The 71,481-nt window shown below is 46.3% G+C and overlaps 1 protein-coding gene across 1 annotated transcript; it reads left to right on the plus strand.

The window, feature by feature from the left end:
- The first annotated feature begins 16,791 nt into the window (after window positions 1-16,791).
- Window positions 16,792-55,147, plus strand: Tgm3 (transglutaminase 3). The gene is made up of 13 exons (XM_028878550.2): window positions 16,792-16,893; window positions 28,964-29,137; window positions 29,624-29,863; window positions 30,482-30,600; window positions 32,228-32,356; window positions 35,506-35,683; window positions 35,791-35,926; window positions 41,916-42,019; window positions 43,782-44,027; window positions 47,582-47,890; window positions 50,408-50,565; window positions 53,902-54,035; window positions 54,466-55,147. Exons 1-13 carry the CDS (start codon window positions 16,887-16,889, stop codon window positions 54,551-54,553), a joined length of 2,022 nt encoding a protein of 673 aa, XP_028734383.2. The 5' UTR covers window positions 16,792-16,886; the 3' UTR covers window positions 54,554-55,147.
- Window positions 55,148-71,481: the final 16,334 nt, after the last annotated feature.

The following is a 71,481-nucleotide window of genomic DNA, read 5'->3' on the forward strand; positions in this document are numbered from 1 at the left end:
AATCCATCTCCATTTTACAGATAATAAAACTGAGGCCCAAAGTGGATCCATGGTTTGTCTTGGTGAGGGAACCGTGGCCGAGATCTGTATTTTCTGAATTCAAGTCTTGTCAGGATCGTATTTAATCTCTCCCTTGAGAAATCTGCTCTATGGAATATATCAAGGGGAAATAGTCACACTAGTCCTGTATGGTTTTTCATGAAATGGGGACTCGGGAGTACCTAAGGTCTCTGTAGTCATTCCTAATCACTGGCATGGCTACAAGTTAAATCATTATTCACTCCCCCTGGAAAAGCCATAAAAATATCAAATTAGCATTGGCTTCCAAAGTAGCCCAAGGCAGAGTGGAAAATGGTAGGGAACAGTAGCCAACTTTCCAATTATCTCATCAAGAAATCAAAGCAGAAGAGCTAATCCGTGAGCCACCAATCACAAATGTAAAATAATAACTGCTTGCTGAAGAAACAGAAAATAAACATGTGGGAAATCCCCCAAGCAGCACCTGGTATTAATGTCTCTCCCAGATGGGCGAGCCAGATGGCCCCACAGAGAGCATTCACTTATTCTCCAGGAGTTTCAGTATTGAAGACAGAAATAAGAAATAGCTTCATTTTGTATGAATATGAAGTTTTTGAGATTATAATAAACTTACATCATTTCCCCTTTCCCTTTCCACCCTCCAAACCCTCCCAGATACACCCCCCTGCTCTCTTTCAAATTCATGGCTGCAAAGATGTTTGTAACCAAACCTCCCAGGAGGAATGGATGATGGAGTCAGGGGTGAGAGGAGGTTGTGGCTACCATAAATGCGTCTGTATTGGAGAGGTGTTCACATTGTTTTTTCTCCCCGGGAAGGATTTGGATACCAATGAGTGGTCTCTACCAGAGGCCAAGGGAAATCTTGTTAGACATTTCCCAGGACTCAGTTCTCCAGACTGAAGGAGAACGTAAATTGACAGTATAGCAGGACATCTCTAAAATATTGCTGCTGCTGCTGCTCTGCTATTGCTGCTGCTGCTGCTGCTGCTCTGCTGCTGCTGCTGCTGCTGCTGCTGCTGCTGCTGCAACTGAACCTGCATCTGTCTTCGGTGCTAGCAAATCCGTCCTGTGAAATGCCATTTCCTTTTTCTGAGCTCTACAAAGTGCTGCTTTATGCTAAGCCCAGACCTTAGAGATCATTCCAACCGAGACTAAGCCCTCTTCAGTACACCAGTTCATCAATGACTAATCATGATGCTTCTGTCCAGGGAAAAAATAGTTGCAACTTGTGAAAACCAATGGGTTTCCAGATCTGCCAACACCAGGACCACCTTCCTGGCCACATATGAGGCTTGAAGGCTGGACCCCAGGGATGTTTCAGTCTGAAGAGGTACTTCCTCTGGAACCATTCCTTTAAAATTTATTGTCCACAGATCAGAGGAGCATGAAAAGACCGCAGAGGCTATGCTAGGTTGTCAAACCAAGTGGTAGCATGATTTCAACACCTTAATGTTGTCACTGTTCCAGGTCTTGGTCTACCCAGCAACTTTAGGACCAGCAGAGAAAGGGTTTCCCCCACCCCTGAGAAACCTTGGGGGGGGGGCGCTGACTCTCCCTTCCTCCTCACGAGGCTACATAGCAACCCTACCAAACCACTCCTCTTTTGATTTTTTAAGTGTGGCAAACCCAAAGTTAATTCAAAACAAACTGTCTTATCAGAGTTTAAAAGAAAACTCCCAGGGCAGGCAGCCTGCAAATCTCAACACTGCCTGGAGGAGGAGGACGGAGAAAAGAAGGGGGAGGGGGAACGAAAAAGAGTATGCTTGTTTGAGTTAGGTGGATGTGGAGATCAGCTACATGGTGATCACCCAGTCTTACAGTAGGAAGGCGAGCTCTAGAGAAAAACTGTAGAAGCCCAAAGTACCAGAAAAAGCATATTTAGGCTCTGTCCAGCATCTGAAAGAGCCAAAAAAGAAGAAAAAGAAATAGCTAACGCCTTCTGAGTCAAGACTCAGAAACGCAAACAGACACTGCAGAACCTTGTGGCAGCTAATGCAACTATCCCATCTCTCGACTCTTGTCCCAGCATGTTAGCTTTCATCTGCGCCTTCCCAGCAGCAAGTCCCACCCATCTGAGACCTCGGAGTATGGAACGTAATTTCAGAGAGCATATGGCCAGTGAGTGGACAAGATGGGGGCGCCGCACAGCATCTGCAGATTGACAATTTCTGACTAGCTGGTCTCTCCAGTGGAACACATGTAGAAACTCTGGAGTTGGAGAAAAGCTCAAATCCAATTTCCTCCTTCTTAGAGGAAGGAAACAGACCCAAAGATGGAGAGTGACCTACCCAAGACCACACAGTTACATACATGTAGAAGGATTCTGACTTTTCACTTCAAATGGTTTAGGTGTCACACTGAACATCAGATGGCAGACTAGTGAGTACAGCAGGTACATCAACCAGGCTTGGTCTCCAAGCAGGAAACCACAGCAAGCCCTGTTCCTCCAGCGTTCCTGGTTCATTTACAGCCTGGGTCTGGATTAGTGAGTCACCAGGATCTCTTTCTGCCCCTACATTCTGTGATGGTTCTGGGGTTAGACACTCCAGGAATTGTGCTGTCCCCTCCTGCCTCCCTCCCCCCCATTGCAGGGGGGTTTCATCCAATGTCAACAGAAGTCAGAGGAATATACACATATGCCAGTTGCTTCTTGTACTATCGTAAGAGAAAGAACTTTGAAGATAGGATTGGAACCAGACCATGGTTTGCTATTTGTGATGGATGCATTAGTAACACAGAAGGTATCTCAGATTACCAAAAGGCATGCTGGCACATTACAGGGGCCAGAAAACATCTACCCACTCATCCCCCACAGAGGGCTTCCCTAACCCTAGGCTATGGCCTTGTCAATGCCAACTACACACTGCTGTGAGGTTGCTATCATGTCTTGTTTACCCCGGTGCCTGGCAGGTGTACCTTCTTCTTAACAACCAACAAACTGAGCATCATCTATGGAAACAGACAGAAAAGCAGGACAGAAATGAAGCTGTCATGTGTGTGAAATACCTCACTTTGGATTATCTTGTTACTTGGGCACACCTCCTCCTCCTCCTTCCTTTTTATACCTAAAGAGATGTGAAGGATGAGCATTTTCCAAACTATTCTGTAAAACACTGTGTGTGTGTGTGTGTGTGTGTGTGTGTGTGTGTGTGTGTGTGTGGTTTCGCATATAAACAATCTCCTTGGGTGATGTGGACCATGAGACATACTACACCTTTGGAGACTCAAATGGACTTCATAAAAACTCAGAAATCCTACAGTGGAGACATCTGATTGCATTTAACCTATTTCCTCCAACGATTTTTGACCTCTTCCTCTTCAAATCTAAGAAACTGGTATTCTAGAGCATACATCTTTGGAAACACTGGATTAGATAACTCTGAAATGCTTTTGTAAATTATTCTTTCTCATCTAGAGGTAATGGATGGAGACTGTGGACTTTAGAGTTAGGTAGACCCATGTTCAGATCTTTACTCTGTTCTTTAATAGCTGTGTGGCCTTGGGCATGGCCCTTCAATTTCCTCCCTGGGATTTTTTCTGTGAGGTGGGCTTGGTGATACCAACCTGCTGGGATGGCAAGCTATTGATGGTGCTAAATAAGGTAACAGACTCAAGCATCCATAACAACAGCATCCATGACAATGGTTGATGCGCTCTAGGCCCTACCATAGTAAACATCTGCTTCTCTGCTGTTACTCATGCTCTTCTCCACCTCCCTACCTCTGCTGCTTCAGACCCAGCTCATGTTAAGGGAGACAGAGCAGAGAGGTAAGCCAAGGCCAGGTCCTCACATGACCCTTTGATGTTCTCTTGGTTTCATGGACCAGGTGAAGAGGCCAAAGGGCAGGTGGCAGAGAATCCTGCTTGTGTTTATCAACCAAGTGAGTCATCTGTGCTAGGCAACCAGGTACTGTTGGGGATTAGGAGAAGTTGCAAGAATGCTTTCCATTTGTTCCAGAATGAATGCCCATGACCTACTACATATGGTCAAGGCCCCATGTAAGGCCAAGTCTTGTGTTTGCCCAGGCAAAAAGCAAACATTCAGGAGGAGCTGGGTTAGGACTCTGAAAGGATGGGATTAAGAAGGCTACTAGCAACTCTGAACAGACCACATCCATAGTGGGAGATGGCTGGGAAACAAAGCCACCGCTTGACAAGCCCATCAAAGCCTTGGCTTGGTGGCAGGCATGACTATTGAGGGGACAGACACATGGAGTCTACAAGGGAGGGAAGACAGATGTTGGAGCTTGGGTCTTTGTGAGTGCTGAACAAGGCCCTGCAGACTGATCTTGCTTTTGTATTCCTTTTCTTCCACTCCCTCTCCATTACAGGGCCAACAAAATAGCACAGGTCTGGAGGACAATAGTGGTTCTGAGTCTTCCTCTGTCCTCCATGCCTTTGTATTCCTGGGAAAGTTACTTCATCTCTCAAAGAAACTTAGTTTCTTCCTGTGTGAGATGATAATAATGATCCCCACCTTGGAGAATTGTTTGCAAGGATTGGAGCAATCCTTGCTGACAGGTCCCAGACTGTGAGACATTGAGGTTTCAGATGGGAATACTTTTGCATTGCAAACACGTTTATTTTCATATACCTTAGCAACTAACTAACAAAACAAATTCTCTTACACCAATAATTGTTATAGGTTTAAAGTGGATATGCAAGTTGATAAAAGAAATAATATTTGAAGGAATATTTAACAAATAAGGGCACAGCAGATGTGCCATAAGGGGACACTCAGGCAAATGGCTTAAGTCTGGGAAGCTCAGGATTCCCAGGAAGGCAAGTGGGGGCTGGCACATGGCAGGAGGTCATAACTCCTCCTGTGCTTCCATACCGGGAAAGGGAGAGAAGCCGGGGAGAAAACCCAAGTGCTTACGTTTTCGGTGTGTGCGAGTCCTTGCTCTTCTGGCTGAAGCCCTCGTGAGTGTATAAATTACCCCTATTGCTTCCATTTCCTCCCAGCTATAGGTCTTTGGTCCCCATCGGGACGTTCTTGCCCCAAGTTCTCTTGTTTTAATGGGGGCATTGTAAACTCTAACAGCTTGTACCAAATGACACCCTCCATCTCCAGCATGTCTTCTGGAGAGTTTCAGGTGGCAAATACTCTTCACAGGAAAAGGGAAGGAGAGAGTTAGAAAGAACAAGAGCGAGGGGGAGAAAAGAAGTAAGAGAAGAAGAGACAGGAGGGGTCTAGGGACAGCAGGTCAGATCACGGCTCTCAGCACAGTGTGGGATGTCTTTATTTGCTAAGATCCTGTCTCTTTCTCCTGTGGAGGAATGGATATCCAGAGAGGGGCAGCGACTTCCCCCAGAAAACAGAGCAGCTAATCTTGGATGTCTCAGTTATTCGTCCCATTCTGTTTTCTGTCGTAGCAGGGATTCCCAGTCCTAGAAGAACCAAGTAGGTCTCCTTTAAAACGGGTTCATCAGTGAGAACGAAACTAAAGCAAAAGCCACAGGCTAAAGAGCTCTAAAACCCCAGACCCTGTTAGCTGAAGACATGCTGGAGATGGAGTGTCATTTAGACCTCGCATGACACAGAGCAATGAACAGTGGAGGAGAGCCTGCTGCCTGGAGCAGAGCTTTGTCAGCTGAGCAGAGGGAGAACAGGACAGGACAGGACTAAAAGGTACAGCGCTTGCTGTTCCTCCGAGGCTTAGCAGATCTCCTTAGATCCTTAGATATACGCGTTTGTTCTCATCCGCTTGCTGTATGACCTTAGAAGGCATTTCAGGTTACTTCATGGTGGTTGTTCTGGGAACCTGGTGAGTTTTCCATTTCGTCGTTCCCATAGTCACCTCTCTTGCTGTGAGTTTTGTTCTCAAGGCTTTCTTCTATCTGCATCATTGTTTGAAATGACAATGTATATATGATAGACACTGTGGACCACCAGGTCTATGTCCTGTCTCTCCATTAGTACAAATAAGACCCTAATTTTGCACTGGACATGCATGGCATGCATGGCAGCAAAATAACTCTGTTTTCCAGCCCCTCACATCTGAGGGGGAACAGCAGCATTCAGCCACAGCAGAGCTGTGAACTTCACCAAAGGAGGCCAAGGCATCCTTCCAGGATAGCTCGTTACATAACCAGATGGCAATGCTCTTTGCCTTTCTTCCTTCCTGCCAGGAACACAGGGTGTCACCCAGAGGTGCACTAACCATGAGCTTGAGGCCAGGTAAAGCCAGCTAGAACTGGAAGCAATTCCTATAACCACATACCAGCCATGGGTAGCCTGTCTAAATGTTTCATTTAGAAGAAAGATAAAAATGCTTGCATGATTAAGATCCATTCTTTGTGACTCTGAAATGCAGTCATATGAAATTCCCCAAGCACTCTGGGCATGGTGGCACATACCTATACTCTCAGTTCTTGAGACACTGAGGCAGGCAGATCAAAAGTCTCACTCCAGCTTGGGCCACATAGTGAAACTCTGCCTCAAATAGCAAAGAATTAGCAACATATGTCAGTGTTAGAGTACTTGGCTCACCTGTATGGAGCTCTGGGTTCAATCCCCAGTACCACAAACACAAACAACAAAACCAGTGGCTATAGTTTTCTTCATCATCAGGTTCCTGGATCCTCTCTCCGGAGAAAACTAAGCATCTTCTTTTACGTCTTTCCAGGTATTATCAAACCGTATACAAGGATAACAACATCTATGTCTATTTTTCAAGGCTCTTATTTAAATGTAGAATCCTAAAACTTAGAAGTAGGGTGGGGTGGGGATACAAAATACATTATGATAATCTTATTCAGAGATTCTCACTAAGAACTGGGAATGGATGGAGGTGGCCATGTTTACTGATGATCACTGGCTGATGAGAGATGCTGCTGTGGTTTTGTAGATGAGGTAATGGCTGAGGAGAAGGTTGACACCTTCTGAATTAAACCGAACCCTGCATCTCCCAAGGCCTCCGGTGTGTTAAAGACAAGCCTTGACTAGACCCCAAACCCCCAGGTAACTAATGCAAGGCTTCTGTGTTCCCCAAATGTTGAAGAAACAGAATCTGAGCCAGAGAGTGTACTGGGAAAATAAATAATAAAAATAATAATAATAAAAAGCTGGGTGCTGGGGGCTTGCTGGGGGAAGACAGGAGTTTATTTATCCTGAGTTGTAATTGACTTAAATTAATAATTCTGTGTCCTCTCTTGTTCCTTCAGCAAAGGCCCTGTAAATATTGCCATATTGTGAGGAGCAAGCCTTGTTTGGATTTTCTAGAACTTTTTTATGTCAGAGAAGGGAACAAAGCTATCTCTCCAAACATCTCCTTACTTCCTGCAATCTAGTCCAGTAGACAAGGTTGTAGCCTCACTCACACATTACTTCTCTGGTTTGAAGTTATTGGCATCCTGCCATGAAGATCCATGTTGTGCCAGAACAAGCTTCAGCCCTTTAAATTTTATGACTCCATTATTTTATGGTTCTCTTTACCAATGAAAGAAACTAAGACCTAAACCAGTCTGTGAATCCCTGCTTTGAACCTTTAGTATTGGGTTAATCTGATGAAGACGAAGACTCCCAGTGAAATGCATCCAGCGGACAACAGATTTCCCAACCGTAAACTAAGGTACTGCCTGCAAATCAGCTCAGTGGTAGAGAGCTTGTCTAGTGAGGCAAGTACAGTTCCCAGCACCAAGTTCACTGCCAAAACTTCTTTAGTGCTAAACTCGTTAAAGAAATTAATAGCAAATATGGTAGAAAATAACGGGTCCTGCGACGACATTTTGTATATGTACACAATGTTCTTTGATCATATTCCTTTTTGTCCTCTGTCTCACTCCCACTTCTCTGTCCTTCCTCCCAAAGAGGCCCCCTTCTGCTTTTACGTATGTCTTTTTCAAATAATCTAAATTCTGCATATGAGAAAAATATGCTGTGTTTGTCTTTTGGACTCTGGTTTATTGTACATAACATGTTTTCCCATCCATTCTCTTGCAAATAACATAATCTCGTTCTTACTCATGGCTAACTAAAATTCACGTATATGATATGTGTTACCTTTGCTTTACCTATACCTAGAAATGGTCACCGAGGCTGCTTGTGTGATGTGGCTTCTGTGAGTAGTACTGAGCGAACGTGAGCAGGAAGGGTGTCTCTACTGTGTGCCAACTTGGATTTCTTCATGTGTACCCAAGAGTGGTGTGGCAGAGGAACTGACTTTTATTTAACCCATCTCGTGTGTGATGAGATCGAATACAGACATTGTGCCTTATGCACTTGGTCATGGTGCCTTATTTCAAAAACTACTGAAAAGTAAGTATTATGGCACGCTAGGTCATATGCTGTAGGGCCCCTTCCATATGTCATTCCATGGATGCACTCAAATTTTTCTTCCTACCTTTATGCTAACAAGACTGCTCTTTCTTCCAATTCCTGTTAGCATACATCTTTTATGTCCTGGTGAAATGTTCTCTTTCTTGTGAGTCTTTACTATAATCAGTAGGCAAACCTCACCAGGCCCTGCTGCATATTTGTGTTCTGTGCATTCCACTCGCCTCTCCTCTTGTAGGTCATCATTTCAGTAAAGGTGGGATCCTATTTCATTCATCATTCCTCAGAAAAAGAGGACTGAAACTTTACTTCTCTCCACGTATACATAATTTATGCATATTTCTTGTAGGCACCAGAAATGTTGTAGACACAGCAAAACAAGAGGAAATATAAAATATTTGTACTTTGTTACATGAATTCTAGACTCTAAAATTTTCTCTATTTGTTAAAGATACATCAAAATTGGAATGTCTCCAAATCCATGGCCACACAGACTGTCTTAGTTAAACTCAGTGGCTAACAGAACAAGACCAGAAGACACAAATGTGGGGAGCTGAGTTGGAAAGAGGAGGGAGGAGGTAGAGGGAAGAGGTGGAGGGTAGGAGGAGGTGGAGGGAGGAGGTAGAAGGTGGAGGAGGACGGAGGAGGGAGGGGGTGGAAGGAGGAGATGGAAGGGTGGGGATGGGCTAAGAGAAGGTGGAGTGAGCATCATCAGATTGCTTTATCTATATGCACAAAACTGTCAAAGAATAAATGTAATAAAAACATGTCTCATTTCATACTACATATGTGAAGGTGCCTGGGAGTTTCAGGCCGGAAGCAGGAAGTAACTGAAGGGGCATAGCAGACACAGTTCTCACAGTTGGTTCCGGGTGCACTGGTCTTAGTGTCGGTGCTGAAGTGAAGAGACCAGCAAAGGAAACAGCCCTGTGCAGATTCGCTTTGGCTCTGCCAGCGGGTCACCGTTCTGGGGTCTTAGGTGAATCACTTATCTGCAGGCTTTGGTCCTTTATCAGAAAAGTGAAAGGCTGAGCTTGATGGCCTCTGGTCTGTTTTCTTCCTGACAATCAGCATAATCCAGTGAGCTGTCCCTTGTCATCATCATTTTATGGTGTACACTTTTTCTTTTCCTTTCTTTTCTCTTTTTGGTGGGGGGTTGAAGGGTTGGTTTTGTTTGGGTTTGGTTTTTTGAGACAGGGTTTCACTGTGTAGTCCTGGCTGCCCTGGAACTCACTCTGTAGACCAGGCTGGCCTGGAACTCAGAGACCTACCTGCCCCTGCCTCCCAAGTGCTGGGATTAAAGGTGTGCATCGCCATTGCCTGGCTTTTCTCATGTGCTCTTAAGATACACTTGGCCCCCCGTTGTGGGTTGCAGTTCCTTTTCTGTTTGGTTTCCCTGCCCATGCTCACAAATGGCCAGCCCACAAGAAGCCAGTCTTTCCGACAGAGACTTGCAGTGAGCTGAGCTCCACACACTGTTTTACTCTCTAGGTCTAAGAACTTAGGGGGGCCGTTGGGACAGAAAGTGAAGCCAAGCCTCTCCAGCCTTCCCCACTGACCCCAAGCACCGTGTGCTCCACACAAAGCCCTGTGCGGCCAGTGGAATTCAGATGCTCCCTCACTGACCTGGCATGGATGCCTCCATGATCCTCTCCTTCGTGGTTTGTCTCAAATGCATCCCCGTTAATAACTGGACCTCCCTTATCTCCATAACCGTTTTCTATCGCTCTTTCTGGAAATTCCTTACAAGTGGTACACACCTCCTTTTGATTATTAGTTTATCATCTTCAAAATTTCTGTTGCTTCTTGCCTGACTTTTCGAGTAAGGACATTGTTTAAAATTCATGGCAGCAGGCAAAGAAATATACATAGACATGATTATTTTAGAAGGGATTATCAGAGACCTACTCTTCCTACAAGACTGTGTTTAGTTGTGTTTGTTTGAGCAGAAGTGGAAAACTGGGATGCAAACATTAAAGTTGGGAATTTGATTTTGGGAATCAAATCCCAAGGACCTCTACCTTCCTGTTTATCCCTGGATTGTTAACGTTGTCACCAAGATCAGTAGCATCAGTCTGTGGGATGGAGGACCAGGTGGGAGCCTTCCTAAGGTTCAGGGTTCACTGAACGGGAGCACCCAGCATAGGCAGATTCTGGTGGGCCCACCTTACCAAAGCAGTTAGCTTCTGTAAACCTTTTCTTTCTTTCTTTCTTTCTTTCTTTTTCTTTCTTTCTTTCTTTCTTTCTTTCTTTCTTTCTTTCTTTTCTTTCTTTCTTTCTTCTCTTTCTTCTCTTTCTTTCTTTCTTTCTTTCTTTTTTTTTTTTTTTTTGAGACAGGGTTTCTCTGTGTAGCTTTGCGCCTTTCCTGGATCTCACTCTGTAGACCAGGCTGGCCTCGAACTCACAAAGATCCACCTGGCTCTGCCTCCCAAGTGCTGGGATTAAAGGCGTGCAACACCACCGCCCAGCCTAAGCCTTTGCTTTCTTATCTGTGAAGTGGATCAGTGCTTCCGGGGAGCATTGGAAGCTAACAGATATGGAACTCTGAGCACAGAACTAGACATCAGGAATAGCAGTGTGTGTGTGTGTGTGTGTGTGTGTGTGTGTGTGTGTGTGTGTGTGTGTTTATGTATATTGTCCCTCTCTTGAAGAAGTAACTTGTGTACCAATCATTCTCCCAGAAATGGCACTAACAGATTTAAAGTATATGTTCTTGGGTACCTGACATGACACAGGGCAACTTCTAATGGACGAGAACAAAGTAATGATCCTTGACATTTACAAGGACTATGGTATAAGTCATCTGATTCCACAGCAAACTTTGAAAGTGAGAATAGCAGAAAGTGAAGGAATATATATGAACATATTCTAGAAGGCCTGGCTTCCAAACTGTGGAACTCGGACATTAGACATTAGGAGAGACACGAAGGCTCAGAAGGCATGTATCGTGATCCGCAGGGGTTACACCACTCATCTTCAGGACTGAGTGAGGAAACATAGAAAAGAGTCTGGGATGGGAGAAGAATGTGTTCCAGACACGTGGAGAAATGTGGTTACTATTAGACAAAGGGAAAAGCATCCTCATTTCACTGATGTCTTCATGAGCAACAGAGGAGCAGTCGAGGAGTGGTAGGCACCTCTGAGACCTGAAGCAAAAGCTCTGAGGCAGTGGTTCTCAACCTGTGGGTCATGACCCCTCTTGGGGGGGGTCAAACGACCCTTTCACAGGGTCACCTAAGACCATCAGAAAATACAGATATTTACATTTTACAATTCATAACAGTAGCAAAATTACAGTTAGGAATTAGCAACAAAATAATTGTGTGGCTTGGGGGTCACCACAACATGAGGAACTGTATTAAAGGGTGGCAGCATCAGGAAGGTTGAGAAGCACTGCCCTAAGGAGACAAGTCTCAGTAATACTGAGGATGAGCGTTCTGTTCCTTTCAATGCACTTTAGCTCCAGTTCGCAGCAGCAGCAGCAGCAGCAGCAGCAGCAGCAGCAGCTGCATCGCTTCCACACTGGAAGGATCCGTGCTGGTGTAGGCACCAGCCCTCGAGGAGCTAGCTAAGGGGTGTTGGGTCAGCCCTGGAGCCGCTCCAGAGACTCCCCACGTAGACTGCTTTCAAAGGTGTGAGGACCAGGACTAGAGCTGTCGTGAGGTGTGTGGCGGGGCAGGGCAGTGTGCTGGGGGACCATCGGGGCTGGACCGCATCTTTTTGTCGTTTGTCAATGCTCAGTCAAAGGAAACATTAAGAGTCCATAAGCTTTATATTCTTAAGAAAGAAGAAGGGTTTAGGCTGTGTGTGATGACCTGAACTCTGCAGCCCTTATATAAATCTCAGTTGAGTTAGGTAACTAAAATAAAGGTTAAATCGCTGGCTTTGTGTGATGTCCATTACCATAGTTCAAATAGGCACTTCGTGCCAACATAACTTTGACCATGAAGTATCGCCAGGACAACTTTAATCTGTGTCTGTTTCGGCTTCCGATGTAGGATTCTGATCAATGAGTGGGGACCCCAGAGCTTCTTCAGGGAAACAGCTTTTAATCGTGCTAGCAGATCCAGCCAAACTTCTGTTTCAAAGAACCAGGCCCCAAATACAGTGAGAAGAAGCCTTTTAGATTTTTTTTTGCTTCTTTGTCTCCCATACATGGTGATGTATGATTTCACTGGCTATTTTAAACCGCAGGGTGGGATTCTAATTCAAGGGGAGAAGGAAGGAAGAGACTGAGAGAGAGAGATGTAGTGGAGTGTCACATTCCCTAGAGAGCACAGACCCGTTTGTGTGCCCGCTTGCTGGTCTGATTTCCCTTGATTTTCAGGACCCCCACTTTAGTGACATGGGGACAGAACAGGTGTAGATCGTGGTGGTGGCCACAGCAGCCACAGGGGAATTCATTCATCTAGTCATCCTCACTCTGTTCTTCCTCATCACGGGGAGGGAAACCAGTCATCCCATACTATTCCCAAGACTTGTGGATGACGACTCTTTATGCACTATGTATTCATGTGAGTATGTCTGTGGCCAGCATCCCGGATGTGGAAACAGACCCACAGGGAACTCACAGGGCTACAGGCGATAGAGGCACCGGGACTATGAGTCCCAGCACCAAGTCCCAGCAGAGAAGCAGCCAAGCTCCGTGTGAAAGGGGTTTGAAAGCATGGGTAGTAACTAATAATAATGTACTCCAATTTTTTTCTTTTAAGAATATTATTTTTCATCTTCTTAATTTCTTTTAATTTTTTATAAATGTATATTGTATTTATATCATTCTTCCCCTTCTTCTCCTCCCATGTCCCCACCTTATGCTCCCTCTCAAATTCTTATATTTACACACAGACAGACAGACAGACAAACAGAGCTGAATAAACTCAGCAAGTTGAATTTATATACTTATTCAGTGTGTGTGTGTGTGTGTGTGTGTGTGTGTGTGTGTGTGTTTAGGTTTGACCTCCTCTACTGGATAATCAATTAGGAGGCACATCTCTGGAGAACACGACTTCTCCCTCTCATCAGTCAAATTGCCTATAGCTCTTCTTCTAGGGGTAAGGCCCGTGAAAGCTCCTCCATCCCGTCAGCATGCCGACCGGTGTTGTCGTGGTTCAGGTCTTGTTGGTGCAGCCATATTAATGAGATTTCAGGGTGCAGCTCCCCTCTCTTATAGAGAAGATACACAGCACATGTCCAGGTCTCCTGGCTGTTCAAGTCTTTCTGTCCACCGTGATATCCCCTGAGCCTTAGGTGTGGAGTTTGTGGTAAAGATGTATCTGGGCTGGACAACTTCTCAGAGCCTGTGCTTTGTGTGTTGTGAAATCTTCAGCACCCCAAATCCCTTAATTAGAGGGAGAAAAAAGGCAAGTGATCAATGAGCTCCTCTTTTTAAAAGCCTCCATTTGCGTGCCCCGTCTCCCCTGGCTGGTGTCTGAGCTGCCGAGTGTGGTCAAGCAGGAATTTCATCCTGCGCAGAGCTGGCTGACTCAACTCGGAATTGAAAATCATTTAGCTGAAATTGTGACACAGCTACTAATTACAGTTTGCCTGCAGGTTGGGGCTGTGGCGGTGGCCATGATGCAATCCTCCAACAGCCAGCCGTAGGTTCGGGCAGGCTCCCTGCTGCAGCCGGCTGCTGGTGAGTTACCCGGCTGCGGGCTGGCTGGCCCGCAGCAGAGCGGACAGGGGAAACTGGCCCGAACAATGTCTCAGGGAAGATTCACAGCAGTGACTACCCGGTGGTTCTGGGTGTCGCTGCAGCTCAGCAGGATGTGTGGTGGGGCTGCTGCGGAGGTTAGCTTGAAAGTGTTCCAAGGCCACACAGCAGGAACGCTCGAGAGCCCGGATTTGCAGCTGGGTCTCTGAGTCCAGTGTCTGTTCACATCTGCCGCACTGGGGTAAAGGCTGGTCCAAGGGAAGACCTCATGACCAGACGTCAGAATAGACACTTGCGGGTCCCCTTGCAAAACTTGTGACACTCGGAACCGTGCAATTCTTTAAGGATAATAATAATTCTAATAATCTCAGCGCTGACTTCTTGTACTGGGCTGTGCCAGAGGACATGCTAATTAAGCTCTTTATGACTCCTTTAATTTTCCCCACAATTCTGCCTCAGTTTTACAGACGAGGAAACGGAAGCTCTGAATGGTGAGGTGACTTGACAGAACCAGACCATGGACCCGGGTCTGTATGACCTCAGGCTCTTCCCCAAGGGCAGTGCCGCCTGCTTATCATCTCTGCAGGTTATTTTGTCATGTTATTCAAAGGAATACCTGGGGTCCAATTCCTCCTGGTTCTCAGGACCAACAAAAATTTTAGTACTAGTAAGTAAACACTTCCTTCTCCTTGTACCACACTCAAGAATACATGGAGTGCTTCCACATCTGTTCACTACAGTGGGTCACACAGCAACTTTCAGGGCTCCTGGTAGGATGGATCCTGAATAAGTAAGGCCTCCCGGAGAGTCACAGCTGACGCCACAGCTGGAGACTACCTCAATCCTCTACACAGGATTCAAGGCTCTTTGCCAGATGCCTCTGAAACCTCTGCTCTTCTTGGCCGTCCACCAGGAATAAGTGCCAAGCTACCTCTCCAAAAACCATCAGGACCCCCAAAAGGCCAAGATTTCTCATCATCTAGGCAGTGACTTCAAAGACTGAGCAAACCAGATCTGGAGTCACTTGAATGTGGGTCGCAAGTCCTACAGTTGCATAGTCTTGAGTTCATCATCTGCTTGCCCCCTCTCTTCTATAGCAACAATAATAGAAAACACGTCGGGTACTTATGTGAAGACGGAAAAAGGTAATACATATGAAGGCACCGGCCAGTGCTTGGCCACAGGAACCACTACAAGGATGGTACTTGCTGTCATCCTTTTAGTGATTGACTGACAGGTGTTTTCAAACAGGGGCCAGTGAGATAGCCTAGTAGATAAGAGTGCTTGACACATCCCTGGAACTGACATAAAAGGCTGGACATGGAGGCACATATCAGCAATCCCAGGAAGATGGAGGCAGAGGCCAGAGAATTGTCCAGAACCTGGAGGACCAGCTAGCCTAGAGCAGCAGCATGGTAGAAACAAGAGAGACCCTGCTTCAGCAAGGCAGAAGGAGAGAACAGACTCCCCAAAGTTGTTTGCTGATCTCCACATATGCATGCACATACATGTATGCACACATGTGCATGGTACACACACACACACACATTAATAAAAACAATCTATTGTATTTTTATTGAAACAGGTATGTGCTGTCACCATGTGTGAAGTACTCCTCTAGGTTTTGAGGAGAAGATTAATAACATATAGCCTGTACCTCCAGTCTAGGGATGGAGACATATTTAGTAGATAGTTAAAGGACAGGATAGTGTGTAAATGCCATGTCTTAAAACCCTCAATACTTTTTCCTTTCTATCTTTCTTTCTTTTTTTTTTTTTTTTTTTGGCATTGCTAAGAATTGAACCCAGACCCTTTGTGCTGATACCCAATCAATGAGCTTTACTTTCCACACACACCTTTTCCCAAGCTAGCCTGTTACTTGTGATCTGCCTGCCTCAACCTCTCAAGAACTGTGATTACAGCTGTGCCCCAACACAGCCAGCCACATCTGGAGGTGGTTGTGAGCCACTTGATGTGAGTGATGGGAACAAAACTCTGCTCTTCTGGAAGAGCAGCAAAAAGCTCTTAACCATCGAACCGTCTCTCCAGCAATTAATCTCCATTTGAAAACTGATGTACGAGCTGGAGCCAAAAAACAGGCCAATGACTCCTCCTACAGTCCTAGAGAGAGCGTGTGGCAGAACTGGAAAGTCAGTGGCTATTTCTGGTGCTTCATGAAAAAAGACTGTGGTCCCCTTGACCTGGATTCTAACTGCTTTCTGATTCCAAACGCCTTTGGTTTAGTTCATGGTGAGACACATACATTCACTTTCCACTTGAATAATCATGTTGAATTAATCCTTCATCCTTGAGAGGTGAGAGTGTGGGTATGATTATCCCCAAACCTAAACAAAGCTTCCAAGCTTCAAATGTGAAGGACGACCTATGGCCCAGACAGCAGTGGAACTGAGGGCTTTCAGCCTCAAAATGTCCTTTCTATTACGCACAGCCCTGAGCACATGACCTGTGGCGTGTGGAGGCAGACAGCCTTGATAATATATGTGTACAGCGAGAAAGGATGTCGCTAAGTTCTAGACATGTCCTTAATACACAAGACTTCCCGGCATCGGCTCCAGACAGGTTTCCTAAACGCTGTGGTCCAGGAAGTCACTCACCTTTGTGAATGAACTGAAGAATCATGAGAGCAAACCATCCGACTTTCTTTCATCTCCTTTCTTCTTCCCAAGCCTGTCTTGCATAAGCGTGATGACCTTCCATTGGGTGACGGGTGTGTTGTAAGTGAAACGTTTACAGGCACCACAGGAATGACCTGGTGCCTCGCCCACCTCATTAGAATTCTAATTGGGGTGTGTAGGAGAGGCTCCTATAAATGGTAAGGCAATCCTTGGCGCCTGTCTCCCCACACCATCTCTGTCCTTCCCAGAGGAGCCCCAGGAAAGGCAGCAGAAGCCGAACATGAGTGGTGAGTGTGGTGTCTCTCCAGCAGGTCCTTGTGGGAAACCCATACTGCCCTCTGGGTCTGGCAGAGTAGCCAGTTGGGACAGCTGTCTGTCGTGGGGAATCTGAAAGCCGGGCTTCAGTGTTTTAGGGTCATGTTCAGAGGTGACTTTATTCTAGAGTACCTGCTGGGTTCCTCGGGAATATTCCAGTGATGGAACATGACCAGGATGTTTGGAGTGATGGGCAGGATGTGCAACATGACTGGGGGTCACAGTCCCTTTGAGGGCAAGCTTTGTCTTATTAGTACTGCTTTCACACATCGGTTGCTACAGATGAAATCAAGCCAGATAGCATTCTGCATTTCTCAGTACACTTTTTACCAGTTGTCAGCAGCAGGGACGAAGAAAAGCAAATTTCACAGCGTATGAGAGACGCACGTGGAAGCTGAGCATTGAGAGCCAATGGCTGGAATGCTCCTAAGTAAACTACAGGTCCTGCAGGTCTGGCATACTCCCTGGTTTGACTTGCTGTGCGGAAGTCCGGTAGCCGGCACAGCGAGCATGTTGCGAGATCCTGGCTGTCCCTACCAACAGCACCAGGGAAGGCACCCCAAAAGGAACAAGACGTGCAGGTTTTCTGACTCCGTGGTTACTGTCGAGGATTTGGGCCCTGTTAATTACTGCCTGTCATGGTGAGCGGCCTTGGACCTTGACGGCCAGCAATGCCAAACCCAAACAAGGGATGAGTCAGACCTGTAAAGTATGGTGAATGGTGGTTAGGAGCCCAGGAGAGTACCAATCCAGATGTGGAAGGTGGACATGGCCACTTGAGAAATGATGAGGCCAGGTTTTGAGAAAAATCTCCAGATGAGAATGTTCACGTCTCGCCACCCATTCCCTCTCATGAATGCAGGCATGGTTGGAATGCTAGTAAAAGGAGCTCTAGGGACTGAAAACTAAAAGGGAATGGTAGTTGTCATCTAGTGCACGGATCTTCTGCCAGGAAGAGACTGACACCCGGGAATGGGTAGAGCCTTACTAAGGTCAAACAGCAAGTTGGTAGCAAAAATGAACCAAATCCCCAGCACCAAGGTGCCTTTCTTCTATGTCTGTATCCAGATCTGAGCTCATACACGATTCTCTGAAGGTGAGCCCCCAGACCTTTCCCTTGAACCAGGACTTTGGTCACTTTTTTCCAAGGAAGAGTCAGGGATTCCTCCTTGGCTCCTGACTTCTTTGGATACATCTACAAACTCCCAAGACTCTTTTTACATCCTTCTTCCAGTTACTTGGACCAGAGAAATAAATGTGCCCCCTGAAAAGCAGACCATCCCTCTGGGCTCCCTCTCTGGAGACTCCAGGGCACCCAGTGTTGGTGCTGAAGACCAGCTCCCATCCCCCTCCTCCCCCACCCCACCTCTGAGCCCTGGCTCAATGGCCTCTCTCACCTCTCTTAGCATCTGCTCCCTCCTCATCAGAGGCAGAGCTCACTTGGCCTCCAGGCCGCTCAAACTGTAGCTGCCACTTAGGATCATATTCAGGAGTAAGGCTGCTGAAGGGATTGGCTTTCCGCTCTGTCCCTTCTAGTGATCTTGGACAGATTCCTTACCCCGTCAGTCTCTTTCCTCACCTCTAAAACGGATTATCCTCGCCTAGGCAGTGCTCATTAGCACAGCTTCTTAGCACTTGGAGTTTCTGTAGTGAGCCTCTTTTCCCTTTGCCTTGGAATCTTCAGAAAACCTTGTTGGAGATGCCAAGGGAGAGGGAGAGAGACACTGGGTGTGCGTATGATCAAGACACATTGTTTCCATGTATGGAGTCATCGATGAATAAATAAAGGATATTCTATGTTTTAAAAAGACGAAACCCCTATGAGACGCAATCCGTTTTCTACTCCCAGGTGATTTCCAGAGGACCCGTTCTGTTAGGTGCCTCCCTAGCACGTGTCCCGCCAGCCTCCTCCTCAGCTCTGACCCGTGTTCCCAGGTATCCTTGGGTCCATGCACTCTTCTTGTTCACCTACAGTGGTTTCTCTACATTGCCTCTACCCTGCAGGCTGTGATGTGCACATGGGGCGGTCATTCCCCTCCCCGGGGCCCACATGCCAGGCTGGGGTGTGTGCGGGAGTTCAGAAAGTCTTTCTCCGTCACTTGGGAGGAAAGGAAATGAGCTGGGTCTCTTGGGCTGAGAGATAGGATCCAAAAGAGACTGTGTTCCCCTTCCTGAGCCTCCCTCCATTGGGAGAAGGGAGGAGCTTCTCCCCTGCCTCCCCCGTGGAGCAGCTGTACCACTCATTAGTGAAGGAGCTTTGACAAGTAGGAAAGGTAACTATTCTCAGCCCCGGCTGCACATTTAGAATCAGCAAGAAAGCTGCTTTTAAATACCAGGGATGCTTCTCATCCGGAGATCCTGGCTTGATTGGTTTTGGGAAACTCTTGGATCAAGACATCACTCTCCTGGTGACTCCCCTGTGTGTGGAGGCTTGAAGTCCCTGTCAGGAGAGATTACAAGCTCGCTCTTTGGAAAGGAAAAGTGGGGAGTCCTTCACCACTTCCCGTCAGCATGATGTCTGGGCACGGAGTGGGCTGCGGTTAATGATTGGTGCTTTTCCTCCGGCAGCCTCCACAGCACCACGGTGGTTGGCTGCAGCTAGCAGCTTGGAGTCAGATTTTTGTCAAGGAAAATTGGATTCCAGCTTGGACTTGGGTCTAGGTTCTGTCTGAGCTTGTGATGTGGGAGAAATGAGTTCACCCAGCTGAATTTACAAATCCCCTCATCTGTAAATTGGTACAAGGCCGCAGGCTTTTGTGAGTGTTAGAAGATGCAAGCCCGGTGCTCGGTGCTTGGCCCAGAGAAAGCAAAGCTGTCCCTGCCTTGCGCTGGTGGGCTGTTACATGTGAAGTCCTAAGGCGCCTGTGTTCTCCAGCCTGTAGAGGTCCCCTTAGAAGAGGGGGTGATGGGGCCTCACAGCTCCTTTTTCGCTGTTGAGGCGCAATTCAGAGACATTGAGGTCCTTACCCAAGGCCTCTCAGCCTGTCCAGGGTTGATTGCTTTTCACCCCAGGGAACTTTGCCAGCCCCTTCCTCTGTCTGCTAACAGACCCTGGCCTTGAATGCCGGGAAATGTTGCCGTGTTGCTGCACCGAACTTGAGGATATCTGAACGTCGGGAGCAGCTAAAAGTAATTGACACAGACTGGGAAGAAAGGAGGGGAATGTGGCTGGGCAGAGAGTCCTGGGAGCCAGAGGTGTGGCTGCCAGGCCCTGGAGCCTGGGGGCGTGGCAGCAGGAGTGACTCAGTGCTTCGGTGACTTGTATCCAGGGCTAGCCCGGCTTCTAAACTGCTCTGTGATTTCAGTAGGTCACTTCTGCTATTTGGGGGTGGGGGTGAGGGACTCAGTTTTCCGAAATGTAATATGGGAATTGTATTGAATTTTATCACTATTTTCCAAGATGTCCATTGCAATCCATTGTGACATATAATGGATTGTGATCAGCACATTTTTGTAAGGTGAAGTAATCGAGAAAATATTAGAGTGAGTAATGGTATTCAGTTACAGATCAATGTAAGAGAACACTAAAATGTATTTCCTAGTGCAGTCTCTATACTGAAATCTACTCAGCTAAATAACTTTTAGAATTCCCATTACTTGGGGCTGCAGAGCTGGCTCAGTAGTCTAGTGCGCTTGTTCCTGCAGAGGACCCAGGCTCAGTTCCTAGCACTCATATGGTGTCCCAGCCATTCACAACTCCAGTTCCAGGGGACTCGATGACTTCCTCTGGCCTCTGAGGGCACCAGGCACCCAAATGGTACACAGACGTACATACATACAGGCAAATCACTCATACACATAAAAAATAAGAAAACTAGAATTCCCACTAACTCTAGAAATCTATAATATAAAAATACATCTTTGTCTAGAGAAGACATAATAGGAGTAGAATCCAGGCAGGTGGGGGTGGGGGGAGCCCGGCCCCATAACTGTCAGTCCTGCCGTGTTGGCATCCTGCCAGCTCCCTTTCTCAGCCCAACACTTAGCAACCAAGACATTCTCACCTGTCTGCTGCCAGCAATTCCTTTAGAGCTAGGCTGATAAGGGTCGGTTCAGCTGATAGTCATCTCTCTCCACAGTCTGGCCTCTTCCCATGCTGCCCTGCCAAGTGTGAGCCACGGAATAGATGGGCAAAGGATCTAATCACAGGGTCTCAGGGTTAGACTTACTCGTAAATGATAGTAAGCCCCCCCTCCCCAAAAGCAACAACTTAGAAAAATAAACAATGCAGAAGTTCATTTCCTCTTTCCAGGAGATCTGAGTGTAGGTAGACCCGGAAGGGATGGGAACTTCACAGTTCTCAGAGCTCAGGCTCTGCCCAGCCCTCACATCCTACCATCTGTCCCTCACGTATGACCTGTGTAATCTGAGGTGGCTATTGCAAGCCCTATCACATCACTCTACACCCCAGACAGCAGGGTGGAAGAAGGGGGAAGAAAATAGGCCAAGCACATTTGCCAACTGCTGTTCAAGAGGTTTTGTGGCCGGGTGTGATGGGCAGGGTGAGGTGACATCATCTCAGTGCTGGGAGGCTGAGGCAGGGGGATCAAAAGTTCAGGCGAGATGAGGCATGTTCAAAGGGCTGTGGACGTAGACTAGGGTCGTACCTTCAAGGCCCTCCTGGACTATGTAGTGAGACTATCTCAGAACCAGAATCTTCTTCAAAAGAGTTGAGGATGGAACTTCAAAGAAATACTTGCTTCATAATAGCACTTTTCACAACAGCCAAAATGTAGAAACAACCCGTGTCCATCAGCTGAGCAAAAGGTAAAGAACATGTGGTGTATTCCTGTAATGGAATTTGGTTCAGCCATAAGAGAATAAGCTGTCCATACACCCTACAGCATGAAGGAGCCTTGGAAGCCTTGTAACAAGTGAGAGAAGGCAGGACCTAAAGTCTGCCACGTGCTGTGTGATTCCATTTATATCGGATGTCCAGAACAGACAGAACCCCAGAGGAGGAAACAGCCTAGCCGTCAGGAGACAGCGGGGAGTGAGGTGTGACTATAACGGGCCACGCCTCCTGTGGCCTCTTTTGGAAGCTGGATAGGGTTCACACAACATACGAATATACTAAAACCCACGGAAATGTATCTTAAAATGCTTACGATGTTAGTTTTTATGTTATATGCATAGTACTGCAATTAAATTTTTTAAAGACTCATTGGAACTTCTGACCTACAAGTCACTGGTCAGACATGATTCATGAGCATCCCGCTGACGTGACCTATGAAATGCACGGCCTATTAAAGTGGGGGTTTCATTATAGAAGAGGAGGAAGAAGTGACCACTGGGTAGAAGTGTTTAGCAGTCTCCCCATTAGGAACGCTGGTGACATACTTGGGGGGCGGGGAGAGCTGAGACATGTCTGCAGCCTGACACTGGAGCCAAGCAGTAACCCAGCCTAGTGCGGACTGTGAAGTGGCCCAGAGTGGGACACCAGGGGCACTTGCTTGGAGGCAGCTGCCTCCTCCAGCCCTCCCCATCTTCATGCAGCTTAGAAGCTTGTAAGTTGTTTCTCGGGTTCTTTTCCCCGTTTTCCAGTGCCGGGACCAAGCTATACCCCCAGCCTTCCTCTCTTCCCCCAGTGATGTTTACATGTGTGACTTGATGTGTAGGCCAATGAGACTCACCCTTCATCTCTTCTTCCCTTCACCCAAACTGGTGTAGAGCACAGCCCTGAGACTAAACCGTATTCACGAGCTTCCAGCTTGAGGGGACCCTGAGATGGCCGACATCTTCTCCTTACCCTTCCTACTCTTCTGTCGAGAGCAATGAGATGGGCACAGCCAAGGGCCCTTGGCACCCATGATTCAGAGGCTCATGGGTGGGACAAGGTCTGAGGGAGGCCGCCGGGGGGAGGCGGCTTTGTGAACACATAGCCTCCCTGAGCAGCTCCCTCGGGGACAACAAGGCGGACCGCTCCTGTTCATTCACTTCCCCCTGAAGATTGCCGCCCTTGAAGAGCCCATTTCTTCCCCTGCAGATACTCACTGTCCCCTATGTGTTAGGATTCAATGTCGGGGTGGGGGTAGACAGTGCATCCTGAGGACCTCTTACCCCCACTTGCTTCTGGATTCTGAGCCTTACATGGGACCTATTCCCAACAGAAAAACTGGGCACACAGTGACAGAGTAGAGTCAGTAAGATCTGGTGGAAAGGAAATACTGCTTCCTTCTAGACTGCTTTCGAGGCTTCTAGTGACCAAAAGAAGTTTCCACACCAGCCGGTTCTCTCCCAGCACCACCTCGGTGCCCTGTGGCTGGACTCAATCCTGACACTGTTTGGAGTTAGCACAGACTCTGTGGGTGAAGGGCCCAGTTTCACAGGGCTGTGTTAATCCCACAGACTCAAGAAGAAAGACACTGACCCAGATTATCGCCAAATTAAAGGAAGCTTTATTCCTGTACACATCAGAGCTGAATCGGCGGCTGTCTCCCCATAAGGTGGGGTTCATGAGACCAGCCCTGAGCCTGTTTCCTAAGCCCCTGCCCCTCATAGGGCAAACCTAAAAGGTGGGAGATTTTGCACATAAGCATGGTTACAGAAGGGATGCCAGGCAGTTAAGATTTTATGAAGCAGGTGGGGAAATCTTTCTGGAGCGTTTGTTACAGAACACTTCGTGGTTACGGGGTAGGACGCTGCCCAGTTCTGAGGGACAGAAACTTAACCTGACTACAGACTCAAAACGGCTCCTAGGAACAAAACGGAGACTGGCTGGTTTCTCGGCTGCCTCTAGGACCTTGCTTTTGACCAACCAGCTACAAAATTGGGAGGGGGATCGTTCACTCATGATCAAAGGTATGCTAGAATATCTCATAGAACTCAGGAAAATGGTGTATTTACTAGATTGCCACTTTATCAAAGGACACAACTCAGGACCAGGCAGATGGAGAGATGAGAAGGGCAGGGTATGTCTTCACACACACACCCCAGCAGCTCTGATATTCTCCAGCGCAGAAGCTCTCCAAGCTCTCTTTTCTGGTTTTATGAAGGCCTCGTTACATAAACATTGATTGATCACAGAGTTGATTAATGATTAATGATGACCATGGTCACTGATGATTCCATCAGATCAGGTCATGGCACTGAGAGCTCCAGCCTTCTGACCACGTGGTTGGTTTCCTAGGCAACCAGCCACTATCCTGAGGCTGTCGGAAGCTCCCAGTCGTCTTATTAGTTTAAAAAGACACCCACCCTTTCCAAGATTCCGAAATGTTTTGGAAGATTTATGCCAGGAAAAGGCAGAGACCAGATCTGCCTTTCTGATGGTGACAGCCTAGGCTGGGTTCTGCTGACTTCTAGGTGCCTGAGATGCTCTGCTCTTGAGCTTGTTTTCAGTTGTCAGATGGTAGACATCCTGGGTGCTGTCAACAGTTGACACACTGCCTGCTCGTGACAAATACGAGTCCACCTTTCCTTCTTCCTTGAGCTGAGGGAAGCTTCGCGTGTCTCGCCACACCCCCATGTCCCCATGCAGCTACTCGGTGTCAAGAGAGGCAGAGAGGATGACTCTCAGGACTGTGTACCCACAGTACCCACTCAGGAATGGAGAAACTATGACCAAGGCTTCCCCACATCTTGGCTCTTTCATCTGTAAAACAGGTGACTCTGAGTGCAACTCACAGCATTAATGGGCTAAGGCATGTAAAGACTTGGGATGACGGCAAGCACATCAAAGTCCAGTAAGCTTCAGCTAATGCTCTGAGCATCGTCACCACCGTCACCCTGGATCTGACCCGTCTGCTGCATCCCTGGTGGGAAGGATGGGGTCCTTACAGCCCAGGAGCCCTGAAGTTCAGTCTCGTCTTGATCTTACCTTCCAAACACAAGGCACCGGACTCTAGCAAATGAACGAGGAAGGTACAGCCACAGCAGAGCACGTAACCATTAGTAGAACTAAGAAGCGGGTAGACCTGTTGGAGGGAAGCAGACGCTCCATAAATGTGGAGCTCCACACCTTTTCTTACCCCTGTCCCCAGCAGAGGGCCATCTGGAACACACTAGACAGCTCATGGTCTAGCAGAGTGAGCCTTACCTTCTGGTCATGCGTCGTTTGGGGAATGAAGAAACCCAGGGGGGCTCAAGAGGTCTGATTACCTATCCCACAAAACCGTTCTTTCCTTCTCTTTTTCTTTCTTTCTTTGTTTGCTTTTTGTTTTTTGAGGCAGGATTTCTTTGTGTGTGTAGCCTTGGCTGTCCTAGAACTTGCTTTGTAGACCAGGCTGGCCTCAAACTTGGGAGATCCACCTGCCTCTGCCTCCTGGGTGCTGGGATTAAAGGTGTGTGATACCACTGCCTGGCAAAAGCCCTTCTTTTCTTGGAAACAAGAGAAAAAGCAAAGCTCTACCACTTCTCAGAATCTGGGATGCTCAAGAGGTAGTGAGCAAAATTGTAGGAGGCAGGGTTTTTAGAAATCGGAGACCCTTGCCCTAAACAGACTAGTCCCTAGTCCCTGGCTGTGTAAAACTCTGTACATCTCAACATCTGCCAGACAATGTCCTGGATCTGAACTGTCTCCATATGACACTACACTGCAGGAATGTCCCTTTGTGCAAAACGCTTTAACGTATTCTTTCAATAAATATTTATTGAATGAATCAACGAATGAGTGAGAGAATATATGAATGAAAGAGTATGTAGCACCCTGATCCACTGGCAAGAACACACTGTAAAACTCTTTTCTCCGAAAGCAGTGTTTGGCTCACCATAGCAGAGAAAGGGAGCATCTGCCTGAGCTGCTTCAACAGAAGCCCCTATGCCAGGCCCCCCATTCTCTCCAGCTCTCCTTCTCCCTTCAGGGCAGGACCTCTGCTCTGAACAGACAATGTGCCTCACTTTCCCGAGCCTCTGGAGCCTTTTTGTCTGGAATGCAGCATGGCCTTTGGCATCCAACAAAACCCTCTCCTTTCAAGGTCTATATAAATCGCACATATTTGTGGGGCACGGTGTGATGATTTGCCGCATGTGTACATTGGGTGACGTTTAGGTCAGGCTAAACATCTCCTCAAATACTTTTCGTTTCTCTTTACTCATCTTTACTCCTCTCTAACTGTGACTTAGTACCTGTAGGTCAGCATTTCCCCAGCTATCCGTCCTTTCGTAGTTTCCAGACTCTGGAAAGCACCATTCTACACTCAACTTCTATGAGACCAACCTTTTCATGTTCCACAAGTGAATGAGACCACATTGTACTCTGTGCCTTGCTTATGACACTTAACATAATGTCCTCTAGTCCTACCCCATGCTTGTCCTAGAGAATGAGATTTCATTTTTTTTTTTTTTTTTGTATCTGAGTAGCATTCCATTTCATATAGAAATACCACATTTTCTTTATCCATTCATGAACTGTTTTGTGTTTAGGTTGTTTTTATTTCTTGGCTATTGTAAATAATGCTGAAATAAACTGGGTATGGTGGAGAAGGCCAATAACCTCAGCCCCCAGAAAGCTGAGATAGGAACATCATGAGTTTGAGGTTAGCTGGGATATATAACAAGCCCCAAGCCATCCTTGACTACAGAGCAAGATCTTGCCCTCTCCATCCCCTAAAACTAAAATAAACAAGGAAGTAGAGTTTTTGTTTGTTTGTTTTTTTTGTTTGTTTTTTTTGTTGTTGTTGTTGTTTGGTTTTTCAAGACAGAGTTTCTTTGTGTAGCTCTGACTGTCCTGGAACTCACTCTGTAAACCAGGCTGGCCTTGAACTCACAGAGATCCACCTGCTTCTGCCTCCCGAGTGCTGGGATTAAAGGCATTCGACACCAGCAGTGCACAAGGCTCCTCCTCTGTTGTCTCATATCGCTTCCTCTGTCTTTTTGATAGAAGTGATTCCTACCAGGGTAAGAGCATCTCGCTGTGGTTTTGATTCACATTTCCCTGGTGATTGGATATGTTGAGTACCGGTATACCTTTGTGCATTTTTATGTTTTCTTTTAAGGTCAATCATTTTCAGGAAAGCTTTTCCTAATCTCTACAGACCAAAAAAGAACAAAAACAAAAACAAAATATCTCCTCTCCTGACTGCATTTCCCATGCCCCTTTAGTTGAAAGAGAATGGATTCTTCTCATGCCATCATTCACTACAGCTTTTTCTTGCCTCACTTCTTCACTAGTGAAGACCTCTGAAAAGTCAAACTACATTTCACATGTTTCTACTCCAATGTGTCTAACAGTATCTTACAAATAATAGGTCTCACACACACACACACACACACACACATACACACACACACACACTTTGAATACCCCAAATTTACCTTGTTGTATGGATTCCATTTTGAGCTATATTCAAAACAGGATTGTTGGGTTTGTCTGGGGTTTTTTGTGTTTATTTCTTTTTATTTTATGTGTGTAAATGCTTTGTCTGTGTGCATGTCTGTGTATTACCTGTGTGTTCAGTGCCTGCAGAAGCCAGAAAAGGGTGTAGGATCCCCTGGAACTAGAGTTACAGAGAGTTCTTAGCATCCATGTGGGTTCTGGGACTCAAACCTGGGTCCTCTGAAAAAACAGCCAATGCTCTTAACCACTGAGCCGTCTCTCTAGGCCCCAAGACAGTTATTTTTTGATGTTAGTTTTTCTTTGTTGTTTACATATTACTTCTTTCACTTGTGTGCCTAATCATTCAAGTGATGTGCTAGACATCAGAATATAAAGATCAAGAAGATGTATCCTGATGGACAGTCTGTCAACACATATAAATTGGAATGATTTCTGACATTGGGATATTCCATCATATGCTCATCAAAATTGTATTTCATCATGAAAACAGAAACCAGTTTGGTTTGCAGAGGAAGGAGTGATATAGCATCCCAGTCATAACTCAAAAGAATAAGATTTCAGGGGTGGGGATTTAACTCAGTGGTAGAGTGCTTGCCTAGCAAGCGCAAGGCCCTGGGTTCAGTCCTCAGCTCTGAATTAAAAAAAAAAAAAAAAAAAAAAAAGAGAGAATAAGATTTCTCACAGGTTTGTTTGAGCTAAATGCCTCCTTTATCAGGCTGTCTCTCTTAAGCCTTATGTAGTTTCATTCCATTGCTTCCACAATCATCTGAGAAGAAGTGGAGGAGGGTAGCCTTTGAGATATTTGTCCTAAGGAGCACTTTTTCCAGGAGCACTTACAAGTCACTCCTGCTAGTACTCCCCAGTCCCCAGGCCTCTCAATGCTGCCTAAAGTCCTGATTGGTCTTTCTAGCATCCAAAGCCAACACCAAGGATTTAGCAAATCCTTACCTAGGGGTAAAGCATATAGAAGCCAATGCTGACTAGATACGAGAGTGGCAAAATGCATTCGGGTATTGGAGAAATCGCCTCTATTTTCTATCTTTCCTGTACATGCCAGGAAGTGCACTGTGTTTGGGATTGTGCTCAGGAATGTGCTGTCTGTGAACATCAAATGCTGATGTTGGGATGCCTTCCTCAAGGCTCCCTACCGTATTTCCCAAGGAAGGTCTTTCCCTGCACCTGGAGCTGCTGTTTTGTCTAGATTGCCTGGTCAGCAAGCCCTGGAGATCTGCCTGACTCCATCCCTAGCTGGGCTTAGAGCTGCACACCAACATTCCCAACTGTTTCTGCGGGTGCTGAGGGTCTGGACCCAGGTCCTCATGCTTTCACACCAAGGACCTCCCCCACCATGCTGTCTTCTCAGTCTCTCCTGACACAGTTCTAGCTGGTTGAGTGACAGTTCCCTGAGCGTTCGGCCTACTCCTCAAGGCCCGATGACAAGTCACCATGTGGATGGAGAGATTCCGAGCAGAGGGAATAGTTTGGGGAGCAGCCTGGCCATCTGAAAGGCAGAGCATTTATGCAACCTTGGGTCACGTGCATTGCCGGAGTATTTGGATACAGAAAGTTTGGGTGGAAACAAGTGGTGATCATCCTGCTATGCAGAACCGAAGCTTTTGTGTTTTAATGTGACTCCTTCTAGAAGTTCAGCCTCCTGAACTTCTCCTGAACTACCCTGCCTCCTCCACCCATGGATGCCCTTTTAGTATGCTGCACACTTCTCCCCAACCCCCTCAAGACTTCAGCTTCTGATTTCTGTCTCACAGCTTTAGCGGTCCAAAATGTCAACTGGCAGATGCCCGTGAATCGGAGGGCACATCACACAGACAAGTTCTCCAGCCAGGATTTCATTGTTCGGAGAGGACAACCTTGGGAGATGGTGATATTCTGCAACAGAAGTCTTCAGTCTGGAGATGATCTGAACTTCATCGTTTCCACAGGTGCCTGCTCTGCCCCCTCCACACATGCGTACAGCTGAGTTGTCCTTGAGAAGTCATTCGGATTTGGGTTATGTCATTGATTGGTTGACTTTGGTGGCTATGTAGCTCTAAGCATGAGACTTAATCATTTTCAAATCAAGAAGGATGTGGCCTATATGCTCCCTCAAGCCTTGTGATGGGATGCTTTACTGGATGAAGTCCTAGATCCGTGGTTCTCAACCTTCCTAATGCTGTGAAACTTTAATACAGTTCCTCATGTTGTGGTGACCCCTAACCATAAAATTATTTTCATTGCTTCATAACTGTAATTTTTCACTGTTATGAATCATGATGTAAATATCTGTGTTTTCTGACGGTCTTAGAGGTGACTCACAACCCATAGGTTGAGAACCACTGACCTAAAGGAATTCACAGTGTCATCAGAGCCTGATTTCTCCCCAGGACCTACCCAGCACCCTTTTGTCTCCTTCATTTTCTATTTGACAGGTCCCCAGCCCTCAGAGTCGGCCAGGACAAAGGCTGTTTTTTCCATCTCTGGGGGAAGTAGAAGTGGCTGGAATGCAACGCTCAAGGCCAACGAAGGCAATAATCTGGTCATTGCGATCGCCAGCCCCGCCAATGCACCCATCGGATGGTACACAATGAATGTTGAGATCTCCTCCAACGGCAGGGCCTCCTCTCAGAAACTCGGAACATTCATACTGCTCTTCAACCCATGGCTGCAAGGTGGGTCTCTAAACGCCACACTCCCCACAGCCCTGGCGGAAGCAGTGGGTGTGGAAAAGAGGGATGGATGAGATGTGCTCCTTACAGGCTTAGATCTGACTGGAGAAAGGTCGTGGGCTGTGGGCGGAGCAGAAAAGCTGCTGGTCAGAAGGTCTGCACTCACCCAGCTGCGGAACTCTAAGCAGCTACACTCAGCCTCAAATTTGTCCCCATTAAGTGTACATCATGCTGTTATTTTTCTGGGGCTGGCTCCCGTGGGGATTTGTGTGAGCTTTTATATACTGTACAGTATGATAAATTATAATAGACAATGGCTACAGTAAAATTCTGTAATGAGGCAGTACCCTTCTATCTCATCCTTGAGTCCAAATTTTAGACTTTAGGTCAGCTTAGCTTCCCTTTCCGGCCTGAGTCCCCACATGAGAGCTACAAGCATCATAACTCAAGACTGCGTTCTCCAGTACAGATTGCAGGATGGGCCCAAAGCGACCCTTGCTCTAACCCCAGTGCCAGTCTTCAGGAGTGGGAGGAAAACTTACCTCACTGGTTCATTACAGTATCTACTTTTTGTTTCTGTTTTCTTCCTCGTGTGTGTGTATGTATGTGTGTATCAAACAGCGGATGATGTTTTTATGAGTAACAATGCTGAAAGACAAGAGTACGTTGAGGAGGACTCTGGCATCATCTACGTGGGCAGCACAAATCGGATTGGCATGGTTGGCTGGAACTTTGGACAGGTAAAAGGACCATAAAAAGGCTAGGGTTGCATCCATAATACACAACATGCTCAGGGCTTCTAGCAGGCTTGCTAATTTTCCTGCCCTTCATTTCCTGTTCATTCATTTGAAACACATTTGTTGACCATCGGCTCTGCGCTAGACCCTAAGCCAAACACTAAGGATACAGATGAATACATTTTCAGCTTCAAAGGAGTCACAGTCTAGTAGGGAAGGTGGACTCATTACTAAATTGATGAAGTGAAATATTCCTGATGCCACGACACACAAATGAGCAAAAGGCCCAGAGAAGGATCTCGAGACATGATAGAGCTTCTGTTTTGCACATCACAGGAAAATGTGGTGAAGCTCCATCACTGTGTGCACTTGGCCCTTCAGAGTTATGGCCTTGGTTTTGCATTACCACCTGAGTTCAGTGAGTTCCTGGGTTTTCTCAACTTAGAAAATGTTTAGAAGTGTCTTTTCACTTTAAAGGAATTAGACTTGGGCAGCCAGGATACCTAGAAGCCAGGAGTTGGTGGGGAGGTGCACTCTTGCCCGGTCCAGGTTCCATTATGTAGCTAACTTCAGCAGGTGTCAAAGTTGACGCTATGTGTTGACTTCATTAAGGGAGAAAATAATGAGGATAAGAACATATAATACACCCAAGGGTGAGAGCGGGGCTCTCTTTGGTGGGATGGTTTGTGAAAGCCTTTCTTAGGAAGGAGCTTTCGAGCCTGACGAGGTAAGGAAGGCTGCTAGCTGTCTTCAAGAAGGACATTCCAGGAAGAAGGAGAAACAAATGTGAAGACTTAAGGCAACAAGCGCTAGCATGTAAAACAATTTGTGTGTCTTATTTTATAAAAATAGCTTTAGAATGTCTTCAGCCACACATTTTATCTTTATACCTAGTTTGCCAGGAGTCTAAATGATCTCAAGATCACAGTCAGAGACACAAAGGCAACTAGAGATGAGTTTGACTTGATCCATTATTGAACAGATGGAGAAACCAAGGCTAGAAGGATGACTTGTTCCTGAGTCCATGACAAGCTGGGAGTGGACTGTGCCATGTTATCCCTTTATCATGCTGGGTGATTGTCTGTTTGTTCCTATTCACTTAGTGCATGCTGGAGTGGACTGTGCCATGTTATCCCCCTTTAGTGGGGCATGCTGGGAGTGGATTGTGCTGTGTTGTCTCCTATTCACCTTAGTGGGGCATGCTGGGAGTGGACTGTGCCATGTTATCCCCCATTAGTGGGGCATGCTGGGAGTGGATTGTGCTGTGTTGTCTCCTATTCACCTTAGTGGGGCATGCTGGGAGTGGACTGTGCATGTTATCTCCCCATTAGTGGGGCATGCTGGGAGTGGACTGTGCTGTGTTGTCTCCCATTCACCTTAGTGGGGCATGCTGGGAGTGAATGTGCTGTGTTGTCTCCCATCCCACTAGTGGAGTGGGTTCAGGCTCATGTAGAGTGAGAGATCTGGTGAGGTTGCTGGTAAACACTGTCCCTCAATAGCTGTTAGCCCTGAAGGCCACAGAGCCAAAGGACTGAGTTGATCCTGTAGTCTTCACCATTGTGCTTCTTGTTCCCATAATTGACAACAACAATGAAATGGGTCACTTCTTTCATCTTCCCATTATAAACAGTTTGAAGAAGACATTCTGAACATCAGCCTCTCCATTTTGGATAGGAGTCTGAATTTCCGCCGTGACCCTGTCACTGATGTGGCCCGCAGAAATGACCCCAAATATGTTTGCCGGGTGCTGAGTGCCATGGTAAGTAATAGGAATTGATGGTAAGTACTGCTTACCATGTTGCCGTGTGACTGCATATCAGACCCATACACTCCTTGTCTCGCGTGAGCGTTGCCAAGCGCGTTTGGTACCTATGACCTTGCCCATTTTGCCAATAGAGAACATGGAACTCCTGTACATTAAGGAGCTTGCCTGACATTACATGGTGACCGAGAAGCAGACAGAATAGTCCCAAGCCTGGCTAGTTTCCAAGCTCTTTCTGCCATATGGCAAGGCCGGTAGTAGATGGAGTGGGGAACACCTAAAAGGATGTGATGAAAAGCTAGGCCTCTGCACCATCATGAGGCCTCCTAGGAAGGGATGTATGTGCCCAGTGAGACTGGAATGTGCACCTCCTTGGAAGTATGGAACCCCCAAGTGTCTCAACAGGAGGACAGCAAATAACCCTACTCATTATCTAGACAGAGAGAGGGCACAAGGGGCTAATGGGACCTGTTCATGGCGTGCCCCTGTTAGTCCAACAAGGTTTTGAACCTCTTTCCTTTCTCATGGAACTATCTATGAGAAACCTATCCCACCATAGCGCGCCGCGCGCACACACACACACACACACACACACATCCTGGAGGCATCCATGGCTCTATACTCAGTGTACACAGAATGTCTCCATCAAAAAGTGACCAGACAGAGGATCTACCTGCTTAAAAATGTAAAGCTCACTGGATGTGGTGGAGCCTGAGGAGGCCAGAGGATCATGAGTTCCCAGTCAGCCTGAGATTCACAGTGGGGCCCTGTCTCCACAGAAGGCTGCCAATCAAAGTGAGTTCTTTCATTCTAACTTTCCTGAACTAAACGATCACCCAGAAATATCTTTAGTGTCTTTTTGCTGGCCTATGGTTTAGGCACATCTTGGACTATTCCCCAAGCTGCCCAGTTACTCTGCTAGAAACCCGAACAGGCTTTGGATGGCATGCTGAAGCCTTAGCTTAATTAGGGAGGACTTCTCTAGAACAAAGGCTTGCAGGAAAGAAGTGAGGTGGACCCAGAGACACTTAGAACCAGACCCACAAGGCCTAGAATAGCCAGGACAGTGAATGGAGTGGAGGGGGACTGGGCTGGACCTTGCAAAAGCAGGGTGCTTGGATAAAGGGGTAGTCAGTGGAGGCAAGTAAAACTGGAGTTCAGGGCCACTTAAGAAGCCAAGTTTCCTGCCAGCAAATAAGAGTACGTGAGTCCGGCCTTGAAGCCAGCTGGCTCGGCAGCTGCTGACTCACTCTTAGCCTAGGGCCAACCCACTCTATCTCAGGGCCCATTTCCTCAGACGTGCCCTGATGCTCTCTCCAGACCCTCCTCTTGGGCTGGGTCAGCCCAGGAGCTAATTATGGCTTATGCAGAGCTTTGAAGTCCTTGGCTTTGAGCCAGCAGTGACCTTACCCCGAAGCACCTGTGACCCAGGAGCTGGTGAGCTGCTTGCTGGTCTTCCACGTTCAAGGACACACTAGCTTCATGGTACCACTAGAAGTGAGACAGAGCTCACCTCTGGGCTGGGGGCTAGGGAAGGCTGGTGGCTTGTCCTGGGTCTTCTGTGTCTGCTGTCCACTTTCCTGAGCCTTGGTACACTCATATGCTCTGAAGAGAAGGGGCAGATCTGATGGGTCGAGAAATCTATGAGGTCTCAGTTTAACCTCTCACTGTTTAGTTGAGATAAATGGCCAAGTTGAATGGAGTCTGAAAACTAGACAGCTGGAGAGGTACCTCTGGGGCATCTCCTTTTCCCTTTCTCTGTACTGGAATGTGAAGGCCTAATGGTCAGGGAGACAAACTGATTCCCAAGATCACCAAGGAGACAGGCAACAGGTAGTGCTTATGAACTGTTTGTCTCTCACCTGGCGGTGTGTAAATGTGCATGTGAGTCTGTGCAGTGCTGAGGACTGAACCCAGGGCTGCACACATGCTGGCAGTAGTAGTACCCTATACTGACTACCACAGCTAGCAAGTACCTACTAGAGCTACACAGCTAGGCAAGTACCTACTACTGAGCTACCACAGGCTAGGCAAGTACCTACTACTGAGCTACCACAGGCTAGGCAAGTACCTACTACTGAGCTACCACAGGCTAGGCAAGTACCTACTACTGAGCTACCACAGGCTAGGCAAGTACCTACTACTGAGCTACCACAGGCTAGGCAAGTACCTACTACTGAGCTACCACAGGCTAGGCAAGTACCTACTACTGAGCTAACACTGAGCTACCACAGGCTAGGCAAGTACCTACTACTGAGCTACCACAGGCTAGGCAAGTACCCTGCTACTGAGCTACCACAGGCTAGGCAAGTACCTACTACTGAGCTACATCCCCAACCCTCTTTTATAACTTTTATTTTCAAGAAATCCAGGACTATACAAAAGTAGAGAGGAATATACAAGTTCCTACATACCTGTCATCAGTTTCAACAATTGTCCACTGAAGGCTGGTCTCACTTCATCTCTGACCGTTCTCCACAGACGACTTGATGAACCCCAGAATTGCCTCCTTTGCTATCATTTCATCTCTAAGTACTTCATGCATGTCTCTAAAAGAAAGGGGAAAAGAGAGCACAGGTCTCCTGAGTCCTCATCCAGTGTTCTGTCAATGCTGCATTCCTTAGACTAGAACCATGCTTAAGTTGGATGGATAAATGAACAAATTAATCAATGAATGAAGGAGAAAGAATGACAATATTTCATCTTTGTTTTTTCTAAGAATTTATATGTTAAATGTCAAGAGTAATTTTTAGAAGATGGGTACATGTGCGCGCGCGCGCACACACACACACACACAATAGACACCACCCACACCCCCAAGCAGACAGCCATTGTCTTCTGCCAACAGGACTTCTGGGCCCAGTCTTGCTGCCGACAAACTGTGGAGTCTCCTCCTTCTGTGTCATCCTGCAGCACAGAGCTGATGTCATTCAAGTGCAATCAGACATGATCCATTAAACAAAGTACTTCTAAACTCATAAACCCCACTCCCCTTAAGAGATTTGCTACAGTTTTCATGACAGAAAAGTGTACTCAAGGCTTCATGGCTTCCCCACCTCCCACCCCGTGTTCTGAATCCTGTAAGTCACTCTGGTAGGAAAGACATGGTATTGATTCACTTGGATGTGGGGGGTGTTTCTGCACAGATCAATAGCAATGATGACAGCGGTGTTCTTTCTGGGAATTGGAGTGGCAATTATGCTGGTGGCCTGGACCCAAGGACCTGGAATGGCAGTGTAGAAATCCTCAAGAACTGGAAAAAATCTGGCTTCAAGCCAGTCCAATATGGCCAGTGCTGGGTCTTTGCTGGGACCCTCAACACAGGTAATACGGGTGTGGTGTGCCTTTTGTGGGTCAGTGGGTAGTAACAGGGTGTGTTAACATGCCATCTTCACCACAACCAGCATCCTCACACTGACCTTGTTTTGTAGTGCTTCGTTGCTTGGGGGTTCCCTCTCGGGTGATCACCAACTTCAACTCAGCTCACGACACAGATCGCAACCTCAGTGTGGATGTGTACTATGACGCCATGGGAAATCCCCTGGAGAAAGGCAGTGACAGCGTATGGTAAGTAATCAACCATTTCAGTGGGCATAGAGCACCAAGTCTGAGCACCTCGCCCACCTTCCCCTGGAGCTCAGCTCCGCACTGGAACTGGAAGGAAAGTGACATGTGAGCCAGAGCATCGTTGAGGTAGAAATGCTGCCCATGCTGATCATGTACCTTGAAGGACCTGCAATGCAGCCCTAGGAAGGGTCTGATGCCAGTGGAGAACAGAGCCAGGAATTCCAGGAGTTCATCTTGGGTTTATAGCATCCATTAGGCCTGGTTTCACTTGAGAAGTTAAAACTTGAAGCTACTGATTTTCAAAAAAATACCAATTTATCTCAATCTGAGCAACCCATATGACTTAAGAATTTTTTTTCCTTCTCCAGGGGTTGCTGTTAGTGCTATTTGTTTGTTGTATTTCCTTTTTTAAATTTGAGACAGAGAACCACTCTGTAACCAAGGATAACCTCAACTCAAGATCTTCCTACTTCAGCTCTTGAGTATTAAGTTTATAGGTGTATGCCACCATGCCTAGCTTATTTTCTTAAAAGATGGCAAAAAAGCAATACATTTTCTCATATCTTATATACATTTATTATGCATCTTAGTTGACAGAATGAAAACATATTCTGGGTTGCAGGTGAAAATAAGAAAACATATATGTTTAGGCATCATATATTTCTAATCATAAATATGCCATTGTCACATGTAGCCATATGTACACAGATATATGTAATTTATAATAGATGCTGGCTAGAGTAGGTTATGTAAAACTTAAAAATGTATAACTACTTATAGCAGTGTGTGTACAATACATGCATATTATTACAACCATTTAAGGTTATACCATATGATAGCTTATTACCAGTTGTTATCAATTGAAAATGGTATATATATGCATGGATATCTGTGAGTCTCTCTATATAAGGTACCACACACAGTCAAGAATCCATTGCTTAAATCAATTTCAAAGGACAAATATGCATAATTGTTCACAAGTATCCACGTGACTAGATAAACTTTATAGCAGATAGCATTTTTGTTCAACTTTGAGATTGTTTACATAACGTATTATTTATTATTTCCAAAACAAGAAGGTCCAACTTTTCTGAGCTGTCTTTAGTCTGATAGAATAAAATGAAACCAAAAATAGAAAAAACTGGGGAAAGTTGTTAATACAAATAAAGAACCCTGTGTCGTCAGCCGAACTAATCAAATTACCCCCTCCCCTCTGCAGGAGAGTGAGTGCATATAATTTACCTATAGTCACATGACTTGAGGATGTTTCCCGGGGGCTTATATTAGGATTTTGTTCCTTGCTTTGCAGATATACAGCATTCTCTCAAGAGACATCAATACTTATGACAAGAGTTTTGCTTTCCAGTTTCCCACAAATGAATATTTTTTTTTCTTCTTCCCTAATTTTGCTTTGCTGTTGTGTCTGGAATCTTCTCATGGTCATTTTGATACTGGGGGTCACTCTGCTACAGGAGGGGGACAGCTGGCCAAAGGAGGGCAGTCTGACTCATCTTTGGGGAAGGTCTCTTGTCTTAGGCCATCCATGATGGCCCTGCACACACACCAGGAACTGCAGAGAGACCAGAAAGCCTGAGACTTGGTTCTCCTATTGGAAGCATTGGCTGCAGTGTTGGGGACAAGGGACTACTGGGTGGGGCATGAGGTGTGGCTGCTTAGCAATTCAGCATGGTGTGTGATGGCCAGGCCAGTGATTCAGATTAAGCCATGTGAGAAGCCAGGGAAGGAATCCTCCAGAGAGCCTTCAATAAAACAAAAAGGTGGGGCTTTTAAATTGCATTTATTTCCTTGCCAACTTAGTAATTTATTCCCAATATAATCACCTTTAAGACAAGTAGGGCCTGATGGAGACAGAGCTGGGTAGCTCCACCGTCATTCCGTTGGCTGCAAGGGAAAATTCCAGATCTAGAATCAGACTGTTCCTGTGGGTCCCGACACCCGCGCTCTCCTAACTACTTTTATGGATTCCTTCCCAGAAGGCCATGGGAATGACATCTGCTCCCCACCCCACTCCCTGACAGCTGTGTGTGGAGAACCAGGCCTGGATGGTATTGGAACAGGGAGTCCCCAGCTTTGTTTCCAGCTCTGCTACCCCCTTGCTGTGGATTTGTGCAAGTCCTCTTGTCCTTCTGTTCCCAAGTTTCTCCACCAGTGAAGCCTAAGAGTTGGTCTAGGGCTCGATCATCATTCAAACCTCTTGCCAGCTCTTCTAAGTCTCAACCATATTCTTATTCTCAGGCCATGAGTTTGGTATGAGATCCAGTTGTGCCCTCCACAGACCTGCACATCAAGGTCACCCAGGGAGAGCAGAATTACTTCCCTGTTATAATAAGCTCTGCTTAAGTTTAGGCAGAAAGTCTTGGGTCCAAATCTTTGCGTCATGAATGTTGGAAGATTTAGATTTAAACTTCTGTCCATACGAGCCTAGAGTTACAGAAGGTGAGGATCAGTTCGAGTTGCTTAGCAACAGTAACAGCAGCTGATGCATGGCTGCATGCCGAGAGTGTTCTGACATTGACACTTCACAAATCATGAGGTAGCTAGAGTGGCCTTGTTCCCAAAGCAGTTCAAATCGGCAAGCTTGACTCAGCACTTGCCCTGGGACACTGGGTGCCAAGAGGTCAAAAGCAGGGACTGGGCTGGGTGGTGGTGGCACATGCCGTTAATCCCAGCACTTGGGAGGCAGAGGCAGGCGGATCTTTGTGAGTTCGAGGCCAGCCTGGCCTATAGAGCAAGATCCAGGACAGGCACCAAAACTACACGGAGAAACCCTGTCTCGGAAAAAAAAAAAAAAAAAAAAAAAAAGTGGGGACTGCACTAGAGTCGTTATAACCTCACGCAAAGAGCAGTGATTAGGGAGTAAAAATGGAGTCACTGGGTGATGTGCAAGACTCAGAGGTAGCACTGGGCTCTGAGCAACACACTCTCCAAATCTAGAAAGATGTCTTGGTGAGAGCATGTGTCTGTGTATGTATGTTTACATGTTGGGGCATATGTGTGCCACAGTGAGCATGTGAAAGTCAAGGGACAACCTGTGGGCATCAGATCTTTCCTCATGTGGCTTCCAGGGATGGCACTCAGGTCATCAGGCGTGGCGGGCAATCGCCTTCACCCACGGAGCCGTCTCTCGGGCCCTGAGCAGCTCAGGATCATGCCCATGCTAGGCAAGCAGTCTGCCATGAGCTGCATCCCCAGTTAATCATGGAGTTTTGAGCAAATAGTATCGTATAAACATACTCTCCTTGCCATTGAATATCCTTCAAAAGCGAAATTATTTTAAATGTAATATAATCCACCATGTGTTTAAACTATTATCCCTTTTCTTACTAATACTATGGTATTTATTTCCTGTTTTCTCTCCCTTATACTTGAATTCACATTTACTCCGTGTAAGATGTTGGATCACTTTTCTTGGTGCCACAGTTTATGAATTGTCAAAAAGGAATGGTAATTATTTCCAGTTTTTAAGAGACATGGATTAAAGGAGTTAATACAGGGTGGTGCTGTAAATCACTGGTAGAGTGCTTGCCTAACATACACAAGGTCCTGGGTTCGATCCCTACCACCACACACAAAAAAGAGAGTAAATATACTGAAGGCAGTTAGAATACTTAACGTTCTATGTTCACCCTCTCTTGGCTATTGCCATTTTTATAGTATACATAATCTTTTAAAGTTCATTTCTTTTCTAATCATGCAAGTAATAAGCAATTTTCATGGTTAAAAAAAATGAAACACTACACAAATAGTGTAAAATTTGTTTTCTATGTATTGTATATACCATAAACTGTTAATTTGGCTAACACAATTGAAATATTAGAGGCTAACTAGGTCCAATATTTTCCAATGTAGGGGACCAAACCGAGACTTCAGGCTTGTTAAGCAAGTGCTCTACCTCTGAGTTAAGTCCTTAACTCCTCTACATTTTTTTTTTTTTTTTAGTAATTTCATTACTACTCTGTGTATGTTCATGACACTGAGCACATGTGTAGGTCAATGAATTACTGTCTCCTTCCGCCTTTACACTCTCCCAAAGAGCCAGCTCGGGTCTACAGGGCTGCCTGGCAAACACCTTTACCCACTGAGACATGTCGCCAGCCCCAGGTAGTTGTCACTGAAAAAGATCCGTGCATACATCACGCACATGTGTAGATGTGTACACCGTTGTCTAACAAGATTTTGTAACTAATTTTCTGCTTTGGTTTTATTTTAGAACATCTAGTTGCCAGTTGATTTGTTTGTTTTGTTGTTGTTGCTTGGTTGGGTTGGGTTTTGGAAGAAGTATTTGTTTGCTGTTTTTTTTGGGGGGGGGTTGTTGTTTTGGTTTTGAGATGTGGGTCACTGTGTAGCCCCGTCAGGCCTGGAGTTCACAGGCTCCTGCTTGGGTATCTCAGGATTACAGCTGTGCACCACACACACACACACACACACACACACACACACACACACAGAGCTTTCATTTGATTTTCCTACTTGATGCTCTACTTCAGATAACCTCTCCTTGTTAAGTACGACCTTCACTTTGCTCGTCATTTATTTTACAGCTGTGTGATATTCTATTTATAGCTGTGCAACCAGTTATCTGGTTATTCCTTTATTGGCGCCTTTTTTCTCCAGCACGATTGCTCTCACAAGCAATGCTGGAGTGGAGTACCTTAGCCTGGACAACTGTGCTTATTCATAAAAGTGTTTCCCCCGGAGAAATCCCTCAGGGTGGAAATACTGGCTTAGTGAGTATGCAAATTTCTAGAGATTTTTATACTCGTTGCCAAATTGCCTTCTGCAAAGGTCAGACGATTTAAGTCCCCACCAGTGGTAAGCAGTAACACTTGCTTTCTTAACTGGAAGTGAACAAGGCCCCCAGCCTAGACTTTAATCTCTGCTAGGCTAGCAGGCAGAATCTGCAAGGCTGTTACAGTTTCTCTTTGTCATTTTAATCTTCTTTTAATAGCATTGAGGTTAAAACTACTGTCATATGTTCAGTCATCATTTATACTGCTTATGAAAACCGTGTTCATCGCTCTTTATTGGCATGTTTTTCTTTTCTTTTTGTTTTTATTAATGTGTAAATATTTTAAAACTAATATGGTAAGTCTCTGTCTGGCATACATGTTGTACTTATTTTTCTACTTTATTGGGAGTTGTTTTTTTTTTTTTTTTTTTTTTTTTGTCATTTTTTTTGCTCTCCCATTTCCAGACTAGATAATCCAAGTGGTCTGCAGATCTCTCTTCAAATATGTTTATTCTTACTCTGTTATAGCTATCCTCCTAATAAATTCATCCATTGAATTATTCAATTTCAGATATCAGGGAGGTTGCAGTTAAAGTGTTCCATTTGTTTTTTCTAAACTATTTCTACTTATCTGCCAGAAGTCCCCCTCTTTCTGTTCTCTGTGAATTTGTTTCCCTTGATGTCATTGATTCTGGTTGCAGTCACTTGAAGCCCTTGGCTGACATCTCCAACATGTGGCTGTCTTCTCTGTTGGGGCTAAATTCATGTCATTGCTGGTCCTTTGTATGTTGCGTTACTTTGACTTTACCCTAGGTGTGATAAACGGCAGTATTCTCTTGCTCTGTACTAGCAAAACCCTTGGGGGACCCGGATTGCAAACCGCCACAGTACAGCGGGAGCAGTTCCGTTCCATCCTTTTTGCCGGGCTACTCGGTCTGCCTCATGCATGCATGGTTCACCCAGGCGTGTGAGCAGTTTATCCATGAATTTGGGGTCCTTTCCCTCAAGTCTTACTTTTCAGAGCAGACCCCTCACTCTCCTTGGTCGACCCAAGCTCTGGTTCCTGTGTCTCTGCGCCTCAGTTCACAGTCCTTGGAGGATTTCAGGGAGATGATGCCCACCAACACCCTCGGAATCTCTAGCACAGAGTGCGCACCTGCAGGGAGGCTCTGGGAGCTGCGTTGTTCGGCTGGAGATGTAGTGTTGCCGCTCACTTGTTACTCGCCCTTCTGTCTGCAGGAATTTCCATGTCTGGAATGAAGGCTGGTTTGTGCGGACTGACCTAGGCCCCTCGTACGGTGGATGGCAGGTGCTGGATGCCACCCCCCAGGAGAGAAGCCAAGGTAATCCTGCCGGACTGCTGGAGCTTGGCTCTGCCATTTACAGGAAGAAGTAACCCAAAGCCCTCTCTAGCTCCACAATGCACAGTGGGATGAAGTGTTGTTGTTGTTGTTTGTTTGTTTTTAAATAGAGTTCTCCTTATTTTGTGTTGCTCACGCTGCTGTTTAAATGGATACCATCATTTTTGCTGGGCTGCTTGGTCTACCTCATGCACACATGGCTCACCCAGTCATACGAGCAGTTTATCCATGAATTTGGGTTTCTTTCCCTCACGTCTTGCTTTTCAGAGCAGACCCCTCACTCTGCAGCCCCTCCAGCTGTTGGTACCACTGAGGAGCCCTGGCATGTGTCAGGCGACAGGGAAAAGGCACCCTCCCTTGTCAATAATTACTTCCTCCCACTGCCACCAGCAGCATGGCCCTCCCAGGGTGGAAGTCCCATGGATTCAGTCCTGTTCTTCTTCCTGTGACAGGCACAAGGCAATGGTGGCGGCTGCCTCCACCCCTGTATGCCTCTGGCTGGCTAGGCTCCCCTTTACACTGCCTGCCTTGCCCCTTCTCAAGACCCGTGCATTCATTTTTGTCTCTTACCTCCTTCTCTCCCATCAAAGATGGATCTCAGGCTCTCTGGAGTTTTTCTTCTGCCTCTAACCTCTAGAGAAGCCTTTCTTGTCTGTTACCTTCATTTTGAGTTGTTTCTTTCAGAGTAAAGAAAAAGTATAAGCTAATATATATTGTATATATAAACAATATACATATATAATTGAAAGCATCGGAGTAGCTCAGATAGTTATCAAAAGACTCAGAATAAAAATTCAGTCTTACTGTCCCCCTAATGTCCTTACCCTACCCGATAACACCTGACCTTTCTAACAGACAAGTGGAATGTCGAACATTTGGGGCTGGAGGGGAACCTTTTGGATATTTTCTAGCCACTGTTTTTTAGACTTTTCAGTGCAACTTGTAAGCAGTTATAAAATCGAGTTGATGAATTGTGACCATGTCAAGAAGTGAAAACAAGACAGAATAGAAAGGAGAATAAAGTAAAATATCAGGACTGAGAAGACTAACTGTTGACCCGCTAAATGTCTCGAGTGTGCCAGGATATCAAATTTACTTCCTGTGATTTATGGTTTAAAAAAATTCTGGGTCACCCTGTCCCCTGTGTATAAAAAGTTATGTGTGCATATTTTTGTTAGTTTTGTAAACATGTGTATGTATATATATATATATATATATATATATATATATATATATATATATAGTGTGTGTGTGTGTGTGTGTGTTTCTCTATATGTCTATCTTTGTCTAGCCAAATAATCTACCTGTGCTGACCCCTAGAGGAGAAAAGTGAAGGGTGGGGTTAGGACTCAGAGGAGTAAGGGATCCCATGCACTAGATGTTCAGGAAAGACTTCTAGAAACGGAAGGTCAGTGAGCCTTTGGGCTACAGTGATTTAGAAAAGCAGCACTTCACAGCCAGACTGGGCTAACATCAGGGGGTCAGCTCAGGTGACACACGTATAGGACATACAGTTCAGCCTGTCTTAAGTGGAGTTGGACCAGGGACTTGGTATAGAATGATGGTGATGGGTAGCTGCTCTGTGCCATACCGAAGGGTCACAGTCAGGGCTGAAGCTTGGCTGGAGTGGAGGCAGAGGACTGACATGTCGGCAGCAGGCCCTCAGAGTCAGTTCCTAGGCAGGCTGGAGAGGATGAGCTTAGCCATTGTCTGCTGCATCCAGACTTTGCATCTTGGCCACCAGGTGTGTTCCAGTGTGGTCCTGCTTCGGTGAACGGCATCCGAGAAGGTGATATAAACCTGAATTTTGACATGATCTTCATCTTCGCGGAGGTGAACGCGGACCGCATCACCTGGATCTATAATAGCAGGAATGGCAGCCAGAAGCAGAATTCTTTGGACACTCACTCCATCGGCAAATACATCAGCACCAAGGCCGTGGGCAGCAACTCTCGCTTGGATGTCACAGACAAGTATAAGTATCCAGAAGGTAAGATCGGTGCTGACGGAGTAATGCCACATGGAACTCAGTGACGGGTGGACAGCTCAGGGAGTGGCAAGGGAAAAAAAGCCTTTACCCAACACCCCTACATCTCAGTCAGTTCTGCCCAAACGGTAGGGGGTCTCTCTACCATCAAGTGCTCAACTGCTTTTTTCAACGGGGACAGCAACATCAAGGACAGTTAGCTACTACGGAGCACAGACAGCTGTAAGCCCAGCCCCCCTCCAGATGTGTTCCTTTCTCAACTGCACAGCTGAACTGATGTCACTATGATTGAACATCACAGAGAGAGTCGTGGTTCTCGGGGCTTTGGGACACATTTCTCTGTCAGTCCATTTTCCTCATCTCCCAGAACATAGACAGAAAATGCCATTTCAACAAAGAAATAGACAAAGAAACTCAGGAATGTGGGCTTGTGCCATATACATTTACAGTTCCATCCCCTAAGAAGCCCAGGGGTACAATGATTAAATGAGGAGGCTAATGCCATGGTACCTGAAATCTTCATCATCTGTCTACTCCTGGTCTCCTACAGTCGCCTTGGAAGGCCATGTGCTATGAAGCTGTCTTATCTCTCCTAGATTTATTACTCAGAAGTTGCTTTGGGAAGCAGGAGTATAGTAGTTCTCAATGGCAACAAAAGCCTTCCGTTTAAAGATGCAGTTCAACTTTAGAAACAGCCCAGAGTAACTAAGCAGTTGCTCTAGCAGGCCACGGGCACTCTGCTCTCCAGCGGGTTGATATTTCACTCTTTCCAGAGTTTTTGGAAATAGTTGACTTGGTTGATTTTCGTAGTCAATTTCTGGGAGGAGGAGCAAAAAAAAAAGTGCCCTTGGAAATGTGCCTACAGTGCTCCTAGAACCAGACCAGATCTCTGACAACTAGTGAGTGGCTGTAGGTGCTGGCCAGAGTTCACAGGAGAAAACTGACTCCAGGAGACATCCTCCAAAGCCCTGCTGAATCTGTCAATATAAAAAAACAAAACCTCCCAGTGAGAGTCTCTGCAACCGAAACACACTTATTTGAGAATGGTAGAATATTGGAAGAACATGCGCGCTGTAGAAAACTGTCAGTCTGTTCGAAGGGCCTGAGGTAAAGAGAACGCTTTCAGAGGCAGAAGTGAAGAAGATCACATCAGATGATGTGAGACAGTACTTTCTGGCCACGGTGATTAATAACCAAGGTTGGTAGCGGTGCAAGGTTGAGCCAAAAATTGCTGGGCTGATGTCCTTGTGGTTCTTTTGTGTTGAGTTACGTTTGTGGCCTCTGTAGAAACCCATGGCTCGGGCAGTCTTTGGCCAGAGCAACCATCAGGCATGTATGCAAAAGGACTCTCCATTTGTAACCTCCCAGCTTCATTTATCTATTTATTTTTGTTACGGTCGACACAATAGGTGACTCTATTTTGATTCTGACAACTTTCTGAGTGCCTACTGTCTGGGTGCCTACTCCAGGTACCCTGTACATAAAATACAGCAGATGGCATCCCTGGAGAGGAAGGTGCCAGACTGGTATTTCCAATGTCACGGTGTAAAACAAGTGTAGAGAACAGGAAACAAATAAGTCAGAACAGAAGGATGACTCTCAGTCCTGCCTACCACTTAGAACAGGCTTTGTAGGATCTCCGATTCTCTTGCCCCTTTGCCTGTAAAATGAGACTAGCCGTGCCTCAATACAAAAATGCACACAAGTGCCAAGTACAGTGCTTGGCACACAGGAAGGACTTAATGACTAGGATGGTGATCTCCAATCATTTGGATGTCTGGAATAATGCCTTTCCATGGACTGTTTTGTTCAGGTGCTGTTCACCTGGCTTTACGAGCCTGTGAGATTCCATATTACTCTCGGACTTTGATCTGCATCTCTGGAGTTCTAGCAACCTCCTCCTGGCTGTACCTCAGCTCACACAAGACAGCAGGATGGAGCAGTTGTCTGAAGTTACCCAGATCTTCTTGCCTAATGATGCCAGTTGGTCTCAGAGGGCCCCAGGCAGGAAAAGCTCATAAAATGGGTTGCTAAGCATTTACACAATAGCAATACTGTGGTGGGAAAACAGCAGCAGGAAGATTAGTCTTGAGTAAGCTCAGCAGGTGACCTATATAGGCTCGGGAACATCCTTGTGCAAACGCCTGCTTCAAGGTCCCAGGCGCAGAGGTTCAGAAGCTCCGCACAGCCTTCAGCCCTGGGTGTGGACCGACAGCTCAGCTAGAGAATGGAAGGGCGTCCAGAGGAACCTGGCCCTCCAGGAGCTCTCAAGCCTGGTAATCTAGCTACCTTCTTGCAGTAGGGTACAGGGGAGGATCCTCAGACTAGGCTCCAGATCCCTAGAGATGAGTCCCTCCCTCCCTTTCCTCATCCCAACTCCAGAGTAGTCCCAACCAGTAGCTGCTCTTAGATGCATGCGCCTCTGAAGTCCCTGCCAGGAACTTTGCATAATTCATGGAAAGGACTCACTAACTCGGAGAGCACTCATCTTAAGCCTTCTGGTTTACCTTGAAATTTTCACAAGTTGGTTGGGGAGAGCCTAGAGGCCACCAGCATGGCCCACAAATGCCAACGCGATCATTCTTCAATCTTCTTGGGAAGCCAGGATCTTCTGCCGTATGGTACCTATGCCTTCAGGTCAAGGCAGAGAGTCAGAGGTGAACTGTTTAGTTAACCCCGGCTCTGGTCTCGGTGTGCCACAAGCCATTAGGGTGCCGCCAGCGCTCTCCATGCACAGCCTCCGCTGGCGGAATTGGCCGCCCTGTAGCCTGGGGCTGAGTCAGGAAATGCACCCTCTTATCTTAGCCCTTGCAGTTTTGCGACTCCAAATTTCTCAGCAGTTCTGACTAGTCATGACTTGGAACCGTATCAGGCACAGGAAATTCTTGTTGACCTGCCCAGACAAAAGTGTCACCTCCTGACTCCCAAAGTGCCTCTAAACACAAGGCAGGAAAACATGGGCAGTGTTCTGAAGTTCTTTCTCATAACTTTGGTTTTGCTTATGGAGTCATTCGAAGTCTCCTCAGCTTGGTTTTGCCATTTGTCTTTAAATGATCGGTTTGTTCTTCACGTCTCACAAAAGACCTTTCATCCAAAGAAAGAGAAAAGTGAGAAAGAGATGGAAGGAAGGAAGGAAGGGAGGGGAGGGAGGGAGGGAGGGAGGGAGGGGAAAAAAAGAAGGAGGGAGGGAGGGAGGGAAGGAAGGAGGGATGGGGGAGGGAGAATGGGGGAAGGTAGAAAATAAAAGAAATCGAACTGAAAACAAAGAAATGATGAGGCCCCATAGTACTTGTTTGCAGAAACCAAGCCAGCTTTCCCTGCAGCTTCCTGACAGTGTAGACTTGATTGGAAAAGGACCAGGGACTGGCTGTTCTAGAAGCCTCATACTAAGGGTCAGTGGAGACCAGACACTTGCCAGGAGCAGCTTGGGCCTATAGAAGGGTGTCGGTGTTAGCTCTAGGTCACTTCCCAGGAGGGTCATACTGTCCACTGTCCGAATCGCAGCCACATCCCTGAGGTGTCTTGTCTTGTCTTGTTCTTCTTTCGCCAACACACAGGTTCCAATGAGGAAAGACGAGTGCATCAAAAGGCTCTGGGCAAACTTAAGCCTAATGCATCTATAGACCCAACATCTAGGAGAGATGTGGCAGGCGAGGAAGGGGCACCCAGCATTTCCGGGAAGTTCAAGGTCACCGGTGTGCTGGCAGTGGGCAAAGAAGTCAGTCTGGCCTTGATACTCAAAAACCTGACTACAGATAGGAAGACAGTGACCGTGAACATGACGGCCTGGACCATCGTCTACAACGGCACCCTTGTCCACGAAGTATGGAAGGACTCTGCCACAATATCCTTGGATCCCGAGGAAGGTAACTCATCCTCTCGTTGGTGGGACTCAGTGAATCTAAGAGGCTGACCACTGAAAGTTTCCTGCTGGGCTTAGGGTGAGTCAGGTGACTATGGGAAGAATAATGAATGGCCTCCATGGGTAAGCCTTAGTTCTAATGTTCTGGAAGTTGCTAATCCTGCGAGCAAAGCCAGTCGATGTGGTGTTAACTGCATATTTATTACACCCTAGCAAAGGAAGAAGGGAGGCCTTGGTAGTTCATAGCCACAGAACGATGTCCCGTGCAGGTTTGTGCTACCCTGCACAGTTTTCACAGTGAGTGTGACCTTATCTGACCTTCTAAACGGGATGGATTTCAAGACCTGTGTTACAGAGGCTGCCATGAGGCTTCAGAGACTTGTGACTTGCTTGTGCCATAGTGGCTATGGGCCAATGATGAGATCTTGGTCCTTGATTTCCTGATGTTAAACCCAATGCCACCTCATGTTGGCTGGGTCTTATTGTTGCTACCCTGATTTCATCCCCCAGTCCCGTGGTCAGTCTGGCCTTGGGTGGCCTGCGATAGACCCCAGGCTCTTAAATCCTTGCCCTGTGTTGTCCGTAGCTTCCAAGGTCTGAGTGTAGTTTCTCGACTCCCGATGACAGTGACGGGTTTTCTTGGAGATCTGAGCTTTTGGGAGGTTCGTTGTTGCTCCAGGCAGCACAGATGGGATGGGGACAGGGTGGAGCAGGGGGAGGTTGATTCTGTGGGATTAGAACACAGGTGTGCCCACACTGGCAAAATCCTTGAGCTGTTATGGAAAGTTTGGGCTGACAAAGCAGATTGACAAGGGTGGGGTTGTTCTTTGCTTCACATCAGGAATTAATAGAAACTGATTAATTATACAGCCTCTCTTGAAAGAACTCCAAGAGAAATTGAGCCATGTTACCTCCACTGAAAGGCAGCATCCCTTCACAGTTCCTCTCCCAGCAGAAATTTCAGTATCAGGAGAAACTGTTGCTATTATTTACCTCTGATGCTTAAAAAAAGGAGACTTTTTGTTTCGGTGCAGGGAGACCTAGGGATGGGACTCAGGGTATCCTGAATGCTAGACAAAATCTCCACCAAAGATACAATCTCTGGCACAGGAAGACCTGTTTCTGTAGGCCAGAAATATTCTGTATGCAAAAAAAAAAATGTTTTAATCCTCTGGAAAAGACAGCAGAGTAGAATGGAAGCAGGGAGGAGGCAGGTGAAGTGGTCCTGGAATCCCGATGCGCAGGCATGTTCTGGATAAGTCTCCTTCCCTTCCTGAGCCTCAGAGGTGGACCACTGAGGAGACTGGATCAACTGATCCAGGGATACCCCTCTCCGGCTCCAGCCAGCTCCCTCAGGAGTACAAGCAGAAGAAGCTCTCTCCTAGTCAGTTAGCTGCCTTACCCCCAGGCCACCAAGAGCAACCGCGGGAAGGAGAGCAGTGCCCAGACCATCTGAAGGAAGGAGAAATTCCCGCAACCCTCCCCCAACCCCCATGCCCCCATCCCCCTACTTCCCCACCCCAACCCCAACCCCCGCAGTGTTGGGAGAGTGGGGTGAAAGTGTGCCTCACTGGTAGGGTGTGAGCTTAGCATGCACAAGGCCTTGCTTGGGTCCTGTCCCCAGCGCCACAGAGAGGGTCTTTGAGCCCAGAGAGAAGCCAGAGGAGGAAGTTCCATTGAGGGGAAAATCTACAAGTCCAAGTGTGGTGGAAACATCCCTGGTTTATATGGAGAGTGATAAGAAAGTGTGAAGTGTTTTTTAAGGAAGAGGTAGGTGCCTTTGGCACAGTTGGGGCAGGGACAAGTTGGGGGTCTGAATTTCATCCCTAAGGCAGCAAGAAGCCATGGAAGGATTTTTTGTTGGGAAGCACAAGAGGAGTGAGATGTTTTAGAAAACAGGGCACAGTCTTTAAAGCTGTGCCTTCCGAGTGTGTGGACAGCTTTGAAGAGGGGGTGCCCAGACAGGAAGGAAGTCGGGGACACTGTCCCACTAGAGTGGCAGCTTACTAGATGACTGGGGGAACTGAGACATGTGTGTGCCAGTGCCTTGGCCTCCCTTCCTAGTCATTTCTGTTGTCATCCTCATTGCTGCTGCCATTGGGCAATAGCTCAGCATCCCTGTTCTTCCCCGTCCCTTCAAAGGAAACACATCCTCTGGCATTTCCCAGGCCTAGGAGGGGCATCTGTCCCCCAGCCTTCAAAGTCCCCCCTTTTCGGAATCTGCTTGTTGGCTTGCATCCTGGCACCTCCTCGGTCCCTATTCTTGAAAACACACACACACACACACACACACACACACACACACACACACACACACACACTGCTAAAATCCAAAGGAGAACCAACAAAAACATATACACAAACCCCACAAGGCCTGAGCCATAAAGACTTTGAAAGCAAATAGGCTACATACAGACCCTTCTGCCAGCTCAGCCCACCACCCACCACCAACTCAGTTCTAAGGACGAGCTCAGAGCTCATGTTCACCCTCAGTCCACCCACTCCCCGCTCCTCCTTTCAGAAATACAGCATCCTATGAAGATTGCATATTCTCAGTACGAGAGATACTTGAAAGCAGACAACATGATCCGGATCACAGCCGTATGCAAGGTGACAGATGAGGCTGAGGTGGTGGTGGAGAGGGATGTCATCCTAGACAACCCCACCCTGACCCTGGAGGTAAGAGGATGGGGAGGGGTGCCTCCCCCAGACAAGCCTGTCCTAGGAACACCACTAGACACCAGGAAGCAAGCAGAAAAGGCTGGGTTTCCCTGGGGGTATACACACGAGCCTCGTGTGGATCGGGCCACCCTTCACCTACTGTATCTGTATATAGTGTTTGTCTCTTCCTGTACAATCCCACTGCCGGCTTCCCAAGTGCTCATTGTATAGGATCCAGGTAATTGTGTCAGCCCTGGTCCCACCTCTTCTAAGCTGCCCATAGCTCCGAGGGTCCCTGGTGTCAAGACAGGGGACCCAGGGTGTCCCCTCTGATGCAGGCCCCCATTTCCCTGTGCAGCTAACCTTTTGCTGTCCTGTTTGGTCCAGCTGTGTTTCAGGACAGCGGTGGTCCCACCTCAGGGACTGGACAGTCATTGGGGGGCAGTGGTTCCAACCTTGGCCTTCTATCTGGGCTCCACTATTTACCAGCCTGGGAGGAGTGCAAGTCCTTTCGCTGAGTCTGCTGCTCCAACTCTGTCAGAGGGAGGAGAAGACACTCCCCTTGCAGGGTGTCACTTCCTCAGGGTGGCCTCTCTTGACAGGTCTTCACAGTCAGGCCTGGTCACCAATGACACACCCTCAGAACATTCTAGACGTTCGTCCCAGCTAAAAGCATACCTTGTGGAACAATTGGTTCCCTTGTCTGGTAATCAATGCCAGGAGAGCGGGTGTTGCTGCCATTCTGGGGTCATCTTACCACATAAACTTCACAAAACAGAAGCAGCACCCTCCAGGGGTCACAGCTGCAGCAGAACTGGGCCCGCCCTTCCTCCCTTCCAGAGGGGAGCTGTGGTCAGTCCCTGCATGGCCCCTGCGTGGCGCAGCCTCTCTGGCTTTACAAGGCATTTCCAAGAAGCTCTCATATGATGTCCCATATGATGGACAGCTGAGTGTTGTCTCCAACTCCCTAAGCTGGACAACAACGCTGGGCAGTGACCAGCCCAGCTATAAAAAACATTTTGCCACAAAAACGATAAGCATTTAAATTAAGTTAGTTTTCCCCATTTTACTCCCTAATCCTCAAACATCCGTATAGTCATCTTTTATTCATATATCATATTCAATTTTGCTCGACATTTTTTAGATTTCCATATGATGTCTAATTTATCTTTAAAGATAACTATAACATCTTTATCACTTCATGCAGTCAAGAAGTAGGCCATACCGAGTTTCCTTGGGTCTTTTTATAAGATACACCCAAGTTTCCTTCTCTCAGACACATCCTCTCCTATTGTGAGCTTCTAGGAACCATGGACATTTTGTCCACTAAATAAGTCAATGTGTGGCTCACTCAGAGCAGTATCAGAGTTTTAAACTCATAAAAGAAATCTAGTCTATAAAAAAGATAATATTCTGGGTAAATTCTGTTGTCTCATCTAGTACTGATTGGTAATTAACATGGGACCTTAGAGCATGGGCTCAGAAAGAAAATCTGAATATTTTTCCAAAGGGGTGAGAACCTTCAAATTCATGCCTAGTGTTCCATATCCAGTCTGCTGGATGCATTTATAGAGCTGGGCTAATACATAACCATGAAGATGAAGAAACAGGTACTTGAAAATATAAATGAGTGCGTTTATAGACTCGGTTAATAAACAACAATAAAGATAAATAAATATACATATGCATAAATTTAACGTCAATAAGTACTATTTATGTAGCATTATCATACACCAATAGCATAAAACTATGCTTTTCTTTTCAAATTATTTCATATGCTTTGGGTTCCAAGAGAAAAATTACAGTAATCGTGGTGTTTAATATGTTTCACCTACTCACAATGTATTGTTATATGTTACAGTGTCTGTCAAAAAATAGCCTAGGCTTTGGGACTAGAAAAGCCCTTCTTTTTCCCAGTGCGTGAGTTTCCCAAGCTATCAAATGAGTTTGAACTTGGCCTTTGACACCATACTGTGGCAGCCATGAGCACTAATGACAAGGGAAAAAAATAAACCAAACTCACAAACCCAGCAATCTCCATCGGCTCTCAAAAAAAGGAAAGAGAGAAATCTGCCTGCCACACACTTTCAACATCCATTTCCAAAACATTCTCTTCCTTTTTCCATGATATCATTTGTTCCTAGCTAAAAGGGGAGAGATAAGTAATTATCCCTCTTTGCTGGCTATGTCTGCCCAGATTCAAGACCGATGCTTATCGGATAAATGACAGCCTCCACCTTTTGGGGTGAATAAGTAGTTTGTGTTGCTTATATGACCCCAAATCATGCTGTCATCCCCTGTAACTCCAGCCTGGTCAGTGCTGGAGCCCTGCCAAGACCACAATGTGACACATAGGAATTGTCTGGGCTCCCAAAGCTGAGAAGAAAATTGGCAGCCTGGGTGTCACCACAGAAAAATGGCCTGTTTGCCCCAATTCTTGTGATCAAGCACAGAAGGGACCATGGCTGTGAGCCTGTATCTGAGCCACCTCAGGAGTCTTCGGTCTATCCTCAGTACCTGTGGCATCTCCAAGGAATGGCTTTAAGGGTAAAAGAGAGAGAGAGAGAGTGAGAGAGAGAGAGAGAGAGAGAGAAAGGAAGGAAGGAAGGAAGGAAGGAAGGAAGGAAGGAAGAAAGGAAGAAAGAAAGAAAGAAAGAAAGAAAAGAAAGAAAGAAAGAAAGAAAGAAAGAAAGAAAGAAAGAAAGAAAGAAAGAAAGAAAGAAAGAAAGAAAGAAAGAAGAGAAACAACCAATAAAGGGACTGGAGAGATGGCAGTTAAAAGATACTGTTCTTACCATGTTTGGTTCCCAGAATGATGTCAGGTGCTCACAATGACCTTTAACTCCAGCTCTGGGGATCTGAGGTCCTTTTCTAGCCTCCTGAAAGGCCAGAAACACACACACACACACACACACACACACACACACACACACACACACACACACTAAATAAAAATAAATAAAATAAATTTTTTTCTTAAGAAAAAAAAAAACAAACCCAGAGGTTCAAGAACAGAACAGTAGCTGGCAGTGGGCTGTCTTCAGAAGCAGGAGCTGCCCATTCAGGATGAACCGAGCTGGGGTTGTGAATTTGTCTCATTATGCTTCCAGTCACAGAGGGCGGCAAAGGTCTCCTTCTGGATCTGTTTCCCATACACAGTGTAGGGGTGATAGTCATGTCTTGGTGCCCCACATGGGGGTTAGGAGATCACCTGACACTTGGGGCTGAATGAAACAGCCTTCCCTCCTACATCCTAGGCGATACTTCTCTCTCACCCCATCATCGCGCTCAGCTCTCACAGGGTAGCAGGCAGGGCCACACACTAGCATGCTGACTCATGGACCCTCCCTGCAGGCGCTGGAGCAGGCTCAGGTGCAGAAGCCTCTGAATGTGCAGATGCTTTTCTCCAACCCCCTGGATGAGCCAGTGAAGAACTGTGTGCTGATGGTGGAGGGCAGCGGCCTGCTACGTGGCAACCTCAAAATCGAGTAAGTTCCCAGGCCTAAGCAGCTTTGTGGGAATGACCAGGAGTGGGACGGGAAGGCCTGCCATGTGCCTTTAGGAAGGACAGGCAGAGCACCTTCTGGCCTCCAATCTTCATTCTTTGTGGGGCTTGGTACCCAAGGATCTGCATTTGCGTTTGGCTTGGAGTTCATCAAACTTGAAGTCCTGATTGCCAGTGCTAAAAATCTGATCTTTATGGCTTTATTTGGGAGATGCTAAGACTCCCTGCCCCCTCCCCAACCGGATGTCACAGACCTGAAGGGACCCAGGTCATCAGAGAGGCAGCTAGAGGGAGGTGAAGAAGCGATGGCTTTGCCGGACACCACGAGAACAGAACTTGGAATCCTATATGGCCCGTGTAGCCCGAGGCCTCTGGATCTCATGTCAACACTAACCTGTGTGCTTCCCCATCAGTGTGCCAGCCCTGCGCCCCAAGGAGAAGTCCCGGATCCGATTTGAGATTCTCCCCACCCGGAGTGGCGTCAAGCAACTGGTCGCCTGACTTTTCCTGCGACAGATTCCCTGCCATCAAGGCCATGCTGTCCATTGAGGTGGCCGAGTGAAGGACCCAGCGGCACTCCCACAAACTTGGGTAACACAGACCAGACAGGGCTCTCCTGGGGAGCGAAACTATACTGTCCAGCTTGAGAAGCCTTCTGTGTCCCCATGGCTGCCAGACATGGACTTCTAGCAAGCTCCTACCCAACCCCCTTCACCTCAAGCTAGGCCAGGTCCACCCTGGTCTAGGACTTGACCATTTTTTGCACATTTCCCCAATTGCTTCCCATGGAGATGCCTATTCTGTGAGCCCTTTAACCCTGTTGATCTCTCACACCCATCAATGCTGCGACAGAGCAGCACCTACCCTAGGAACTCAACGTATCCTGGGAAGAAGCCAGCCCGGACTGTTCGCTGATCCCCAGCCTGCAATTGGGATAGCTGTTTCCCCCTCAGACTCCATGGAATACAAGGAGTAGTTTATCACATACCACAGCACTCACATCCTTACAGTCAAAATAAATGTTAAACAAGTGCAATCATACAATGCCGATTCCATCCTTACAGTCAAAATAAATGTTAAACAAGTGCAATCATACAATGCCGATTCCATCCTTATAATCAAAATAAATGTTAAGTAGTGCAATCATACAATGCCAATTCCATCAGACTACTTTACCTCAGGTGGTGGAGGAGGAGGGGCTGAGGTCATCTAGAGAAGGGCCTGGACGAGGTGGCCTTGTCTGCTGTGTATCAGTGTCCATGGGGAATGTGTTGGTCTTGGTGACTTCAAGAGCAAAAACAGAAAAACACTGCAAGCCAATTCAAACTTCCTAATGTAATGTCCAAATTATGTGAGGTTGCCTTGGAAGGGAGATCCTCATCATGACGGGTTCTAACCACTGTGCGTGCTTAGAATACTCCAGTAGGACCTTTGGGCATGCATCAGAGAGAGAAAGGACTTCCAAGTAAGCACTTTCAGTAAACTTCAGGTAGAGCAGGCCCTGCTCACCCAGGGCTCTTCCCTGCTGCATTAGTCTGCTTCCTGTTGCTCTAGCAAAATGCCTGAGGCTGGACAATACCCAAACAAGAGGGTTATTCTGATCACAGTTGGGAGGGCTAAAAGTCCCAAGAGCACAGTCGTGGCTCTGATAGTGACTTCATGGCAGAGGGCAAGAAGAAAAAGTCACGCAGTAAGAAAGGAGGCCAGAGAGTGGGGCGAGGCCAGTCCCTGTGCATTGTAACAGTCCACTCTCGTAACTCAGGGTCTCCTAAGAACTGCTTACCCCTCCTGAAAGCAGCACCTCTAACGGCTGCCCAGTAGCCCTTTCCCAAAGCGCTGCCTGGCCTCTTAGCATAGCCACACTGAGAACTGGGCGTCTGGTTCATGAGCCTCCAGTAAAAACTGCATCAGAACTATAGCACTCCCCTGGGCTAGCCTGCGGTCAGCCTTGTCAGCAAGCCAGACCATACAAACTCAGATGACGCCTCAGCTTTTGCCCATCGGCATGACCCCCAGCAACTGCGCACATGCCTCCACTCCCAGCTCTAGGGAAGTTGTGACGGGGATCATGAGTTCAAGGCCAGACTGGGCTATATAGTGAGACCCTATCTCAAACAACAGAAATAATCTCAAGCAGACCCCATAGTTCTCCCATCCTTGTTCTGGCTAATCCCATTCAGGCCGTTCTGTTTCATTTTTCCAAATTTCAAGAACCAGTCCATTCTAAACAGAAACTGCCACTTCACATCTGGGTCAAAGCCCGCTCCTTCCAACCTTGCGAAGGAGAAGCCATCCTCGCCTTCCTCCTTTTCCTTCTTGTTATCTGATCTTGAAGAGTTACAGCAGGGAGGAAGTCATAGAATCACGACGAAAGTCCACTCTTGCTGGCACTGATGCCACGTGGCCATGAACCCCCTTTGTGAGCTGGTGTCGAAGTGCAAACTTTGTGCAGTGCACGCTGCCTGGCGTAGGCAGTGTGGCTTTGGTCCGAGAGGTGCACCCGCTGTCTCTGACGTCCCCAGAAGAGTACAGAAGCGCTTTCCTGATGGTGTCAGCCAGGTCCACTGTCCAGGAGGTTGGCATCCCCTGCCCCACCAGTGAGTAAACATCAGCAAGCGTGCCGTGCTCAGCCACACTGTCCTCTTCTCACTGATCCAGCTGCTCCCACACCCCAATCCCTTGGGGAAGGCCAGCAACAGAATCTGTATCCACACTTGCTCCCCAAGCCACGCTGTCCCCAGGACTGCCACCTGGCCATGACTCTGGCGGCTGAGGGCAGTGGAGCCCTAAGTCTCTGCTGCAGAGCAGGTCTTCGGCGGTGGAGGATAGGTTTGTGTCTCTATCTGCAAACTCTGTCTCGTTCTCTGCCAGTGACCTGGGGCCTACCCTTCACCTAGAGTTAGGGACAGGGATATTCATTCCACCTTAGAGACTGTGCCTCAGCCCCAGCGATAGAAAAACCCAGAGATTTTCATTACCACCCACCCACAGAAGGCTTGTCTAGACTGACTCCTCAAGTGCCAGGTGATCTGTGTTTTCCAGTTACCCACTTTAAGCCCGACTCTGTACTGTACAGGGGCCAGAGACATCGAAACCAGCACCAGTATGATGATTGGCTTCCCACCCTCAAGGTGGGATGTAGCATTAAAAAAAAAAAAAATCTGTGCCAGGTGTCTGTCCAACTCAGGCACAGGTGTCTTAAGAAATGAATCTAATAAACTTCTTGCCCTATTTGGGTTCTGAACGATTTTAAGAACAAAACAGAGCTGGAGAGATGGCCCTGTGGCCAAGAGTAATTGCAGCTCTTCTACGTGGGTTTGATTTCCAGCCACTGCATGCTAGCTCACAGCCATCTAGTTCCAGGGGATCCACCGCCCCCTTCTGGCCTCCACAGGCACCAGGCACACATGTGGTTCACAGACAGACACACAGAAAACATCCATATACATAAGATAAAAATTTTAGAGAAAACAGTACAGTTGACATTTGAAATTATACATTTTTATGTCTGCTCACATCCCACTGGCTAGAACTACCAGGTCAGCTGGGAAGTGTGGCCGTTAGCTAGATGGACTTTCACTAACCTAATACATACAGTTTCTATCACAATAGCAAAAAAGGTAACCACGAGCTGCCATAACTGTATCCCCCAACACACGGGCAGTGCGGGACAAGGACCTGCAGGAAACCCAGAGAAGCCAAGAACACCAAAAGAAAATGGAACCCTTCATATCTAATTGTTCTTTCCAAATTACCCACCAAATAAGTCCCCATCCCCTGACCCTGCATGGGGCAAAGAGAAGCTTCAAACTTGCATAGGAGGAATTATCCCTTGTAAAGAAGAGGCCTTTCTCCAGGACAGACTGCTTCCTTAATCCTCTCTGCTCTTTCCCACCATACAGGGCTAGAGTTCGTAGTCCTAAGCCACAGTGTCCATGTCTGCAATGTCCTTGAGATGCCCTGTGTTCTCCCTGTGCAACATTGTTTGATTAGCTTCATGCTGACTTTGTCCCACTGCATGATGGTTTCTCCTGTCTCGGTCCCATTTCCCCCCTGAAAATAATATAGAAGATGCTATACTTCTTAATAAACTTGCTTGACATAAGAAATAGCTTATGAAAGACCTCTGGGTCCCAAGCTTTGTATCTTCTCTATCTTCTATCCTCTTTACCTTCTCCCTCCTGGTCCTCTCTCTCAGAACCCTGTCACTGAAGAAGAACCTGCTGGGCCAGGTCATTTATAGCCAATCTATAACAGATTATCTTTCTAACAAAATTTCAATATTTGAACACATGCAGACACATTAAAGTATTTCATGCAAGAATGTTAACATTAAAACAGCTTAACTATGTGAAAATATAAGAGGATTTGCTGTTGTTTTAAAGTAGACCATTCCCTTTCCCCACTCCTCCCAGAGGATATATTGGAGTGTATTCTTCCCAGTATGCTATAGTCCTTAGAAATAGGAGCGAGACACCTCCTAGTGGAGAATTACATACATCTGTAAATCTGATGGCCTATGCTTCAGCTTGAATTCTGTGGGGAAAGGGTTTAACTCTAAAGAAGGATTTGGGTTTTTGTTTTTGTTTTTACTGTGACAACAGCACGTTTCATCCTGCATGATGTGACCTTCTGGTATCACCAGGCCATAAAATTAAAGATTTCTGTGACTGACAGTGGTAAGTGAGTCCCTGCTTACAGTCAGATTCTGAGGCTTCAGCAGCAATGCTTTGTGCTTTCTACAAGCTTGTGGTCATGCCGATTGGGAAGCTGTCCTGAGGGTGGTAGGGGAGAGGTAGGAAACAGAGGACACTGTGAGTACTTAAATAACCACAAGCCACAAACCCAAATACTGGTTAGTGCTGGGGAACGGCCGGGAAGGGGGTGTGATGGTTACGTTTCACTGTATCTTCACAGTGTTTGGACCACCTAGGAGACACACCACACCTCTGAGCATGTCTGTGAGGGCCTTTCCAGAGAGGTTTAACTGAAGGGCCAAGACTCACCCTGAGTGCGGGCAGTCACATGCTATGGGCTGGGGATCCTGGACTAAAGAAAAGGAAAGCTGAACAGAGCACGCCGCACACCTCCGTACAGAGATGAGATGTTCCTGATGAGGGACACACAGGGCCAGCTGTCCCACATCCCTGCCATCACAGCCAGAGCTGGTCCTTCTCTTCCCTTCCCAGCCATAGCAGACTGTACCCTCAAACCGTAAGCTAAAACAAACTCGTTTGCTAATGCACTACAAGGACAGTAATTAATATTTAGTGGATGTTCAGCACTGCAAAGAAATGTGGACAGCAGAGGCCTGGCTTATGACGTTTCAGAGAAGAGTGAGGACTCTCCTGGGAACTGGCTAGGGACCATCCATCCATGCTACACTCTCACAAAGGCTCCGGCTGCGTTCTGCCCATGTCTGGAAAATTTGAGTGAGGATAGATTCAAAAGCGATAAACCAAGTTGTCTGGGGAGGGAAAAATGCATGACAGAGCTTTCTGCAGGCTGTGAAATGATTGTTGCTTATTGCTCTTAGATCCCTGTCGAGGGAGTACAGATAAGTAGAAAATATGCATTTGGTGAGAAAGAGTGTGAGCTTAAGGCTGCAGACGCGTGGGACATAGAAAGCAACCATACTTGTTAAAGGGATGGATATCATTAAAGAGAAACCTGACCATCCTTCCAGCCTGAGTATATCTCAGCTGAAGAATTAGAGGACTCCAAACCCCCACCCCGACCACACACATTCACCACCCCACCTACAGCTCTGCTGGAGAGGGGAGAGGGCTTGGCACCCATTGCCCCAGTACACACTCTGCCACTCTGTAAAGTCCAGCTGGGGAGCCAGGGGATGCGGCTCTTCATCACACCTTGTGTACAGTTCCGCCCTACTGTTCATCCTGGCTGATGAGGTTAGAGCATTCAGAGCCCACCGTCCCTACAGTATGCTCCGGCACCCCACATGCTCCAGTTGATGGGGTGAGAACAGTGAGACCCCTTTACCCTGGTGCACACTAGTACAGCGCCAGGTGCATCTAGGCTGGTGAGATTCCCTCTGCTCCTAGCACACCCCAATGGGGTAAGTCAGAGGACATGCAACTTATCTGTCCCCAGTGCACATTCCCTGTGCTCTGTGTACTCCAGGCTCATGAACTCAGAGGACCCGTGACGTCATCCCACCTCGCAGCCTCCCCCACCATGCTGGGTGCACTCTGGCTTGTGAGGTTAGAGGCTGTGTGGAGCACCCCCTTCTAACACACAGAAAGAGGTCAGTGGTTCTCCCACCCTTGGCCATGGTCGCCTCAGCTACCTCTTTGATCTTCAAGCAACACGAACTGAATCAAGATCTAGCAAGCCGGGGAAACACCAAGTACCAAGCCGAACACTCATTCAGCGTAGGTGCGCCAGAAAGACTTAATCAGCAAACTAATGCACCGAGACAGACCAGCCTCAGTGCAAAACACAAGTCACATGAAAAGCAACCAAGACAGGGTGTCCCCTGAGAACAATTTTTTCTAACCCCAAAGTATTGCTCCCCAATAGAGTGACTTAGATGAAATTCCAAAGAATCTGAAAGAACTAATACAAACATGTTCAAAGAATTCATAAAGGACATGAATAAACTTGTGGAAGATTTGAAAATGATATGAATAATCTCCTGAAGGGAATCCAGGGAACAAAAACAGCTGAATTAAATAAGGGAATCAATTCAGTATGTGAAAATAGAACTCGACAGAGACAGAAATACTGAAGAAAAGCCAAGCTGAAATGAAACCGGAAAGGAGATTCTCTAAGTCAAAAAAGCAGCTCAGTGGAGAACCTCGGGGCAGAATATCAAGGCCTGGAGAGAGTGCAGAGGAATTAGATTGTACAGTCAAACTCAATGGCAAACACTTTAAAGTATGAATGGAATATACAAGATCTTTGCAACAGCATGGAAAGGCCATATCTGCACATTATAGGCAAAGGAGAAAAAAATCTGATGGTAAAGTCAATAAAAGTGTTTTCAATAAACTCATAGAAGAAAATCCCCCAAATATGTGGAAAGAAATGTTCATCTAGGTACGAGACCACCAAACAGACAGAACTAGGAAAAGAACTCCCCACATAATATTATAGTTTAAAAAAGGAAAGAAAGAGATCTAAATATTCAGAACATGGGCCAAGTCATGTACATAGGAAGTCCCATGAAAATAAAAGCAACTTTCTCAGTAGAAACTCTAAAAGTAAATAGGGTTTAAAATGTTGAATGTCAATCTGGGCAGTGGTGGCACACACCTTTAATCCCAGCACTCAGGAGGCAGAGGCAGGCAGATCTCTCTGAGTTGGAGGCCAGCCTGGGATACAGAGTGAGTTCCAGGAAAGGCGCCAAAGCTACACAGAGAAACCCTGTCTCAAAAAAAAAAAAAATTGAATGTCACGTTCTGAAAGACAACAGCTGCAAACCCATGTTACTGTATCCATCAAAGCTGCCAGAATTGAAGAACAAGAAACACTTTACAGGACAAAAGCAGCGTAAAGCAATCTATGACCAAGCCTGCACCCAGAGGATGTTGGGATAAATACTACAGATGGAAGAGGGTGATAAACTCATCTACGAGGCTACAGGAAATGAAAGAAAGATGTCTGGGCAGTTATTAAACAAATAAGGACTAAGAAAACACTACACACTATAAAATCAAAACTGAAAGGAATTAATGCATCTTTCAGTAAGAACCCTGAATAATGAATGGACTCAGTTCTTCATTCAAAAGATACAAACTAGCAGATTGGATCAGAAAACAGAATCCAGGGGCTGGTAAGATGACTCAGTGGGTAAAGACACTTGCTGCCCAGGTTCAGGATATGAGTTCAAATCCCGAGACTCCTGTGGTGAAGGAAAAAGCTGACTCCCACAAGTTGCCCTCTGACCTCCTTGTATGCATCATGGTATATGCACACATGTATACATGCTCTCTAAATGAATAAATACAATATAATTTTAAAAAAGAAAACAGGATCCTTTTGACTACTACCTTAAAGAAACACTCTTCACCATCAAAACCAGACACATGTTGTCCACAAGACTGGCTGGCATACATAGTGCCTGAAGGTGCTATGCGAACTTCTGGAGGAGAAAATACATCAGCAGTCTTCCCTAGCTCTGGTCCATGCATGCTAAAATGCTTATCTACCAGATAGTAGTGCAGTAGTGGCATTACTGTTCCAGGGAAACCAAACCACTTTCTGATTGAAGTCCATAGGTGAGAAATCACGCCTAATAAGGTAAACCGACTCAAAACTCTGTGACTGCATTGCCCAGAACCTGAAGTTTAGACTATTGTGGGAGACACCATACACTTTGGACACATGACTTAGAGGAATAAAGTTAGAACCGACCCCAAAGCCTCCTCCCTAAGGATTAGCTGCCATAGTATTGGAAAGTGCTATACACAATACCAAGGAGAAAAGTAATCAGTAGTTCTACCCAGATGCAAAGCCTATGAACCACAATAACGACCGACCAGGAAAGATATCCCCAATAGTGTGGCGGTAGCGCCTTTCTCTTGGAGGTAACCAAGAGCTGTCTAGTAGGACTCGACGCCACTCCTGGCACTGTAAACCTGGCCAACTACCCAAGGCTGGAGAAGTCATAGACCCTAGAGGAGAGCCTACTACTGTCACTTTTATAAACCAATGTGGTTTCTAACTATATTCTAAATATACTCACAGGTAAATACAGCTGTCACCTCTTATCAAAGAAGCTCTCTCTTTTTTTTAAGCTTGAGGACATTTAAGCTAGAATTTAAATGAAACAAACAAGGCAAGAGAAACAAGCTACCTGTCTCGACAGCTACCCAGAGGAGAATGGGGGAGATGTGGGAACAGGCCATGCCATTTGAGTCAGCATGGAAGTCAGGCACATGGCAGCCAAACAGGTATGGTGGTGAAGGAAGCTTTAGAGAAAGAGAAGGAAGTCTGAAATGTGGAGGAAGCCCAAGGGTTAGGGAAAGCAGAAGTCATGTGGAGATAGAAAAGGAAAGTTACACTTTTCTGAGTAATGCAGGCAGGTCAGCAGACTTACAAAGTGGCATGGCTGAGCTCTGTAAGACTGAGCTAGAGGGTGGGAATTTAGGAAAGAAAAGGCACATTATCTCATTAGAGGAAAATTGTTCTGCCTACCTCTTTAGCATGGCATAAGGTGAGCCCACCTTTCTAGGAGCAGCCCCTTGGCCAGGTGACTGACCTGGCCTAAGTAGACATTAGGTTTCCACCTAGGCCAAAGAGTCTATTCTCTTGACCAGAGTTCCTTTTTTTTTTTTTTTTTCTTAATGGGACTTTTTGCTTCTCTAACATTCCTCCCTCTCAGAGATAACCTAAAATCAGAAACCAGTCAGGCATCAGAACCCCCAAAGACCAAAGAAACTTCTTTTTGCAGCAGAGACCATTACAAAGCTCCACAACTGGTCAAATGCAGAGAATAAGGGGTTTGGGGGTACCCAGCTCCAACTGGGACATCTACAGTCCAACCCCTACACCCAAGGCTCGGGGGCGTTAGAGAAGACGGAACAGAAAGATTGTAAGAACCAGAGGATCAGAGTGTCTGCTGCGAAATAATGTCTTCTAGACAGGCTAGAAATGCCGACGACATCTCAGCAACACGATCACCTAAAGAGACCCGAATAATGACAACGTCAGTTGACAAAGTCAATGTGGATGGGTATTTCCCAAGGACCCCCCCCATGAAGAACTACAGGCAATCAATAATTGCTAAGAAAAGAGATGATCAGCTTTCTTCAGGAAGTAGCCCTGAAATAGGTTATCTAACACCAGGGGGTCAGCTCTAAACACATGTACATATGAGCAACACTAAAGGGACTCTGTGTGTGTGTGTGTGTGTGTGTGTGTGTGTGTGTGTGTGTGAACTGATAATATTTACAGAAGAAGTCATGAATTTGAGAGGGAGTGGGGAACATGGAAGGAGTGGGGGGGTCTTGGTACTTTTTTATTGCCATCACAAACACCATGACTAAGGCAACTGATAAAACAAAGCATTTAACTGGGCTTACAGTTTCAGAGGTTAGAGTTTATGGTGGTTTGAAATGGCCCCATAGGCCCATAGGGAGCGGCACTATTAGGAAGTGTGACCTTGTTGGAGTGGGTGTGGCTTTGTTGGAGGAAGTGTGTCATTGGGAGTGGGCTTTGAGATCTCAAGCTCAAGCAGGCCTAGTGGCTCACTGTCTCTCCTGCTGCGTGCTAATCCAGATGTAGAACTCTCAGCTACCTCTCCAGCACCATGTCTACCTTGCATGCCACCATGCTTCTTGCCATGATGATAATGGACTAAACATCTGAACTGCAAGCCAGCCCCAATTAATTAATTAATATTAATTAAATGTTTGCCTTTATAAGAGTTGCTGTGGTCATGGTTTCTCTTCACAGCAATAAAACCCTAACTAAGGCAGAGTCCGTGGTGGTAGAGCAAAGGTATGGTGACAGGAACAGCTGAGAGCTCATATCTTGATCCCCAAGCAGGAGGCAGAGTGGCACATGGGAAATGAGGCAGGCTTTTGAAACCTCAAATGCCAACCCCCAGTGGCACACCTCCTCCAACAAGACCACACCTCCTAATCCTTCCCTAACAGTTCCACCAACTGGGGACCTAGCATTCAAACATAAGAGCCTATGGGGGCCGTTCTCATTCAGACCACATTCCACTCCCTGGCCCCCATAGGCTTGCAGCCATATCATAACGCAAACTGTATTCAGTTGAACTTCAAAAGTCCCCATAGTCTTTCAGTCTCGACACTGTTTAAACTCTAAAGTTCAAAATCTCTTCTGAGACTCAGGCAAACTCTTAACTGTAACACCCTGTAAATTACATACCTTCCAACACACAAAGGCACAGAACATGCATTACTGTTCCGAAAAGGGAGCAGTGAGGGAATAGTGAGGAGACACTGGACCAAAGCAAGAACAAAACCCTGGAGAGCAGCTGCAAATCCTGCAGCTGTCTGTCTGCTGTCAGAGGGCCTGGATGGCGCCACCCTTCCGGCCTTCCTCCCTTCAACATAATCCTCCCGTGGTCTTCTTACACGTACAGAGAGAGAGAGAGAGAGAGAGAGAGAGAGACAGAGACAGAGACAGAGACAGAGACAGAGACAGAGAGACAGAGGGAGACAGGCAGAAAGACAGACAGAGACAGACAGACAGACAGAGGGAGACAGGCAGAAAGACAGACAGAGATAAAAAGATAAAGACTCATATACACAAATAAATACAAAACAAAAGAAAGAAAATTAGGTAAAAATTACAGGAATTGGTAAATTTCTCTCAATAACATTCTTAAATGTAAATGGATCGTCTCATTAATAAAGAGGCACAGATTGCCTGAACAGATTGAAAAAGAAAACTGGATCCAACTTTCTGTCTTCAAGAAATACACCTTACTGGTATAGACACCCAGGGCCTAAGAGTCAACGCATGTAAAACAATCTATCAAGCAAATAGAAACAAAAAAAAAAGAAGGTGCTGTAGCTATTCTGATAGAGTAGATTTCAAACAAAATTAGTCAGAAGATGAAGAAGGCCACGACATTATCAATAAAGGGAGGAATTCATCAAGAAAATGTACCCAGGATCAAGGATGATAAGGAGTGGGGACAGCCCACTGTCATATTAATGATAGCCAGCAGAGGGAGAGCCAGGCTAGAATTACCCTGAAGAACCTGACAAGGAGCCAATGCTCCTTGTCAGACTTTAACTGGCAATCAAGAGTGAGACCCACAAGGCCCGAAAGAATGAACTAAAAGCACACTGGAAACTTGTTAAACTGTACGCTCAATTCCAACATGGAAGGGCTGGGTGTTGGTGTAGAAGTCAGATGGTACCAAGCACTCCAATTCTCTTGGCGTCCTTCTGTCACTAGTCTGTCACTGCTGCAGGAACAGGCTTTTGTACACAACAGGCTCGTACCCGTGCTTTAGACTCCCATTCCCTGTCTGTGACTTTAGTTAGAAAGCCAAGGACCCAGCAACGGCACACAAGCAACTAGACGCACACACAGCCTTGTCAGATCCTGAAAGGTGCCTTCTCCATGGCAACCAGCAGTACTTCCCAGTGGCTAACTACCTCAGTGTCACACTCTGGTTGTCTCGTGTCCTCTGGAAAACCATCCTTAGTAACGCTTCCGTATACTGTTGCCTCTGGCTCTGCATTCACAGGATACAGCAAAACAAGACAAAATCAATCATAATTAATACATGTTGACCCTGGTTCAATGCTGTGATAGTGTTCATGGTCAACTTGAGAGGATCTAGGATCCCCTTGGAGATGGACCTCTGGGCATGATTGTGTGTGTGTGTGGGGGGGGTTACCTTGTGTTAATTGAGGTGGTGGCACTCCCTGACTGGGTTCCAGATAATGAGTGGAGAGAGATAGGTGAGCAACAGGTGCTCATCCATTGCTTTCTGCTTCTTGACTATAAATGCAATGTGACCAGCTGTCTTCCGCTCCTGCCAATGGTGACTTCCTGGCAACAGTAATGGGACTGTAACATGTGACTGTGGCCAAAATCAATCCTTCAGTGTGGGGCGGGGGGGGGGGGGGGATGGGCTTTTTCATTTTGGCTTGGGGTGTTTTGGGGGGGTATTTGTTTGTTTGGTTTGTGTTGGGTTTTGGTTTTTTTGGTTTTACCTGACAGGGTTTCTCTGTGTAGTCCTAGTCCTGGCTGTCCTGAAACTCACTCTGTAGACCAGGCTGGCCTTGAACTCACAGAGAACCCACTTGCCTTTGCCTCCCAAGTGCTGGGATTAAAGGTGTGTGCCGCCGCCGCCGCCGCCGCCGCCGCCACCACCACCACCACCACCACCACCACCACCACCACCACCACATCACCTGGCTTAGTTTTTGTTTTTCACAAGGTCTTGTTATGTAGCCCTGGCTGGCCTAGAACTCACTGTATAGACCAGGCTAGCCTGGAACTCATAAAGACTGCCCTGGGATTAAAAACGTGTACCACCATGCCTGGCCCTTCGTTTGCTTTTGCAAAAGAAAAGAAAGTAAAACAAATGGTGTGGTGATTTGAATAGGAATGGCCTCCATAGTCTCTTAGATTTGAGTGCTTGGTCAATAGGGCGTGGCCTACTTGACAGGGCTTAGGGGTGTGGCATGTTGAAGTGGGTGTGGCCTTGCTGGAGGAAGTGTGTCCCTGGGGTGGGCTTGGAGGTTCCAGGGGCCCAAGCCAGACCCAGTGTCTCTCTCTTCCTGCTGCCTTAGGCTCTGGATACAGAGCTCTCGGCTACCACGTCTGTCTGGGTGCCACCATGCTTCCCACCATGACAATAATGGACTAAACCTCTGAAACTGTAAGCAAGACCCAATTAAATGCTTTCTTTTACAAGAGTTGCCATGATCGTGGTGTCTCTTCTCGGCAATAAAACACTGACTAAGACAGATGTGTACATAGAACTGTATTGTCCTATCCCTTACTTTATATATGTTTGAAATTTTCCATAATGAAATATACACATCCATAAAAACACACACTCTGAAGATGGAAGTCAGTAATGAAGACCTCTACAATAGAAACACTGTCAAACTTCTCAGGATCAGATTCACAAAACTCTTGAAATTAACCAAGGTTGTAACAACCTGATAACCAAACAAACAAGCAAAAAAAAAAAAAATCTTGCTGAATCTCAATAAAAGAACTGAACCTGTGGCTTTATTTCTTGCTCTACTTTTCTTCCCCATTCTCCATGGAAGCCTTAGAACCCAGTAGTCCCATAGTAGTCAGCAGCCTGTGGCCACCAGAGGAGCCAGATTGTGGAGCCTCAGAAAGTTCCCAGGTGGCAGAGTGCTTGCTTACCACAAGCAAAGCTCTAGTATTCCTAACACAGCCGTAGAAGGAAGCAGGGGTGGAAAGGAAGTACCCTGCAGAATATTGTTACTGTTTGGTCTGGAAACGTCTGTTCCCTGGCCTCATCTGATCTGAGCCAGAGCTCTTTCTGCAGGAACACCCCATCCTCTGGACGTTCACACAACAGTCGTCAGCAATTGTTCAGCATCAGGAGCTGCCTGGGACAGGGATGCCACTTGGGTCAAACGAGAGCCTGGTAAAGCTGTAGGATTTCAGAAATAAAATGTCTGAAATCAAAAGACCTAACGTAGTCCTGAGAATGGAAATATATCTGCAGCTGCGGCTGTGTCTATATCTATCTATATATCTTCTATATCTTCTATCTATGGCTGCATCCTGTACAGGGGAAGGAATGCGCACAGAAAGCCAATGATCCCCAGTATGTCTCCTCTGGCTGGCCTGGACGCCCTGCTCAATAGTGTCACATGGTCACATTTTTCTTTGGTCTTTTCCTTTTGTTTCTCTGATGGGATCATCTCAGAGGACTCTCTCTGAGGCCTCGGATTATTTCTTGTGCCATCTGAAATCCAAGCAGACATAAAAGTGAAAGCAAGCCAGGTGGTGGTGGCGCACGCCTTTAATCCCAGCACTCAGGAGGCAGAGCCAGGCGGATCTCTGTGAGTTCGAGGCCAGCCTGGGCTACCAAGTGAGTTCCAGGAAAGGCGCAAAGCTACACAGAGAAACCCTGTCCCGAAAAAACCAAAAAAAAAAAAAAAAAAAAAAAAAAAAAAGTGAAAACAGAGCTGTAAAACTGCGAACCTCTTAGCAAAAGATGGAAAGACTTACTATTTGTGATGGTTTGAATGAGAACGGCCCCCATGTGCTCATACATTTGAATACTTGGTCCCCAGTTGGCAGAACTGTTTGGGAAGGATTAGGAGGTGTGGCCTTGTTGGATGAGGTATGTCACTGGGAGTGAGCTTTGATCTCTCTCTGTCTCTCTCTGTCTCTGTCTCTGTCTCTCTCTCTCTTTCTCTCTCTCTATCCCCCGATACACTTATGATTATGGATGAGATGGAAACTTTTAGCTGCTTCTCCAGTGCCATGTCTGCCTGCATGCTGCCTTGCTCCCTGCCATGATGGGTATGGACTAACTCTCTGAAACTGTAAGCAAGTCCCCATTAAATGCTATCTTTTATAAGTTGCGTTGGTCGTGGTATTTCTTTACAGTAATAGAACGGTAACTAAGACACTATTCAATGAATGTAAGAAAATCTCTGATCAGTACCTGACGGCCAAGCCATCCGAGCAGAAATAAAAATAGCACAGTCAAAAAGGGTATAAATCTGATTATATGGAATAGTCAGCTTTTGATAAAAATTATAAAGTCCATGTGAATCAGGAAAATACTTAACCTACTAGGAAATAAAGTATTCAGTAAAAATGAGTCTAAAGGAGATAGTCAACCTACTATACGACTTTTAATCAGATATTATACATATAAGAAAGCATGTCTGAAAAATTAAAACAAAATACAGGGAGAATGTCTAACCATCTAGTGAATATTAGTATGGAAATACAAACTATAAACAAGAATCAAATAAAAATTGTAAAGCTGAAAAGTATGGGGCTGGAGAGATGGCTCAGTTGTTAGGAGCACTGAACATAGGTCTCTTTCAGTAGACCTAAGTTCAATTCACAGTATCCACATGACCACTTAAAACTGTAAATCCAGTTCCAGGAGATCCAGCTTCCTCTTATGGCCTCCAAGGGCACAAGGCACACAGTAGTACATAGACATGGATGCAGATAAAACACTCATATACATGAAATTAAAATTAAAACTGAAAAGTATAATGACTTTTCATACATTTAACTGAAATTTTAAAATTGACTACATGAAAGGAAATTAAAGGGATGCTACTAGGAAAAGAAAAAGCCAAAATATCTCTATTTGCCGATGGTAGGATATTGTACATAAGAGATCCCCAAAATTCCACTGGAAAGTATCTCCAAATAACCACAATTTCAGCAAAGTGTCAGGATACATCTATTACAAAAATCAGTAGCCTCTGTATGCACCACAAATAAACTTGCTGAGAACAAGGTAATGGGTATACACCCATTTACAATATCCTCAAAGACAATAAAATATCTGGGAACAAGCCAAACAAAGGAGGTGAAATACCTCTAAAATGAAAACATGAAATCTCTGAAGAGAGAAATTGAGAAAAGACACTAAAAAATGGAAAGGTTTTCATGCTCATGGATTGATGGAATTAATATTAGGAAATGACCAGTCTATCAAAAGCAGTTTAGATTCAATGCAATCCCAATCATACAATATTTTTCACAGAAATAGAAGAAAAATTCATATGAAACCATAAAGGACCAAGGATGTTCAAAACAATCCTGCGGAGGGGCCGGGCAGACAAAGAAAGAAAGCAGTGCTGGAGAGATTAGCATTCCAGATTTGAGGCGGTGTTACTGGAGTACTGGTACAAAAGCAGAAACACAGACTGACAGATTTGAAGCGGTGTTACTGGAGTACTGGTACAAAAGCAGAAACACAGACTAATGGGAAAAAAACACCAAAAAAACCAAAGACCCGAGCTTTGTAGAAGGCCCAAGGCCCTTGTGCTTGCAGACGAGTACCAGGGAAACCACGAATGCTAAACACACAGGGTTGCCTCCTCAACAAAGGAGGAGATGTATGCCTATTTTCCATCCAGAAGGCTGGGAGTGGATGTAGTTCATAGCTATATTATATGTAGTTAATAGCTATATAATGGTGATCTATACTAACTGCATGGCCAGGACACACCTGAATCCCCCAGACTATTATTTTTATCCCAGACTTTTCCTCCCTAGAACTCTATCTTGAACATTGTTTCTCAATCAATAGAACCCATTTGTCTTAGTTAGGGTTTCTATTGCTATGAGAAAACACCAAGACCAAAAAGCATGTTGGGGAGAAAAGGGTTTATTTGGTTTACATTTCCATATTGCTGTTCATCACTGAAGGAAGTCAGGACAGGCACTCAAGCAGGGCAGGAACCTGAAGGCAGGAGCTGATGCAGAGGCCATGGAGGGGTGCTGCTTACTAGCTTGCTTCCCCTGGCTTGCTCAGCCTGACTTCTTATAGAACCCAGGACCACCAGCCCAGAGATGGCACCACCTACCATGGCCTGGGCCCTCCTCCATTGATCACTAATTGAGAAAATGCCTTACAGCGGGATCTCATGAAATAATTTCCTCAACTGAGGCTCCTTCTTCTCTGATGACTCTAGCTTGTGTCCAGTTGACATACAAAACTAGACTCCCTGGGGGAGATGTTACATGTATTTTATAGCATGGTGACCTCTACAATGACCTAGACTACACCAGATCCTCCCCTAGGCCCTTAAGCTATAGAACCTATTCTTATGGAAGAGGTCACGTGTACTTTGCAAAAGCATTTCAATGTAGTCACACCTTAAGCTTTATTGTGATAATTGTTGCCAGGAAACTTTTTTCCAAAATTGGACAGTACTTATATACAATATATAAGTACAATATATGGATAATTAAGTCGTGTTGAACCTGATTTC

This window comes from Peromyscus leucopus, chromosome 4 (genome assembly GCF_004664715.2).
Source record: "Peromyscus leucopus breed LL Stock chromosome 4, UCI_PerLeu_2.1, whole genome shotgun sequence".
Lineage (NCBI taxonomy): Eukaryota > Metazoa > Chordata > Mammalia > Rodentia > Cricetidae > Peromyscus > Peromyscus leucopus.

Coding starts and splice junctions, on each gene's coding strand:
- Tgm3 (XM_028878550.2), top strand. Junction 30,601..32,227: donor TTGGCTGGAACTTTGGACAG/GTAAAAGGACCA, acceptor CATTATAAACAG/TTTGAAGAAGACATTCTGAA. Junction 54,036..54,465: donor CGTGGCAACCTCAAAATCGA/GTAAGTTCCCAG, acceptor CTTCCCCATCAG/TGTGCCAGCCCTGCGCCCCA.